Consider the following 71,018-nt stretch of genomic DNA (forward strand, 5'->3'; position numbering starts at 1 on the left):
AGACAGCAGGCAGCCTACGACAAAATGCTTCTCCGTATGACTACTACTGTGAAGCCTGTTTCCACTATAGCTATATCGGAAGGCAGGGTCTTCAAGGTGGCAGTTAAAATTGAAAGAGGTTTAGGATTTGCTAGACTCAATTTAAGCAGATTCCTCACTAGAGGGAAACAACGGGTAACCAGGAAAAGTGAAGGTTATGTGAAGTCACACAAAGAGTATAGGTCAGGCAGCCACAGAGCAGCCTGGGTAAAGTTTTGTTCTCATAACCCTGACAACCCAAAACACCTTTGCTCGGTTCCCTGTGGTCACCCAGGTCTAGGCTCAGAGTTGGCAGAACAAAAAGAGGAGAGAGAGTTGTGCTTTCAGGCAACTAACATCTGAAAATAGCAAGAAAGGGGGCGGGGGGGGGGAGCTCCCATAAAAACAAAAACAACCCAGATACAAAACCACACATGGCTCTTGCTTGTAATCACTGGCACGCAGGATGCTGAAGAAGAGGAGTACCACAAGTTCCAAGCCAGGTGGGGTTACCTAAAGAGACAGAAACAAAAAAACTGAGCTAGCAGGGTGGCTCAGGGTGAGCCTGCTTGCCACGCGAGCTTGGCAAACCTGAGTTCTATCCTCAAACCCAAGAGAAGGAGCTTCTCTATCAAGATGTCCCCCGACTTCTGCACGTTGCTGTGTGAGACCTGCGGTCTACCACATACGCAGTAATGTTTTGTTTGTTTAATTTTAGGCGGAGGTTGTAACTCGGTTCGCAGAGTGCTTACCTAAGGCCCTGTATTTGATCCCCAGTACCACACAAAACAGGCCTAACGGAAGCTACACACTGAGTACTTTCAGCTTGTTTTGATACTTCCAGTGCTCTTGTCCAGTAGGAGGGTAAAGCTGCCTGCCCTAAGGCTCCTCCCCAACCCCAACTACTTAAGCGTTCCTGAATTCAACAGAGGCTTTTTTTTTCTTTTGAGGAAATCACTATTTCCTGTGCCTAAAGCTTTAACAAATGAATCTGAAGTCATTGACACTGAAATGTACCTTTTGGGTCTCTACGTTTCTAATTATCAGTGGTCTCTCCGCCTTGGCCAGCACTCTCTTCCTCACGGTTCCTTCGGGCTGACCTTCCATCAGCAGAACCACATACGTTCTCCCTTCTAAGCCTTTAAGTAGGGTCGGGGAGGTTTCCTTCGCCCCCAAACTGATCTCCGGGCTTAAATGCAGTCGTCTCTGCTTCCCCTACCCCGCCCCTCCAGCAAACTCCCCTTTCCGCACCCCCAGAGTAGTCCCGAACGTCCCCGTTTCCTCTGGTTAATTCCAATGCCCTTCTAGAGAGTGCGCCCCGCTCGGAAACTTGTGAACCTCCATAAGGTTCATCTCCAGACCGATGAAGCGGCCACAGTACTCCTCCAAGAAGGGCATGCGGGCTCCAGGGAGCCAAGGTGTTAAAGAGGCGCGAATCGCAGGTACAAGTGACCTTCGTGACTTAGAAGGCTGAGCAATTCCCGCCTTCCCATCAGGGGCCCTTGGCCCAGCCAGCCTACTCCCATTTACTTTCGGGATCAGCTCCGCCTTCCTACACCTTATCTACCTCGTCCAAGACTTCCCAGCTCTCTTCCTCCACCGTCCCTGCATATCTTCCTAGACAGACCCTCATTCGTCTTTCACACTTGTCTATCCCCACACTCACCTCTGTCCGTTTTCCAGGTCCTCCTTACCTCTTGCCCGCTTGCTGTTTGCGCTCCTAATGGAGAGCAGAGAGTGTGGGGGGCGAGAAGGGGGCTGCGTAGACGTCATCACGTCCTAACTGGAGATGATGTCTCCAGCCTCAAGAGAATAGAGGTTTCTAGATTCTCTGGAGGTTATGTCCTAGTGCTAATCTAGGAAGGGGCTGCCTTCTGACCCAGCCTCTAAATCCTTCGAGGGTAAGGGTAGGGCTGCTCCCAGGGCAAAGTGCTTTTCTCTGTGGGTTTAGGAAGGGGCCTGCTTCTGTTTAGCCCACCGCCTGCGACGGTTCACCAGAACTAAGCGGAGGGCTCAGTGGGAAAGGAATATGTGAGCTTGAGGCTAAATTTGAAAAAGCATCCCCCATCTACGGGACGTGAGGGGAGGCCAGTTCTTCGGAAGACAACTTGAGGAAACCTGCAGCTGCGCATTGTGCTTGTAAGCCCCCTGCTGGAACTCTTAGAGCGCTTGTTTCCGCCTCGTTAGCAGGCTCGGCAGGCGTCGCTAGCACTGCTAATGGTAGGAAAGCTTTATCTGTTAGCTCCGTCCGGGATGGCCCCAGGCATCCAAGCATCTAGTCAACCCACCATAATGCAAGTGCTTTAGGGAACACTGGTAGCCCGCCCCTCGGGGGACCCTCAAGTCCCTTGATGTGTGACTTTTAGAAGGTCATACTCGGTACAGAGATGATGAGGTCTATGGGCACAGTTCATTAAGAAGATGAACTCATAGAAAGGCAGGAGGGGCCTTTTGGCTCTTCAGATGCTCCCCAGTGACATAGGTAACAGGAGTGGGTGCTGAAGGTGAGTTTGGTTTTTAAGGGCTGAAGAGCTTTTTTGAGGCAGATAACCCGGCAAGGAGCCCTGGCCAGTGCCTTTCTGTGTAAACCTCAGCCCCAGGTTTGAAAACTGTGCTGGAGAGGAGAGGGCTTTGTACTGGAACAGATTTAAATCTAAGGTGCACAAAACACAGATAAGAATAGAATTAGGACCCCCTCCCCATGGCACCTAATAGAGAGATGGCTCAGCGGTTAAGAGCAGTGACTGCTCTTCCAGAGGTCCCGAGTTCAATTCCCAGCAACCACATGATGGCTCACAACCATCTGTAATGGGATCTGATGCCCTCTTCTGGTGTGTCTGAAGACAGTGACTGTGAACTCACATACATAAAATAAGTAAAACTTAAAAATAAATTCTGTTTTAGTTTGGTTTGGTGCTGCAGACTCACAGTCAGGAGGCAGAGTTCAAGGACAGCATGGCCTACAGGCTGAGATCCTATGTCAAATAAAATGAAATTTAGTTTTGTGGTTATAGTTGGCCACGTTTTAAGAGCTCAGGTGAGTTCTAGAACTTTCTGCAATCCCAGAATGCTGCTCAGCACTGCATGGTGAAGGCTACTGGGTTCACTGGTGCTAAAAGAAAGCCAGACATGTCAAAGACCAAGAGACAGCATGTTTTGTTTCGTTTATTTTTCAAGACAGGGTTTCTCTGCATAGATCTGGCTGTCCTGAAACTTGCTCTTTAGACCAGGACTGAGGCACCTCTGCTCCCGTACGATGGCACACTTTTAAGCAGGATAAGGTTTAAGATCTCATCTTGGAAACAAGGGACAAAGATGACGAGTAGCCAGTGGGTACAGGCCACACGGGAAAAGAGATCTTATTAAGAACTCACTTAAAAGCCAGGTAGTGTTGGTGCAAGCCTTTAATCCTAGCACTTGGGAGGCAGAGGTAGGTAGATTTTGGAGTTTGGGGTCAGCCTGGTCTACAGAATGAGTTCCAGGATAGCCAGGGCTACACAGAAAAACCTTGTCTCAAAAATAAAATAAAATAACTCACTTGAATCTAAGTAGCATATCCTAAGATAGAGAGTCACACTTGGAGCTGAGGGCAAAGGGCCCTCAACCCCGAGGGTCCTGTGCAGTCAAGAAGCCAGAATGGCCAGCTTTGGACAGGGCACAGAGCAGAGGTGGCTCAGGCCTTTAATTCCAGTACAAGGGAGGCAGAGACATAAGAATCTGTAAGCTCCAGGTCGGCCTGCTCTAAAGAGCAAGTTTCAGTACAGCCAGGGCTACACAGAGAAACCCTGTCTTGAAAAACAAAACAAAACCTGCTGTCTCTCTATCTTTGATGGTCTCATTCAATAGAAAACTCCCAAGAGCAACTGCTCTCATGAGTGTAACAGACTGGAATTGGGCTCCCAGTTGAGGAAAAGAATTGTGATGTCCAAGGCCTGGGAAAAGCCATGAGTTGTCATAGCCACTCTGTTACAAATTGAAGATGAAGTTAGATTAACCAGGGATGTGCTGAGAAATGTGAGCAGGATAACACAGACCTACGGTGGGCACAGAGGTCCAAAGACCAGCCAGTGACTGACCAGACAGCTTTAGGATGTTGGGGTAAGCTGTGGGAAAGAGGGAATCTCCACATTCTCTAAGTCATACAAAGAGGGTTTTCCAAAACCACAGGATGTGTTCTCTACAGATACACTAAACCAGAATTCATTGTCCCAGGGCTGGGAAGGGATTTGAGGATTCACAAGATAAAAATCACTAATGGGACATTGTATGCCTGACATATGTGAGCCAGGCATTAATTTAGACTGATAAGAACCAGGAGACAGGGGATTGTGAACTTAAAACCGTGCAGCATTTATTTATGTATTAGTAGGTGTGAGGGCTGTGTAAGCAATCGCTATGGTCATTTACACTTGCTAGATTTTAGGAATAGAGACGAAGTTGCACTACGTGTAGATCCTTGCCCACCACGGAGAGCGTCTTGCCTCTCATGTCCATCACAGTGAAAGTTAATAAAAAACAAAAATCCAGAAAGCAGGGCAGGTCAGATAAATTACCTGCCCTGGTAAACAAGCAAAAATCCAAAAGCTTTTTATACCATTAAGGCGATTTAAAATAGAGAAAACTCCTCTCCCCAAGTTTGAAGACTGAGGCAGGTTTGAGATCGATTTCTCCAGTGGTCACCTTGGTCTCTCAAGTAACTCAAGCCCAAACCCTCAGGTGAAGTGTATTCAGAGTTGAGGAACCAACTTCTCCTGGACTAAGATTCCCATCTTAGTGTGGGCACATTTGTTGAGAAAAACTTTTTTTTCTTTTTTGAGACAGGCTTTCTCTCTCAACCCTAGCTGTCCTGGAACTCACTTTGTAGACAGGCCTCAGAGTCAGAGAGCCTACTGCCTCTTGGGTACTGGAATTAAAGGCATGCAGTGAGCTGGAAAGATGGCTCAGTGGTTAAGAGCACTGACTACTCTTCCAGGGGTCCTGAGTCCAAATCCCAGCAACCACATGGTGGCTCACAATCATCTGTAATGGGATCCTATGCCCTCTTCCAGTGTGTCTGAAGACAGCTACAGTGTACTTATATATAATAGATAAATCTTTAAAAAAAAAAAAAAAGGCATGAGCCACCATCACTAGGGGAAATAAAACTTGAGACCCCTGGGCTGTATGAGGCCCCTACCCTGTGGCTCTGAACTCCCAGGTGTGTTTGCTGGGGAGGCATTTGCAGTGGGCTCATCCATAAGGATTTAGGGATGAAAACTCATTGTACAGTGGATCCTCTCCAAGTTTGTCTCTCACAGACGGGGGGAGGGGTAGAACCTGGCTGGAAACCCACACAAGTCGGTGTGCAGGGGTCTATGGCAAGTCTTCAGAAATGGGTGGAGTTGTGACCTTGGGACCACCTGGATAAACTCAGGATTTCTCTGGATGGGCTCAGAATTTGAAAACCGGAGCCGCATTCGGAGCTAGCATTGTTATGCTAGTGAAGTGCCCGCAGCCGCTTCCTTTTCTCTACCGGCACTCAAGCCCTCCCCCACTCTGATTCTGTAGTCCCTGGAAGACCTTGGAATTTCTGCTTTCAAAGTTTGAGCAGGGCAGTTGTTGATACCCAGGCCCCAGCATCTCTCAACCCAGAAACAGTACTCCTGACTATTCCAGTTCACACGGACCAGAGTGTTCAAACTGAGTTGGAGCCAGGATAGACAAAAACTTTAGGGATGTTATACTCAATAGCGTGAGTCCTCGGGAGAGGCCCTTCAACTTCTTACCCTACCGCCATCCACGTACCTTATCCAGCCCTGGGCTTCACTCACTGCTGACCAATGATCCCGGAGGGGTTCCGTACCTTGAGAAGGTTGGTGCCCCAAACATCAGGTTACAGCTGTGCCACTCCTTCACCGAAAAGCAGCACAAATGTGAGGCGAGGGGCTGCGCCTTTCAGTCTCCATTATCAGGAGTCCGTTCTTACCGAGACCTGGGGTCCAAACTCATTCACAGGATTAAGTAGAAAACACAATCTTTATTTTGGTAAGAACCTAGGTTTGGGGTGGGGGTGGGAGTAGTAACTGGGGTCGAGGTAGACTAGGGGTCGGTTCTGGAGAGGACTAATAACAAAGCTTTATTGGCGCAAGTCCCCAAGGATGCCCCGCTCGGAGGCTGCACTGCCCAGGATGAACCCCACAGCCAGAGAAACGGTTTGGTCGAAGGAACCTCGTAGATGCTCCACGTGCTGGTTCAGGGTCGACAGCTGGTCTCGCAGAGGGCCCAGAACTGTTGAGATGTCGCCCAAGTGCGTCAAGGTTTGCAGCAATGCAGCATTCAGCGACTGGGGAGCAACCTGCGGGGAAGCACGGCCCTGGGAAAGGCCAGGCGGCTCATTCGGGTTCTCCACGTCGTGGTCGGGGGTTGGCGTCGGGGAGGATTCGAGGGCATGGCCCGGCTCAGGAGGCAGAGTGTCGATGGCCGTAGGAGGAGGGGAGCTGGTGATGCTGCGGACACCAGCAGACTTAGCAGAAGAGCTGAATCTGAGCGCGGGGGCAGGTTCGGTGTTCTCCGCAGCCAGCGGCAGCTCGGCCTCTACGGGAGAAAGGCGCGGAACGTACGGAATCCCAACTCAGGGCTCCGCCCCTCCCCAGGAGACCCAGACCATTCTTGCCCACATGGCTGCTCCTACCTTGCTCCACCGGGGCAGGTGCCGGTGCTACCGCGGAGAGGGTCGAACGGCCGCGGCGCTGGGGACGTCCAGGGCCAGCAGAGCGGCGGCGGACCCGCGGCGGCCCATCGTCACCCAATAGCCCCATGAGCTGGCGTATCTGGTCATCGAAGGGTCCGGTCGGCTGGCCCTGGGAGTCTCGGAGTTTGTCCTTGAGGAACTTGTAGCGACGGCGGCACTGAGCCGCCGTGCGCCGAACTTGCTGACGGGCCAGGGCGGCGGACACGCGGCGGTAAGTGGGCAGAGCCTGCCGGCGGTCAAGCAGCAGTGAGCGCCACACAGCGGGCTGCAGCAGCGTGCCTAGAAGTAGCTCCGTCTCTCGAGCACTCCAGGGCGTGTGCTGCGCCGAGCCTGGGGACACGGGAGCCTTGGGCGAGCCGGGTTCCGCCATAGCGCCCGAAGTAGCGAAGGCATCAGACGCAGTCACCGGGGCGTCCCCGGCCGGCCGCAGCTCAGCGTCGGGGCCAGCTGGCGACGGTGGAGAAAAAGCGGGGACCCTCCGGGGTCGAAGCAACATTCCTGAGCCAGGTAGAGGTGCGTGTACTCCGAGGCGTGGCCTCAACGGAGAGGAGGGCTCCTCCAGTGCCGCCCACACACGCTCTAAGGACCCCGCACCGCCCACTGCGTCTGAACCTGGTCGGCGCGACCCTCCCCTCGTCTAGCCGCCCCGACCCTCCCCTCGTCTAGCCGCCCCGCCCTCTCGCCTGCATAGTTCCTCTTGGCCAGTGCCTTTCTTATTGTAGCCCATCCTTTTCTAGCCCTTTCTGTAGGGACCTAGGCCCTGAGAACACAGTTTTTGCCATGTTACACAAAACAGAACGTGTAAATCTTTTTAAATTAAAAAACATTTAATTATAGTACAGTATAATAAGATAGAGTGAAGAGGACAGATAGGAAGGAGTCAGCTCCTTTTTTTTTTTTTTTTAAAAAAATATGTTTGTGCTACACCCATTAATTACTACCCATAAACAGTCCATGTAAAGCTCCAGAAACACAAAACTCTGGCACCTTTTATGGCTAGTGCACCATAATGTGTTGTTTATACATGTAAATAGTAGGACCATCCTCTCCACTCACGTCTGGCTGTAGGCTTAGGAAGATGGACATTTGCTGTATCTAGTTTACTAATCTAGCTAAAGAGGCCACTTGGGTGCTAGATTTGATAGGGATCAATGGCTGCTGGTTTAGAATCATAGTCCACACACACTACAAAGGAATCAATCTCTCTAGTGTAGTAAAATGTATCTATTTAAAAGGTGACAAAATATCACCTCTTCCCCCAAGATTAAGACTAAGAAAAAGGTGCTCAAGTTAGTCTTAGTGTAGAATTCTTGGCCAATGTAGTTAAGACAAGAAAAGGAAACATCATTTAAAGATGGCAAATAAGTTCTCAGAAACCTATGGGCTAGCTATACAGGCCCTAGTTTTACAAAGATCAGGGAAGTCAAAGGAAGTACCAGTCTGCCATCTTGCTTCTGGGATTGTGGTAATCTCCTGCTGTGAGAGGCTAGACCACAATGCAGCAGCAGAGATTAGTGGCTATTTCATTAGTAATTTGTGACTAGGGGCTTGAACAAAGACCAGGGACTACTGGCTGTGTTCCTCATGAATGAGGCAGGACAGGGTCAACTCTACTTTCCATACCCAGCCTAGCATCCCTGGACAGTATTCTGAGTTACAGCCTGTTGTTTTCAAGGTCTTTATCAACTGGTCCAAGCCCCATGCAATGGTATCTAGTGGCTCTGGGGCTAGGTAGCTGGCAGTGGCAGGATATCTTTGTCCATTCAACACGCCATGTGGCCATCTTGAGCTTACTCTCAGTATAGTGGCCTTAGGGTAGATAAACTCCATCTGTGTTGGAGGCTTTCCTCAGGTATGGTGCTCAGGTCTAAGCTGAGCACAGGGCTGGGACCTGAGACGTGCGGTTCACCAAGCCTTGAGGGCCACTGGCTGTCACTCTTTTTAAACTGGGCATTGCCACTAGGCAGGTGACTCTATTGTCATTATCTTTCCTGTGCCCAGAATGAGTACATTGAGATGAAATCCACTTCCCACCCCCTTCATGCCTCTGAGATAGACACTGGGGGCTCAGGAGAGGTCCCAATGGGTGGCTAAGGGACCCAGCCAGCTCTGTCTCGTCTACTGGCTGATCAGTAGAAACTGTTTGGAGTAGACAGATCACAGCAGGCCAACCCTCCCCTCACCCTCTGCAGTTGGTGCCCATTTCATAGGAAAATGAGCTGTGGTCATCAGAGTCTTGGTTTTGGAGAGGACAGATGTGTTAAAGGTGAGTCTGTCAGACCTTGTCCCTGTGATGAGGGTCTGAATGTCATACAGAATGTAGTATGACCCAGAAGTCTGTCTGGCTTTCAGTCCTAGGCTGGGCTTATTTCCTGTTGAAGCACTTGGAGACCCTGGGCGAGGTGCCCTCGCCTGGCCACGAAAGACTTTAGCCTCAGAGTGGGTGTTGCTTTTGAAATCTACAAAATGGACCATATGACAGTAACTTGGTAGAAATTACTTTATTTAGAAATCTGTACCTTGTGACATCAGGGCGCCATGCAAACAGTGCTGAAGCCAAAAAGCCTGTTCACTTCCCACCACGCAATAAGTCAGCACCATTGGAATGCTGGTTTGCGCTGGACACCTCCTGCACTAGATACAAAATCTGAAAATGTAGGCGTTGATCAACAGAACACAATCTCTATAGAAAAGTCCCAAAACAATGAGTTGCATATGCAAGGCCAGGACTCTCAGCCCCTCTTACAGCCAGTGTAAGCAGGGTCTGGTGTCTCCAGCAAATTCATGTGAGGAAACACCTCTCAGCATTAAAAATCCAGCATTTGGTCACAAGTCACAGCTTCCTAGAAATACCACTAGCTGCTTCACTACAAAATCCCTACTTCTAAAATACAGAACAGTCTTGGTCTTGTGGCAGGCAAGGCTTGGGTTGTTGCCGGCTGCCTAGGGCGTCTGTCCCAACAGCATTTTTTTTTCCCCACCTGCTGTTCTCTATGGAATTCCTAGCCCTCCTGGCCAGACGACTGCTTCCCAGTGAGCCAAAGCCCAGCGCCAGTTGTTGAGGATCCAGAAATCGAGGTGTCTGATGCCACTAAGGCAACAAGTTTGACTCACATCGTTGTCTGTCTAACAAAGCGCTAGTGGTGTGCAGAGCCAAGGGAAACACAGTGGATGGGTGTGCGCATGCGCAGCTGCTGAAGGCTGGTAGACCGCCGCTCCTGGGGCCCACAGGACAGTAAAAGGGGACTTTGCTCCCAGAGGCCTCAGGAAGGCGAACCTGCATTGGTGTTGCTGTTAGTGCGCAGTGTTCTTCTCCCTTTTCAGGGGGCAGAGCCTCTGCCCAGCATCCCTGTCAACTGCAGCTGTTCTAAGCTGGGGGTGGGGAGCAACAACAGGCCACAGGGAGGGTCAACAGCTAAGGCAGAAGGCCCAGCTGGGACAGAAGCTGCTTCTCCCCGCTCTCTGGGGACTGAGAATACCAGAAGACTTGGCAGGATAGGCTGAGGATGGGGTGGATTTATAAACCTGGCCAAGACAGGCTGCTAGAAATCGTGGGCTCCAGTGGAAGGTTCCAGACCCTTGGAGCTGCTGAGTGCAAAAGACAGTTTTGGTCCTTGCTGAGTGGAAACAAAAACACCGGTCAGCAAGCAGCTACGTTTGGTCTTTTTTTTTTTTTTTTCTTTTTTTTTTTTTTTTTTTGGAGTCAGATGTAGATATGTGTTGGGTTTTGGAGAGGTCAATAACAAATAAATGGGAACCCAGGTATAAGAAGATCCGAAGCTCTGGGGATAGCTGAATCTATACCCTTTTCACTGTTTTACATTTGATTTTTAAATTCTAGCAGAAACTGGCCCACTGAACGCTGTATCCACCCTGCCTTGGGGATAGGGCAAGGTTGGAGTCAGCTCAGCCTTCCCTGTGGCCTCAGGCTAGTCCCTTGCAATTTCCACTTCTCTCAGGGAAGTAAAAGCTGTCTAAAGGCACTCAGTGTGCCTGAGCTTCCTCCCGCAGCCCCTGGGGGTTCCTCCCACTCGACTCTTCTTCCTTGGTCTGGTCCTGTTTTGAGTCTACGCCCAGCTGGAGCCCTTGACTACTGGAATGTGGCTTTCATTCTCCTCAGTTTGTCTTGGATCTTCCGGGAGTGTTTCTCGCCTGGGATCTGGTGGAAGTTGGCCCTGTTATCTGCGGCTAAGACGGAAACATCAGCCCCGCTAAAACGGGCAATCCTCTGCTTGAGATGGGCCTGTAGCTTGGGGTCAGGGCTGAATGTGTAGGGGTTCTCTTGGAACGCGTGCACCTGGCTTGCCACCTTGGCGATGTTTCTTTTGTGGGGAAAGAAAAGGTTCGTTAGTTAGTTTGCCTGGGTTATAAGGCTCCTCGGCCTGCTTATCTTGGTGTCTTCTCTAGAATGGCTCAAAGCATTTCAAACCTTTCCCAAAGGGCAGCATCGAAGGATGGGGTTTTATGCCCTCATTCATAAGAATAGGCATTATACCTGGGTCCCCCACCCCCTTTATAAATAAATATTCATTGAAAATCCATGCCAGGTTGCTTCAGTTGAGGGCTTCAACACGGAAAAACAAACAAAACCTCCCAAACCTCTGCTGATTGCTTCAGTTCTGCTTGGGGGTTTCTGGCATGGTGTACTGGGAACTCTTCCCAGTTAACACACAGGCAGACACACCTCTGCTGGTTACTGGGCACCGAGGGACTCAGAAACCCTTACTTTGCTTGGGGAACCAGAGGCCTGTTCTCCTGAACTGGAGAACAGTACATTCATTGCTTTTGGTCTTTCAAGGACAGTAATGTCTGTGCACACACAAAGCTGTGAAGAACAGACAAGAGTTCTTCACCCGTTCATGCAGCATTACATCCAGGGTTGAATTTCCTCTTTTGCCAACATCGCTTTCTTTTCTATTGCAGTAAGCATGTACTCTTAGTGAATTTGTCTTCCTTCCTTTCTTTTTGATGTTTCAAGGTTGCAGGGTATCCCTGCAACACGTCTTGGCTGTCTTGGACTGGATTTGTAGAGCAGGGTGGCCTCAAACTCACACAGATCCACCTGCCTCTACCTCCTGTGTGCCAGGACTAAAGGCATGCGCCACCACACCCGGCTAGTTTTTTTTTTTTTTTTTTTTTTAAACTAGGTGGCTATCTAAAAGGGGGGGGGTCTCAGGGCTGGGGAGGTGGCTCAGCTGAGACAGTGCTTGTTGTACAAGCATGAGAACCTGATTTGATCCCTAGCACCATGTAAAGATAATGCTTGCCATCACATCTGGGGATGTGAAACTACTCAGAATCCTGGGTCTTGCTGGCCAGCCATCCTAATCTATATTGAGCCTCAGATTCCACCGAGAAGTCCTGTCTCAAAAAAACAAGGTGAATGGCTCCTAAGGAATCATACTTAAAGTTGACCTTGGGCCCCATATGCATATGCACATGTACACACTCGGAGGGGGGGCAGGGATCTTGCACTGGGTTGGTTGTGGCCATTTACAAGATCCCCTAGGACTCATCTACCCAACAAGGTCATTCTCTAACTTCTGTAGACAATGAGATGGGAGGGCGGGAGATGAGAAGATATGGCTGGGGCTGCATAGAGGGCTCTGGGCAGAGAAAGCCAAAGAATAGGTAAGGAGCCAAGACCAGAGGTGATATACCATTGATGTGCTCACCTTTGGGACCAGTTGGAGTGGGAGCTGCTTCCTTATTTTTGCTGATTTTATCTATGGGCTGCTTTGGTCTCAGTGAAGTCCCCACTCCTTGGCTTAGTCAACTTTTGCTAGTTAGGATAGAGTCCTCTTACCTCAGCTTACTCCACCTATGAGCTCCATTAGTCATGGTGAAACCTCCGGTCTCTAACTGCTGGATGTGCATGGCCAGCAGGTGGGCGGAGGGTAGGGTGGGCTGGGCCCGGAAGCGCCGTCCCTCCATCAGACACAGGCTGTCGCTCTTCAGAAACACCTGGAGGAGCAGCCAGGGAAGTGGAGGGGGTGGGGGAAGGGATGGAAACAGCGATGGGGGAGGGACAGGTGGTAATCATCTCAGAGGCTCAGCCTACCAGTCTCTGTTAATACTTGTCCTAGGGCATGAGAGTTGCCTAAGACCTCACTGAACACCCAGTCCAAAATGAAGCCGAGGTTCCTGGATTGCAGGTCTAAAACCCAGTTGTAAGCATGCTGCCATGGCACACTGATAACCAGAGAACAACTCCAACAGCCAGTTCCTGACTTCTGAGTCCAGAAGAGTCTGGTGACCCACCACCCTTCCTAAACAGAGTCTGCATGAGCTAGTGCAGGTCCTGAGCACACGTGTACAGTGATTGTACATCAGTTCTCTCCTGACCCTTGACACTTGAGGCTGGGCTTTGAGCTCAGGGACAGCACAGGCTGTGACTACTCTTGGTTGTCTGCCTCAGGCTGTCTGTGAGGCCCCTGCTGCCTCACCCGGAAACACACAATCCTTTAGACTGCATTTCCTGCCTGTAAACTCTGGAGGTCATCTCTGTACCACTGGAGCAGGCCTCTCTTTTGTCCAGGTCCAGGATCTGTCGTTATCCCTTTTCAAGGACATTTTGTAGTCGGGACTAGGAAGTCAGACTAGTAAACAAGTCAAACTAGTCGAGCCAGATAAACCAGCAACCTGGTGTCTGTGCTTTGCAGTCCCGAGCCAGGGTCTCACTCGGTAGCTGTGGTGGGGCCTAGAACTTTTCTATGAAGACCAGACTAGCCTTGAATTCACAGAGATAGGTTTACCTCTGCTTCCTCAGTTCTGGAATTATAGATGTGTGTCGCCATGCCTAGCCTGTGTATTTAGGATGCTCTGATATGAGCCTGTTTACGAGTCCCCCAAGACTCGTGAGGCAAGTTATTTGGGGCAAGCTCCGCAAAGTACTTGTACGAACCTCCACAGCTTTCAGCTCTTCCATGACCTCAGCAATCTTCGCAGGCAGGATTCTCCAAGCCTGAGAAGAAAGCACTGGTGAGATACTTGTGGGCCTGTGTACTTGCCCATGCCCTAAGCCCCCTGAGTCCCACGTGACTCACAGGGGACTGCCTCACAGCCAGGTGCTCCAGCCCGCCCAGGATTTGCATGGCCGTTGCAAAGTTCCTCTGTTCGTAGCAAGATTTTGCAATCAACAGGAATTTGGACAGCAAGTTCACCTGCAGCTGAAATGAGAAAATGATGCTCTAGAGTCTTTAAAGACAAACAGGGAGGGTGCAGCTCAGCCCTAGAGCTCTGCCAGTACAAGCCTGAAGGCAGCGGTGAGCTTGGGCCCCAGCATCAACATAACAAAAGTAAACAAAACCAGACAGGACAACTGAGACCAGAAGGAATAGCCCAGCCTCAAGTCCTCAAGCCCCGTGACTGACTTATTTGTTCAAAAAGAAAGTGGCAGGCAGATGCAAAGCTCCAAGTGTTCCCTGTGAGAAACTTCTGGTGTCTGTCCTATGTGATGGCTTGAGATAGCCCCTGAGGACTCCCAGGACAACATCTGAATGGGTCAGACTATTTCTCCCCAGTGCCTTTGACCGACTCCACTGTACTGTCTGGGCCAAACTCCACGTTTCAACAATGTTCTGGGGCTCTTGGTTCACAGGTGTCAGACTCAGTCTTTGGAGGGTTTTGGCACCACAGTAAGTAAAATGCAAAAACATCAATACAACATGTATTTTAAAATGTGACAGGCTCGCTGGTTGAAAGGCTATGTGCAGCCTTGTAGATCTTAAGATCCTGTCTCCCAGTGAGATTTCCTGATTCCCTGCTGAACACTGCTCCTAAACAACTCAGGAACAACAGTGGCAGAATCCCTGTATCTGGGATGCTCTCTGTTCTCCTCATCTTCCTAAGATGGATGCTCACAGGGTGTATGTCTGTATGTCCCACCTGAAGACCCAAAAGGACTGCTGTGCGCCAGGATGTATCATTCTGGTTTTTACCCTTGGGTTGGGTGCCTTCAGGCTGGGAGGGGCCCTGGGTGCCTGGGATTAGAACACACCTAGGGCCACTTGAGGTTTGTGAATCGGTTTCCATCATTTTCCTCCTGACCCTTGTATATGACAGTCACATGGATCTTGTTGGAGACATGACACTTTTTTGTTTTTGAGACAGAGTCTCTCTAGGTAACCCTGGCTGTAGTAGATCTTGCTATATAGATCAGGCTGGCCTTGAACTCATAGAGACCCTTTTACCTCTGCTTTCTAAGTGCTAGGATAATAGACATACACCACCCAGCCCCTGACATGTTTTAATGTTACACATGGTACTCAGAGCACCATAGCAAACTGAGTAGCCCAAGTCTTTTGTTGCCGTGTCCTGGCAGAAACGTGGATGGTGAGTTTGTATAGATTGAGTGGGTTCCAGGCTGGGGGAACCCTGATCATTGGGTTTTATTTATCTTTAAGAGAGTTGTGGTCCAGCTGATGAAGAGTGCCCACGTGGTTTGAGGTCGCCATTTTTCATGCTGAAGAGGAAAGAAGCTGCCTTGTATACCCAGAGCTTTTGCATCCTGATGCTCAGTCAACCCCTCTGTTTGTCTGTGTGGGAAGAAACCCACTGATCCTAAGGGAATATATTACAGCCCTGGGTAATAGAGTGCTCCCTGGGTGAAGTGCAGACCTTCAGGAGTGGAAGAACTGTCTTGAGAAGCTGTGGACATTGGCTTTTCCTGGGTGGCAACCTGGAAGGAGGTATTGACCCAAGGCGGGGTACGGTCACTGTGCTGGCTAGATTTATGTCAACTTGACACAAATTGTAGTCATCTGTCAGGAGGAAACTTCCCTTGAGAAAATGGTTCCACAGGGTAGGGCTGCGGGCACACCTGTACAGCATTTTCTTAATCCATGATTGATGGGGAAGGGCCTGGTCCATTGTGGGTGGTGCTGCCTGTGGGTTGGCGGTCCTGGGTTCTATAGAACAGCAGGCTGAGCAAGCCATGATGAGCAAGCCATTAAGCAGCACCCCTCCATGGCCTCTGCCTCAGTTTCTTCCTCCAGGTTCCTACCCTATTTGAGCTCTGATCCTGACTCCTTCAAGTATGGACAGTGATGTGGAAATGTAAGCTAAATAAACTCTTTTCTCTACAACTTGCTCTTTGGTCATGATGTTTAAAATCAGTATTAGAAACACTGATGAAGACAGTCCCTTTCGGGCTGTCAAGACTTGCCTATGTGCAGTCTGGTTCATACCCAGTCTAGCTCAAGGCCCATGGGACTTAAGGAGGAACTAGGATTGGGCCTGCAAAAGCTGGACCTTGACCTTGACCAGGTACTAAGCAAAGTATCAGAATCCCACAAGTCCCCTGAGAGCCTGGAGTGTGGGATCTGCTGGGGAGCAATAGGGGATCACAATTTAGCCAAGATCACTGCCTTAGTGCAAGCAGGCAGCTCAGAGGGACAGATCATCCCGTAAATAGACTCAGGAAAAGATGGGACAAGACACCATGGTGACAGGTGTGCACTGTGACTGGACTCAGGGTGAGGGAGTATGTGGGAGAGAATGGACACATGTGAGCAAGAGTTCTGTGTGTGAAGAATGTTGCACGTTGGCACTGTGTGAGAAGTTTATGTTTGGGAGTGTGTAGGAGTGAACACGATGAAGGAGTACTTGTATGTAAGGGACTGTGATGGACTGTGTGTGAGGAGCAAAGAGAGAAAATGAGTGTGAGCAACTGTGCACCAGGAAGTTAGCATGAAGACCTTTTGTGTGAACGCTGTGTGATGTGTGCGAGAGACTATTCGACAGTTAATACTATTGCTGACCTGATCAGACTGGGAAACACCCCATTTTGCAAGGCACATCTCTAAGTTTCCATTCCTATCCGCCATTAGAGTATGAGGGCTCTAGTCTAACGAATGGTTTATTCCACTGATTCGAAATCTGAATGGGGTAAGGCAGAACTGTGGAAGGATGGGCGGAGCTGTTGGACTGGGTCTGAAAGGGCTTTGAAGGATGTCTTGTTCTGGCTCCTTCTTGTCTCAGCTTTATGTCTTGTCTGCCATTGTGAGCTGCTCCATCACGCCACCCCTACCACGACAGGCTGAAATCTCTGGAGCTATACTTTTAACTTGAGTAAAGCAGGCATTCTGCTGTGGTTACAGGTAAGCTGATAGCTGTGTAGAGAACAGTGTGTGAGCGGCTGTGAGCATAAGGAACTGAGAGGGACCTGTACCCACAAGACAGTCAGTTTCTTTTTCTCCTTTTCCCTTCCTGCTCCCAACCTCAGTGTGTGTGTGTGTGTGTGTGTGTGTGTGTGTGTGACCGTATGTTGTGAGGGACTGTGTATGAAGGATTGTGTGTGTGTATAAAGGACTGAATTACTGAGCGTGTGTACACAAGAGACTGTACAGTTTCAGGTACAGTGCTCTGATGGAAGTTCCGTACATCCTGCTTTCCAAGCAGTCTACAAATCTGGACCATCCTCAGTGGAAAGAGGAGACAGCATGTCAAGATGGCCTGCGACTACCATGCACTCAGTGTTAGATGTTTCTGTTGGCATTAGTAAGTGCTTCACTCTTTCCATTTGCTTCCGGTTGACTATGGCGCTGAGAAACGAAGTGTGGATTCCCTACACCCAGAGAAGAGACTAACTGTGATCTCACAGGGACCCTGAGAACCCTGTAAGTCATTTCAACTTCAGAGCAATGGAGATGTGTACCTTGGAGGTATGACTGGTCACAATTTCAGCAGCCACCCAGGTGCTGACATCATCTGCGTTTCTTAAAAGCTGTAGCAGATATTTGTCCTGGACGTAATTGGGTAGGAACAGACTGCAGGTTTTGGCAGAAAGAGACTCAGAAGAGCTGGCTCTGGAAGAAAAATATGGTGCATGTCACCAAGGGTATGACAATTTGTCCTGCCAAGCCCTGAGGTGGTGGGACCTGTCTGCAGACTGGGAGTAAATAAAAGCATCCTCCCTCAGGATAAGAACCAGCAGCTCCCTTCAGCCAGAAGTATCCACAGAGCCCTTTGAAGAATCCCCCTCCCCTCCAGGTCCTCTCACCATCGTTCAGAACCAAGGATTCCAGGGCCACCTTTTGGAGTGGACACTCACTTGGGAATGGCTGCACTTTTATCCATGACGCCCAGGGCCCGTGAATTTAGGAAGTGGACAGGGTGGCACTTTTGAAACAATTCCTGCCAGAGACAAAGAAGCAGATGGTCAGCCTACTGTTCCCAAGAGGGCTGATGTCCAAGACAATGTCCCAAAGAGGGCTTTGGTATTTTGAAGCCATCTGTGTAACCATAGATCAACCTGCCAAGTGTGTCTCGGCTGGGCTGGTAGAGTTTGCTATGTGCAGGTCACCTCAGGGGCTGTGACACTGCTAAGGTCTGATGATAGTAACAAGGATCACCCAGTGCTGTCACCTGACTCATGACACTGGGTTACAGGATGTTAAAGACCTGGGTAGGACCTGCCTGGGCTCTGGGCTGAGGACAGAAACAGAGGGAGTAGTTGATCAGTGCTCAGAGCTGGGTAAGAACATGAGGATGCATGCAAATGCACACACAGTGCATGATCTGTGTGTCCTGTGTAGCTGGAGAGGAGAATCCTGCTGGGCTGGGTCTCCCTGCTTTAAAGGGAGAACTTGTGTACCCAGCAACCAGGTCCTTCTGCTGATCAATCCACCTTTCCCTCTGTGAAGTATCTGCAGAAGCCAGCACCAGAGTATCCGAGTCCATACCATGACACCAGTGGCTGGCCCAAATGCAGAACCCTGTGTCCCCTTCCTGATGTCCCAGTTCCCACACACCTGCTGCAGCAGTGTCAGCTGAGTGAAGAGCTGGTTGGTGCTGTACTCCGTCAAGAAGTAAGGACCCTTCTCACTGGCTTTGGCATAGGGGCCGTAGAAGTCTTCAAAGAAGCAGGGCTTAGGCAGGGCTGACGCAATGGTGTACTGGCGCTCCTTATGATGTGGCAGCACTAGCCCATTGCCCCGAGGCAGCCTCCAGGAGAAGCTCTGCAAACAAGACAGGTGCCTGCCTCAAGGTTGAGTAGGCCAGGCTAGATGTGGCAAGGTGAGGATAGGCTGGTCCAACCTAGGACTCTTCAGACTGGCTCAAGTAAAGCCAGAGGGTATGTGCCTTCCATCCAGGCTTGTTGGCAGGATACCTGTCCTGCTCATTTGGGCAGGTCATTCATGCACATTGCTCAGACTTAGTGCTGTCACCTTGTATTGTTGGAAAGACCATTCACTGACCCCAGTGGATTCTTCCACTCAGACCTCTGCCCTGGGGATCAGGAAGGTGAGTCCAGGGAATCACAGTAGTACTCTGGCTTGGCTAGAATGAACCCTGTTAGTCCATGGCTTTCCTTCCACAAGGCAGGAAGTGCCAGCCCAGTAGGGAAGTGCCTGAGTCATGAATAAGGAACACTTACTTATATGCATACGTGTGTGTGTGTGTGTGTGTGTGTGTGTGTGTGTATACACATATCTATATGTGCATCTGTCTATACATGCACAAGTGCATGTTTGCACTGGGTGTGTGTACATGTATGTCTTGTTTCTACATATGTGTATATGTGGACAGCTCTGCATGCATCTGTATGCATGCACACGCTATGTCTTCCAGAATGCACCACTGCCTACAGAAACCTTCCCCAGGACGAGGTTCCCACCTTCCGGGTGATGCCATCCTCTGAGAACCTCTTGCAGAGGGCATTAAAGGGTCTGGTGTCCTCCTCTGCCTCCTTAGGATCCTCTAAGTCTGCACCTCGAGAGGCACTGTCAGCCCGCCGCTCAGTGCCCACCTCCAAGAGGCCCAGCAGGTGCTCGGCAGTGCCATCTAGGGGTAGGATCTAGGCAGAGAAGCAAGAGGTGTCACTGTTGTTCTTGGGACAAGGCAGTGGCTTTCTCTGCCAGAGCACAGGAGGCTGACCAGGTTAAGCCAGTGCAGGTTTCACCTTGGAAGAGATGAAGTCCTCCAGCTGTCCCAGCAGCCCCGCATTTCTTATGAAGTCCACGGTGTAGCAGTCCTCCACCCAGGCCTGCAGGACGCAGAGGCTCCGCCTGTAGATCTTGGTAAAGGTCGAGGTAGGATCCTGGTGAGCCCTGGAGGTGGATGGCAAGGCTCAGCATAGGCCTCAACTGGGCATGTGAAGGGTGAGGAGTACAGGGGAAATCCAAGTGATGACAGGCCAGATGACAGTGGAGGAGAGAACACCCTGCTCATGTTCACCACCACTCTCTCTGGGTCCCAATCTGTGTGTCTCCCCCGCCCCCACCTCTATCTGCTTGGCTTTGTAGAAAGAAGCTATACAGTTTACAGGCCTCTTTCCATTTGGCCTATCCTTGCCAGGCTAGCGAGCTCATATCTCTCTTATCTTGCTTGGGCCTCTGCTATCCTCTGCTTTCTTGGGGAAGCAAAGTAGTAAGGACCCTTCCAGGGTTCTTCCCTACCCTAGCACAAAGACCCCAGTTGTCCTTCTTCCCTGCTGGGTTCATTTACCCATGATCCCTCAGTCCTGCTATCTTGCCCTGACCTTTTCCAGGGACACTTCTCTGTACCCTGTTAGAGCCCTTCCAAGGATAAACAAGGTGCCCCATAATTCCACCCCTAAAGGCCGGGAGCTCATGCAGTGGTACCTGGATAGGGTGCTGCTGATGCGGTCCAGGAGGAAGTGCAGGAAGTCGTGCGGTGTGCAAAAGTACCGAAACGTGTAGAGAAACTGCTGCACATAGCCCTCGAGGAAAGCGTCACTGAGGGGAGAATGTGGTATTGGGATCTAGGCCTAGGCCAGCTGGGACCCTCCCTGAAGCCTGTCCCAGCAGTGCATGAGTGTGCCTGTGATTCTAAGTGCATAGGTAAATACGAGTGTGTGTGCAGCTTCTCAGTGTGTGTGTATGTGTGCATGTGAGTGTGTGTGTGCATGGGAGTGTGTGTGAGCCTGTGTGTGCACGTGTGTATGCATGTGAGTGTGTGCATGTGAGTGTGTGCATGTGAGTGTGTGTGCGCATGTGAGTGTGTGTGTGTGTGCATGTGAGTGTGTGTGCTGGGACCCTCCCTGAAGCTTTTCCAAACAGTGCATGAGTGTGCCTGTGATTCTAAGTGCATAGGTGAATATGCATATGTGTGCAGTTTTTCAGTATGTGTGTGTGTGTGTGTGTGTGTGTGTGTGCATGTGAGTGTGTGTGTGTAGCTTCTCAGTGTGTATATGTGCGTACATATGTGCATGTCAGATTATCACATATCATCGAACATCCCTACCCAGAACAAGTACTTCCCAGAAAGCCTCATGCAAGGAACACCAATAGGAGACCTGAATGTGACTCTTTGACAGCCTGGGGAATATGATGACCAGTAACCATAAGATGAGGGGTCCTAGCCAGAGACTTCTACAGATGAGTTCCAGAGTAGAAAACATCATATCAAAGGCCAAGGAAGCTTGGTCACTGGCCCACCTCTGTGAGACACTTAAACATGAAGGCACTGATAGCTGTATCTCGAGCCAGGGACCAAGCAGCCCTCTACCCAGCCTATATTGAAGAGGCCTTTCCACGCTATGCCCACAGAGAACTCAGAGCTGAGAAAACCCTTGTGAGTGCTTACTTCAACAAGAAGGCTCTGCCCTCCTCTGCTGTCTGCATTTTTATTTTTTAAAGATTTATTTATTATATATGAGCACACTGTAGCTGTCTTCAGACACACCAGAAGAGGGCATCAGATCCCATTACAGATCGTTGTGAGGCACCATGTGGTTGCTGGGAATTGAACTCAGGACCTCTGGAAGAGCAGCCAGTGCTCTTAACCGTTGAGCCATCTCTCCAGCTCCTCTGCTGTCTGCTTAAGCATGCATCACAAACCATAAGCACACACGCACCAAACCACACAGAACTGCCATCCCTGCATTCTCCCACACATGTGTTCACATCTGCCAGACAACACCTCCACCCATTCTAAAGGGAGGCTCTTTAAACTGAGGATGCTCTACAGGGAGGCTTATTATGAGCGAGTAAACAACTCAGAAGTCTCAGGAAGTTTACCTGAAATTTACCAGATACACAAAGGCTTCTTCCCTAAGTCGTTAAGTACAAATAGAAGTAGTGGGACTGCTGAGGAGCTCAGAGCTGTTGAGCTGCCTGGAAGGGGCTAAAGCCGTCTGTATGAAAAACACTCTCTGACCAGCTGTGATGCACGAGGACACTGTGACCTGTTGGTTTGCCTGCAAGTTGCGCAGTGAGCTGTTGGGGTGGGCTTTCAGTGACACAGCGGCCTCGAGTCCCCATGCTTTTATAACCCTTCATCCATATTCCATTTTTTATTGATCCCATTTAAATTATTTTATTGGATATTTTCTTTATTTACAGTTCAAATGTTATCCCCTTTCTCGGTTTTCCCTCTGGAAACCCCCTATCCTCTCCTCTCCCCCTGCTTCTATGAGGGTGCTCCCCCACACACCCACCCACTCCCTCCTGCCGCCCCGCCCTGGCAGTCCTCTACACTGTGGAATCGAGCCTTGAGAGGACCTACGGGCCTCTCCTTCCATTGATGCCTGACAAAGGTCATCCTCTGCTACATATTCAGCTGGAGCAATGGGTTCCTCCATGTGTACTCTTTGGTTCCTCACCCACATTCTTATGTGTAACCCCAATAAACTCAGTGGTTTACCAAGGTGGACTTGGGTGACATTGTTACTCTGGTCTATCACTGGTTCCCTATCTGGGATGAGTAAATGTTTATTCATGTCTCCCAGGCGTAGTGTCATATACTACCAGCACATGTATGAGATATAACATATCACACAGTACCCCACATCATATGCACCACACAATGCTGATGACATACTCATGTATGTATACATAAGCATGTGACATGCATATAATACTCACATTATACTCACACCACTTACACACAAGCACACACACAATTATGTACACCATATAATACTCCATAGGAATAGTCCATAACACATACCACCATGTGCATTACTTATGCAGTACATATCATGCCACATGATAGCTCAAAATGCCACATATATGTACGTCCACTACACACGCACACTTCAAGTGCATTCCAGGAGTTTGGGCTCCTATAGAGGGAAGTTCGTTTCCTTATTGTTCTCCCGGTGCTACCTGCCAATCAGATATGAAGTTGATAGCCTCTTGCTATGGATGTGACAATGGCTTTCTGGTTCCAGATCTAGGCACAGGACTAGCCATCGAAGTGAGGAGAACTTCAGGGAGCTTGGATTATCTAGAAATAAGGCAAGGCTGGAGCTCTATGGGGCAGAGGGAGGCAGGGCAGATGGTACTGGAGGGAGAAGAAAAGGGAGGGATGAGATTCCATCCCACATCCCATGAATAAATAGCTCAGTGAGTACGGGTGAGTAGATTTGAGGACTCTTCCTGACATAGGGGCTAGCAGTGTAGCACGTGGTTCTCAGGTTGTCACCAAAGCAGTGCTCACACTCGGACAGAGGCCATAGAAACTATACAGATAATGCTCTGTGTCCATTCTGACACAGTTCCATTCATGACTTGGATCCAGATGGTACCTCGGAAGCTCCTGCAGATGGTACATCAACCTAGTAGCCTGGCCCAGGCTCTCCCACAGTGCAGCTTGGCCACACCCTGTGACCCAGTACCAGGGCTAGAGGGGTTCTTTTGGGGAATGTAATAGACTGCTCTGGCTAGCAGCTTGGCCATGCAGTAGGTGGAAGCTAACACACGCTAGACTAAATTCTAACAAGTCTCTAAATAATTGCACAACCCATGTCAGACAGAGCTATCCTTGATCTTCTCCCCCTTGTCTCTCAAAATCCTGTACATCAGAGTCAGAGAGTCCTTTGGGGGCACCTGACACACCTGGAGTAGAGGTAGGCCATGAGTCCCAGTGGTGTCCCAGCCTGTAGGATGCGCGCCTTCTTCTGCCGGCCACTGCATGGGTGCTTGTTGACATTGTAGAAGATGAGAGAAGATGACTCATCCAGGGGGCTGAAATCCAACGTGTCGCAGGGCGCTGCTGCGATGTTCACAATCACTGGCAGAGCACAGGGTTCCAGCCCCCAGCGCTCTGCATATAAGACCTGTGGGGAGAGGAAGTGAATTATGGCTGACCTCTGGGTGTGTGTCTATGGGTCACTTTACTACTGACCCAGGGATGGCAGGGCTTCTCAGTACTTTGAGCCCTTACAAAGGGCCCGTGTGCATGACCTAATGTGTCTTGATCCATAGAATGACTGAGGGAACCCCATCTGAGGCCCAGTGCCCATTCTGGAAGAAGGTCAGGATACAAGGCTACTTGCCTGGAGATACTTCTTGACCAGGCCCAGGAACTGCACCTTGGATTTCATTTCATCTAGCTGTCCTCGGAGTTTAGACAACATGGTCCTTACCTCAGAGCCTGTGGGCAGCGCAGAGTCAGCACGTGGTACTCAGGAGGCACAAAGCCCCTCATTTGTGGCAGGTAGCAAGCCATACGGTGTTACCTTTGTTCCGTTTTTCCTTCTGTAAGAGTTTCTGGTAAAACTTGAGGGTCTTCCTGTAGTTCCTCTTCTCTATCATGAGCTGCTGCTCGAGCTCCTAAGACAAGCACAGCATGTGAAGCCCGAGCAACGGTACACAGTGTAGACACGGCACATTGTCTACCCTGAGCTGCCTGAGCGGCCACAGGAGGAACAGCCGTGTGTTAGGGCCAGAGCCACTTGTTTGGCATGAGAAGGGCAAAGGAAATGATGAGGGAACAGTGCAGGGCTCCAGGGGTTCACTCTGAAGATCCTTATGCCCCATCTCCTTAGGGAGCAGTTCTCAACCTGTGGGTCACAACTCCACTGGGGGTCAATCGACCCTTTCACAGGGCCTGCATATCAGATATCCTGCATATCAGATATTTACACTACTCTTTGTAACACCGAAATTACAGTTCTTTTTTCTTAGTGTTTTCTAAAAAAGATCTATTTATTTATTATATATTAAGTACACTGTAGCTGTCTTCAGACACACCAGAAGGGGGCATCATATCTCATTATGGATGGTTGTGAGCCACCATGTGGTTGCTGGGATTTGAACTCAGGACCTCTGGAAGGGCAAGCAGTGCTCTTAACCACTGAGCCATCTCTCCAGTCTACAATTTACAGTTTACAATTCTAAAGTAGCAATGAAATAATTTTGTGGTCAGGGGAGTCACCACAACGTGAGGAACTGTATTAAAGGGTTGCAGCATCAGGAAGGTTGAGAACCTCTGCCCTAAGACTTGGCCCAGTCTTAGGATGTGTATGTCTCCTGAGGTATCTTTCCTCTCACCCACCAGGTTGGCCCCACCTGGCCGTTCTGGAGAGTTCTCAAGACTCCATTTCAGAAGGGCCAGGGGTAAACCTTTTTGTGGCTTCCCTGTTTTGGCGATCAGCTGCAGAGTCAGGGTCTACAAAGACAAAGGCTTATTCAGTAAGCAAAAGCGGGCCTCATATGTGTAGTCCAAAGGCTCCTCCTCTAACTGTCTCCAGTCTCCCTGGCTAGTACTGGGCTCAGGGTAGGTTACTTTTCTTCTCTGGCCAAAAGAGAGTTCCCACTCTAGGGCCCTCACTTTGTCAGGGGGACATACAGATGACAGTATGAACAGGGGGCTTGGATACATGGTTGCCATGTCCCTGTACCTCATGAGAACGAACTGTAGCTCTGACGTTTGCTGCCTGTTTGAACACACAGGATGCCATTTCTCTAATCTCTGTGTACCTGTGGTACTGTGGGGAGGAATGGGGACCTACCCTAGGGCTAGGACCTTTCCAAAATGGTTCCCTTCTGTTTGCTAGCCACTTTCTTTCTCTTTTTTCTCCTTTCTCTCCTCTTCAAGATAGAAACTTGTGGGGATGGAGAGATGGTTCACCAACTGCTCTTCCAGGGGTCCTGAGTTCAATTCCTGCAACCACATGGTTGCTCACATCATTCGTAATAGGATTTGATGCCCCTTTCTGGTGTGTCTGAACATAGCAACCATGTACTCATATACATAAAATAAATAAATAAATCTTTCAAAAAAAAAAGGAAGGAAGAAAGGAAAGAAAGAAAGAAAGAAAGTAAGAAAGAAAGAAAGAAAGAAAGGGTGGTGCAAGTTCAGCTTTTGCCTACGGTGAGATTTGACCCTGAATTTGTTAAAACATTTAGAAGCATTGGCTCCTTACAGGGAGAAAAGAATGATTTGAGGACTAATTTAAGCAGAAGGGTACTGGATTTAGTTGGATATATATGTATGAGTGTGTGCATGCATAGTGCATAGAGTGTGTGTGTGTGTGTGCATCAATAACCAGAAGGAAGCAGAGTCACCAGAAACTGTAGACAAGAAGAGGAGAAAGATAAACTGGATCACAGCACACCCCTAAACACCAAAAGCGAGGCCTGTTTGGTGAGTAGGAGATGCAAGGACTAGAACTAGGACAGAATGCTGGGGTGGCAGGGGCTGCCTGTCTGAAGTGTGGAGACGCCTGCAGTTCACATACGACATACATATACAGGCTCATGCTACTGACCTGCCCTCCCTCCTCCCATCAGTGGGCCTGGTTGCACACGCAGCACCTCCAGAACTGTTGGAGTTCCTTTGCATACTACGCTGGCTAGCCCTGGCCTTTCTTCCTATTGACCAGGGAAGAGCCATGGCTTTTCCTAGTGCTACTTGCCAGAGAAACCCTTGCTGATCCCACTGACCCCAAGTCCAGCCCAAACTTGCTGCAGGCTTGATACTTCTGATGTTTTCTCTCACCTAGGGTTAAGATCCCATTGGGAAGAGATTGCTGCACCTGCAGCCATGTGCAGTAGATTTAACCCAACACTTACATGTTCACCAAGACCAAGTGACCCCTGACTACTGTCATCGGAGATCCACGGGCGCGGCTAACAGGAAAGAAAAGTCACTCCCTGCTTCCGAGCGGTGGGAACATGTGCCCACATTGTAGAACCTCTAATATAGGCTAAGGAGAGTTGGAAGGATATTGAGAATGAACACAGCCTGGAAAGCCTTCTTAGAGTCCTGACATTGGGCTTAGGTGGCCTGAAAGCCTTGCCTAAGTACAAGTATCACTGCCCATTGTGCCTCTAATGCTACAAATGCCTTCCCAACCCACAATGGGTAGATTCCCTGGACTCACTGGACTCTGGGCTTCCAGTTCTGTGTGCCCATCGGCCTTCTGCCTCTCCAGATCTTTTACGTAGTTGTAGACATCGGCTCCGAAGCAGTCAGCTTCATAGAAGGCACTGGACCAGCCAGGGCTGCAGTTCTGGAGATCGGCTGCACCTGGGGCCACAGCTGGACCACCATCCTCAGGTCTTGCTAGCTGGGCCACTGTGTCTGAGGCATTGCTGCTTGACTCCTGGCTTGGACCTGACTGCCCGTCCACTTCGGCCTGTGGTTGCTGCTCTCGTGTGACTTTTATTGACTTCTGAGACCGAAATCCAACCTCAAAGTTTCCCTGAGAGAGCGTGTCAGAGTCTAGATCTGATAGTGCCGTGGGCGAGCAGGGCCCCCCACTGCCCCAGGTTGTGGCTGGCTTCTCCTTGCCTGGAAAGAAAGACAAAGGTCAGGTCAGCGGGTAGCACCTCATCTCCAACTGTGAAGAAAACCCAAACACCTTCATCAAGGATCTTGGCTAGCCATGCGTGCTGTTGTGCTAGGTGGAACATCAAGGTGCTTGCGAAGAGACAAGCTTAGCCAGGACTAGCCCCTCTAAGTATTCAAACTGCTTCAAACTTCTCTGAGACTTGGACTCCCCTCTGTTAGAAATGATTCCAGTCAAGACCTGTTCCCTCTGATCCCATCTGCTCTTCTGGAGCATTTAAAAACCAAACCTAGTTCAGTTACATTCCACATACAAACCTGCCAGGCTATGTGGAACTCTGTCAACTTCAGAAGCTTCTCTCTGTGCCAATGGCCTTCTGGCTCCTTGGCCATCAGGAGCAGGTAGACTTTGTGCCCAAGACATGATCACTTGCTCTTCGATTTACTTAAATAGGGATGAAGCCACCACCATGGTCTTAACACATAGGTTATCACAGTCATGCACTTGTCCCCAGAAACCACCATATGGCTGGCTGGCCTCTCTTCCTCAAACTGTTTATTGAGGTATTTGTTTTTGGAGACAGGGTCTTCCTAGGCAGTCCTATTCTAGACCTTGCTATGTAGAGGAGGCTGGTCTCGAACTCTCTGAGATCATACTGTCTCTGCCTCTTGAATACTGAGATTAAAGGTGTGTATCACTAGGCCTAGCTCCTTGAGTTTTAAGTTGGTTTGTTGTTCTGGCTCAGAACCTAGAAGGCCATCTCTGGTTTCTAAGTGGTTTTTACTTTCATAGATGTGAAGAACCATCATGCTGGCTGTTGAAGGGATGGGAAACTGTCCCCTGATAGCTGGTGCCCTAAGGTCTGGGCTTCTTGGATGTCTCCTAACACAGGGTTGTCCTTGACAACAGAAGTCTTCCTACAGTTGTCCAGGGGACAATGTGCCTGATCCAGGGGACCTCACTTAAGAACAGTCCTTGCCTGAGCTCATGATGGAGGCCATGTCTCTTACCGAGTCCATGCAGGGAAGGCCTTTTGCTGGACAGTGAGCATCTGCTAGGTGAGTGTTCTGGCTGGGATCCAGGCTCCTCAGAAGTGCTGGTAATGAGAACATCAGTCAGTTCCCCCACCACCATTTGGATGAGACCTGGGACTTGTGCAGAGAGAGGTCCTATCATAGAGTACCACCTGAGCACACTGGGTAGGACAGGACCCTGTCACCTTCCTGGTGTCAGAAATGCCCTGGGTAATGGCTTCACAGTGCCACTTGAAAAAGGTTGAGTGTAGTCAAGAGATCCTTCTCAGGGCTGTAGAAATGCTGTCGGGGTGGGTGCAGGACAGGGAATGTGTACTTATCTGAGGTTATTTATTTGCTTACTTTACTTTTTAAAGATTTGTTTATTTTATGTATACGAGTACACTGTAGCTGTCTTCAGATACACCAGAAGAGGGAATTGGATCCTATTACAGATGGTTGTGAGCCACCATGTGGTTGCTGAGATTTGAACTCAGAACCTCTGGAAGAGCAGTCAGTGCTCTTAACCATTGAGCGGTCTCTCCAGCCTTTGATTCTACTTTTTAAAAGGGGTCCTATTATGTAGCCCTGGCTGACCTGAAACATAAACCATCTGGCCTCAAACGATGGCAATGCCTCTGCCTCCGTCTTCCAAGTACTAGAATTACAAATGTACGCCATCACACCTGGCTGCCTAGTGCAATTTTTACTGTTAAGTTGAACTGGGCCAGGCAGTGGTGACACACGCCTTTTATCCCAGAGCTCAAGAGGCAGAGGCAGGTAGATCTCTGTGAGTTTGAGGCCAGCCAGGAAATCCTGTCTCAGAAAAACATCAACAACAACAACAAAGTTAAACTGACAGTCACAGTGGCCTCTCCCCTTCCTGCTCCTGTCCCCAACCATGAACACCAGCAACAATCAGAAGCAGCACCATGAAGTTGCCCTTGGCTCTTCTGGGGCTACCAGAAGGAATGGGGTTGACTACAGGCACTGAGCTTACAGGGTTTGGTGGCTTGGTTTACCCAGAATGCTAGAAGGGGACGGGTGGGCACACATACTTACCTCTCAGAGGGTAAGGCTGGCCCATTGACCACCTTGAAGAGGTTCTTCAGCAGCTGCTCATCCCAGTATAGGTCACAGAATTTCTCAGATATGGCGCCACAGAAGGTGGCAAAGGTGAGGTCTTTCAAGGCATAAATATACTCTCCTGATTTACAAAGGATAGAGAGGTCAGTTTCACATGGGAGGCTTTCTGGGTCCCTTGCACTCAATCACTGGGAAGTGGCCTCAGGGCTTTGGGGTTGAAGAGGTACAGGTTCCAAGTTAGAAACTGCCCTTGTTTGTCCTGACTGACCTCAACAGGATAGATGTGTGGTCCCCTGAATCCCCTTCATACTGACACTCTCTGGACTGGGTCTGCCTCCCTCAACTTCTCCCTTGTCTTGGCCTTCCAGGGTGGTCCCTGTGGCTTTCATACCCATGATCAGTGCCTCTAGCCCGTTGTCCATGTAGCCATCGAAGGCAAATTCCTCCTGGATTAGGCGCATGGTTTCCTGCAGCGAGGGACAGGCTGTCATCTTGGGGGGAGATGAGGTATCTACGCCAGATGGACAGAGCTTGCGGTCTGCTGGCCGGAGCTTCTCAGGATGACCATCCGGGCCTCTAGGGCTGCTTGGACTCACTGCAGCCTTACCCCTGGGTGGCTTACATGGGTGTCGAGAACCTTGGCTGGCTGAGGTGGACCCTGGGGGCACAGTGGTGCCTAGTGGTCCCTGACCATTTAGCCTGTGCTCTGGAGGCAGGGAAGAGGCAGGAGAGTTGGGTGTCCCTGATGTTCCTTTTTCCTGGGTGACCAGAGCAGGGCCATGTGGACAGGAGCATTCCGTGGCTGAGCTGTGGGGCACTGAGTCACCAGCAGGGTCTGGAGTTGCTCCCTGCAGGTCTGGACCAGGTGGCAGCTGGTTGGACAACTTTAGGTCAGTGTCCTCAACAAGCTCCAGGGATGCCTGCTTTCCTGTTCCCTCCCTGTCCAGCTGACCACTTTCCTCTTTGGGCTTCTCATTTGGCCCCGAGGACAAGGCAAGCTGGTCTCTGTGGAAAGAGATGAGAACTCAGGAGAGGTCACCTGTGCCTGGGCCTCTGCTAGCAGGGAGCGGGGACACTCACCTGGTAACACCCATGTCCTGAGCCAGGACTATGGGCTTAAAGTGAGTGGCCTCAGAGGTGAAGGCTGCTGGCAGCTCACAGGCTTCTTTGCAGCATGGGGGTAGACCAGGCACAGGCCCGGGGACAGCGACCAGCTTGGTGTCATTGCTGACCTTCAGGGAGCCTAGGGGCAGCAGGGAGGAACAGGGAAACCGGAGAGGGAGCCGTGGGGGAGATCAGCAGGTACTTCTGAGTGACACTAAGGTCCCACAGGTGGATGCCACAGATGCCCAGAGGTTGTTCTATATCAAACTTAGCCCAGGAGCCTAAAGGTGTGGTGTATGGGTGTGTGCGTGACAGCTATTGTAAGGAGCTATTGTAAGGAGACAGAGCCACAGATGCTGTTAAGCTGGGTGTGGGATAGGGTGTGTGTGTGTGTGTGTGTGTGTGTCTATCCTCCCTAGAGAGAGAAGCCGAATAGTAGGAGGACTGGCTTGCTGACGAAGACGTATATTGTTGAAGGACTGGAACAGGCTGCACAGAGATCAGCTTCTGGTGGCAGAGTCCTCAGTGAGGGAAGCTAAGGCTTAGGTCAAGGTTACATGCTCTGACCCGATCATCCTGCTTTGTGGGTAAAATGTGTTGCAAGTGTCCGCTCAGGGCAGGACTATGGTGGAGGATAGGGACTAGCTGTGTTTAAGGGGTGCGGGGGCCGATGAATAGGAAGGTTTGGGTAGACCCACCTGGACTACTCTCAGGAGCAGGTGCCATGGTGGGTTTCAGTTCAACCACTGAGAAGGCATTTTGGAGGCCGATGGTCTCTTCCTCTGGGTGAACCTGGTGTGGAAGACCACTAAATGATCAGTTAGGGCCAGCTGGGGCTGAGGAGGTATAGTATGTGTGCATGCTTCCAGCCTGGCACAAGTTTTCTGTGGTTTGGGGGGAGCTGGGATGGAGGCATTCAGGGCCACAAAGGTCCCTTCAGTGAACTTGTGCTGGGTTTCTAGGGAGTGTGAACATAGTAGAGAAGCGATCCCCAAAGCCTCCCAGAGAACCCAGTGTCCCTGCCCACCGCTACCCTTAATCCTCAGGGTGGGACAAGTTCCTATATAAATGTTGGGGGTCATAGAGGGGGGCAGTCTTTCAAGATAAAGTGCTTGCATTGTCAGTGATTGGCAGCACGCCTAAGCAGAAGCTTCTGGAAGGTGGCTGCTGGTTGCCTCTTCCCTAGAGTCCGTCTAAGTCTACAGTGCAGCAGGGGACAAGCGGGGCCCTGTGGGTGCAAATGGGAGCATGGAGGGGTCCTTGTGAGTTCTGAAAAGCATCATCTTGCCTTGCAGGTGGATGCCCGAAGGTGAGCTAGAATCTTGCTGCTGTCCATGCCTCGCTGAAGGAGGTAGCCGCTACACACCTGAAATGAAGGAGACATCCCTCCAGGATAGTCTAGCAGGGCAGGCATTGGCTCTGCTGAGCCTGCCCCATTTCTCCAGATACTGCAGGGGACATTTGTGACCCTTGGCGCTTTTCTAAATAATCCTAGTCCCAGGCAGCACGGTGTTTGGATTTCCTGTCATAGCTGTGAATAAAACTGAAGAGCTGAGCTGGAGTCTCAGATAGCAGGGCCCGGGGGAGGCTGCATGGTATTGGGAACTGAGCAGGCGGGCTGCTGGGAAGGAGGATGTGACTACAGAGTCATTGAAGGACTGGGTCAGAACCACGTGCAAGTCTTCGTGCTGCCCACACAGGTAGAGGAACTCTGCAGACAACTGTGGTTAACCTTAGCTTTGACATCAAGGACCCTACTGTCCTGCACCCTAACCCCTGCGAATGTGAGCAGGCCTGACTATTGTGCAGTTACCTTGATGGCCTCGGCTGCAGATGGCCGTTCTGAGGCATGGCGTCTGGCCATGTCCAGAAGGAGTGTCTTGAGTCTACGGGGCAGGGCCAGTTTGTGGTCTCGGGGTACGCTGAACTTGGCTGCCGTCCACAAAACCGCAGCCACACAGTACACAGAGGCCTGGGTGGGGAGACAGGAGAGAGAGGTAGTAAGGGTGGGAGATCTGTTTCCACCCTAAGGCACAGTCCCTCAGCTCAGTCAGCTGCCTAGTGTCTGGAGCTCCACAGTTGGCTAGATTTGTGGAGCCTAGGGTCATAGCCTGGAGGGAATCTGCTTAAGAGAACCAGGCTCTTCCCATCCTGTTTGGGTTTTAGACACTGCAAAAGATACCGTCTCCTTCCTCCAGAGGAAAAAAAAACTCACTAGTTTGAGAAACAGTTGCTCACGAATCCTGTGAAGCCTGCCAGCTGGGACTCCTTCCCAATTAATAGTGTGTCACCAAGTGGTTACCAACTGGCCCTCTGTGCAGACAGCCCTTTGCATTCACAGAGTGAACAGCACAGGGTTTTTAAAGTGTTCTCTGTCTGGGCGATAGCTCACACCAAATGCATCATCTGTAGCCAGCGCTGGCTACTCACACCTGCCTGGGACATTGCCGTGGATCTTAATAAGTGTGACCAAAGCAAAGCATAAAGGTGTGCAGTGGCACTTTGGAGGCTGAGGCAGGCAGATCTCAAAAAGTTCATGGAGGCTGAGGCAGGCAGATCTCAAAAAGTTCAAGGCCAGCCCGGACTAACCTACTTCAAAATAGTCAGATCAAACTGAAACTGTGGGTGGGGGAAGGTCACCTTTTCAAGCCCCTGGGTCACACCGTGTAGAGTATGTTTTGCTGACTGATTGTGAGTCAGTTTGGTCACTGCTGTGCTGAACACCTGAGAACAAGATGGAAACCTGCGATGCATGTTTGCCATCACTAACACCGGCGTCTCCTCTGCAGCCTCAGCTTACTCCCTTGGCTTTAAGCATCATCCTGTCAGGAAAGCAGGGCCCTTATAACTCCTCTGCTCTCTGCAAAAACAGCATTCTGTGGATGAAACCAGGGATGCTGTGCGCTGGAGCAGTAGCCTAACTCACCTGGACCATGATGGCTATAGGAATTTCCAAGTGTTTGGAAGGTTGATCTCAGTAAAATGAATCCTGGGAACCTTTTTTTAAAAGGCTGATCTTTGCAAGCAGATCACCCTGAAACCCTTCCTTTTTACTGGGAAGCTCAGACAAAAGCCTGTGTGGGTGGAGTCCTAACAGTTTCTGAGATGCCTCCCAGGCAAGTTCTGCCTTGGCTGCCATGGAACTTCCTGTGTAGACCAGGCTGACCTTTAACAGAGATTCTCCTGCCTCTAATGTTGGGACCAGTGGCATGCACCACCACTGCCCGGCATTTGGCTTCCTTTTAATGGTTGTAATCTCTTCAACAATGTCTTTCCTTGGCCACTACTTTCCAGATGCTTCTGTCAAGGGCAAGTGTCTCAAACCTTTCCACTCCACTGTAAATTCTAGCGACAAGCACTTAGCAAATAATCAGGCCACACATAATCAGTATAGTGTCTTGAACTTCCCTCCACAAAAGTATTAAGTCCATTACTTCGAAACTCAATCTTATCAAAATTACTGATATGGACACTATAAATTATTTGCCAGAATGGAACATAAGTGGCTTCTAATCCAATTCCCAATAAGGTCTATTTTCCACTTGAAATTGTATGTACCCAGCCTATTCTGTCAGCATTTTGACCCGAACTTTTTTTTTTCCTGGAACATTAACTCTGTAGACCAGGCTTGCCTCAGACTCAGAGATCCCACTGCCTTTACTTCCCTGGTGCTGAGATTAAAGGATTGTCCCCACTGCCAGGAAATTCTGCTTACAGCTTCTCTAATATGCTTGTTCAATAATTCCAAATACCCACAAACCACTTCCTAAAACTTTGGAACCACTTTCCAGACATTCAGAGCAATTACCTCCATCTATCAGAGTTGTTTTAGTTAATTTTTTTTAAAAAGAAAGATAATTTTTAAAAAGATTAAGTACATTGTTCTCTGTGTATATATGTCTGAATGCCAGAAGAGGGCGCCAGATCTTATTATAAATGGAAGTGAGCCAACTTGAAAGCCCTCTGGAAAGGCAGTCAGTTCTTTCAACTTCTGAGCCATCTCTCCTGCCCAGTTTTTTTTAAGTTTTATGTGAATGGGTTTTGTTTTGTTTTACCTGTGCACGAGAATGCAGTGCCTTGGGAATCTAGAAGAGGATGTCAGATCTCCTGGGTCTAGAGTTACAAATTGTTGTGAGCAACCAGTGCTTGTAACCTGAGGCATCTCTCCAGCTTACACAAGTTTTTTATCTGGTTTGCTTATTCTTGTTTTATTTTTCAAGACAAGTTTTCTCTGTGTAGCCCTTGAACTCACATAAATTCACCCACCTCTGCCTCCTGAGTGCTACCACCGCCCTGCTTCAAGAAGATGGGATGTGTGTGGAGGTCAGAGAACAACTCGTAGGAATCTTTTTTTTTTTTCCATGTAGGTCCCTGAATATAGAACTGAGGTTGTCAGCCTCAACAGCAAGTGCTGAAGACATTTCCTGTTTCTACTTTTCCTGAGTTTCTTTTTATTGTTAAAATTATAAGTGATTGTTTAATTTTATTTTCCGCATTAATTAATATAATAATGGGATTTTCTCCCTTTTCTGTGGTAATGCATTATATACACTGAATTTCAAGTATTGAAAAAGACTGGTTTCAGTATCTCTGGAAGAAATTCTGCTTTTTCACAGGGTAGGATTGTTTTTACATACTACAGAATTCTGTGTGTATTCCAAGAGTTCTGTTTTCATATTTATGATAGAAAAAAAGTATTCTGTCTAATTTGAGTACCAGGAGAAATGGAACTTTATAAAACCAATCTGGAAAGTGATTTTCCTCATTTGTTTTCTAGATAAGATCATGTAGGAAAAGGGTTACTCCTCTGTGCGTATCGGTATAATTGTCTAGCAGAGCAGTGGTTCTCGACCTGTGTGGCTTGCGACTCCTTTGGCAAACCCCTATCTCTAAAATTTACATTACGACTCATAACAGTAGCAAAATTACAGTCATGAAGTAGCAACGAAAATAATGTCATGGTTGGAGGTCATCACAACATGAGGAGCTGTATTAACGGGTCTCAGCAGGAGGAAGGCGGAGAACCACTGTGCTAGAGTCTTCTTCAAATTGTCAGCTCAAGTCCCCTGATAGCTACGGGCATCACAACAATCTATTTCATGCTGGCTGAGCTGTGTGCGTCTCCGCCAAGCCTCTGAGTGCCTGGAGAAACTGCTTGAGGTGTCTCCTGCCGTCCCGGCGCCTGCAAATGCTCCTCTGCCATCCCTGCTTTGGATACTGTCTTCTTGCTTCTCTTGCTCCCACTTCCGTTCTGCCTCATCTGTCCTGTTTCTAGGGCATCACTCCATCTACCAGGCTGTTTGCCCAGTGGCTTGTTTGCAGGGTGGACCAGTGTAAACACCTTACAAGTCTGCACACTGCCCCTGGCATCCTGTTAACTCTCCCATTTGTGATTGTTTTAAGTATTTCCTCCACGTACATTTATAAACAAATGAAGCTGTTATCAGATAGCCTGGAGCTGGAGTTACAAGAGAAGCCACCCACTGTGGCTGCTAGGAATACTTGGTCTGAGCCATCAAGCCATCTCTCCAGCCCAGTCCTTATACTACACACACACACACACACACACACACACACACACACACACACACACAAAGCATATTATTATTGTGTGTGGATGGTGTGAGTTCTCTCTACAGAACCCCTGTGTTCTAGGGCTTGAACCCAAACTTCTGGGTTTTACCCAGCAAGGGCTTTAGCCACTGAATCCTCTTGCCAGCCCAGTCTTTTGGCTGTTTAGAACGTACAGCACTATTCTTGTCTGTGGTACAGTTTCAGTTCTTTTTGTTTTTCCCTCTGAGAGCATCTTAACACATAGGGGGTTTGCAGAACAGAGGACTCAGGGCGAAAGGTCTCCACTTCTAAGGTCATCAGGAAGGAAGTCAGTTGCCATTTGAACTGTTTACCCTGAACATAGATAAAATGTTTCTCTTTCAATCTTCAGCTTTCAGAGGTTTTACTGCAGTGTGGTGTTGGTTTCTTTAGATTTATCCCCTTCTTCTTTTCTGTTTCTTGAATGTGTAGGCTTATGTGTTTTGCCATAATTGGATATTTTTCATTCATTCCTCATTGATTGATTACTCTTCTGCCTCACCCATCGGTTTCTTTCGTTCCAGATTTCTAATGACACGGATGCTTGACTTTAATAGGGAAAGCTTCTCAGGCATGTTCAAATTTTGGTCTCATTTATTTTCCTTGTTCAAATGTTCATAGTTCTGGCTCCCCTGCACCTGTCGGTGGGTGGCTCCTCAGCATCAGCAGCCAAGGCCAGCACACCTCGGTTGCTCTCAGGGTCTCAAGTCTAGGCCAGCCAATGGACCCCATCCTCACTGTGCAACCAGAAGGAGCAGGCAGGCCAACTGAAGTCACCTTGCTTCTTCCTGGTCCTCTGGCCTCAGGGAGGCTCCCCTTGCCTGTGCAGAGTTTTCCAGGGGTCACTTCTCTGGTAGCAGGGTCCAGCTCAGGAGACTGAAAAGCCACCTGGCTTGCTTTGCCCTGTCTGGTATCACCCTGCTCCTTCACTCCTTACACCGGCTCCGGCTCCCATCCCTCTCTCTACATTTCCCCGCCCATTCCTTCCCAAGATCCGGTCCCTGCCCTGTGGCGCACCAGATGAGGCAAAGCCTGGAGGATCAGCTGACCTGGCTCCCAGGGTGGTGGTTGCATCAAGTGTAATTTAGTTCATTTAGTTTAAAGTTTATAAAAGCTTATATTTACTTGATACTGGCAGCAGATCTATGCCCTCGGACTGGAGCTCGTCCCGCCCAGGATCCCAGGGCACGCCCATGACTCAGAGGACGCTGCTACAGTAGCCCCACTCGTGAGATGGGTGCCACGTTGAGGCCATCGGGCCCCCGCGATCCACTGGGGAGAGGGTGTGGACGGCGCTAGAGGTGATATGGTTACCTTCTCTGTCACCAGCTTTTCTTCTGAAACCTCAGGAGCCAAGAAGAGCGAGTTGTAGGCGCCTAGAAAGGCAACCACAGTTTGGTTATTCTTCCCACCTTGTTAGGTTGCTCTGGTTCTCCACCCTGAGAGTGACCCGTGTGTACCGTTGGCAGGGGGTGGTCCAAAGAACACAGTCCCGTCTTCAGCCACCAGCACGTTGTCCAGACACAGGCGAGCTGCAACAGAGCAGATCAAGGATGCAGCTGTGTGTGGGCAGTGCCCTCGCCAGCATCAGGGTATTCCAAGGTCTCACAGAGACCCCAGAGAAACCTGTCAAGACTGGACAGACACTGGAGGGCTGGCCGTTCTATTCAACAGTTGTCTGGGAACACAGGGCACATCACCCTCATCAAGTTAAGAATAAAAGGGAGGATGGATGGAGACATGGTCCACATTGCTCTGCCCCTGGAAATGGCTGGGTGAGGTAGGTTGGGCCTTTCAAATTCTCCAGACTCATGGCTAAGGGGCAGCTTTAAGAGCAGATTGTCTGTGAGGGCAATATTTCTCTAAGGGTGGCGGTCCGGTCCCCTCTGATGCTGCCCTGATGACTGCCCCATGACACTTTGAGAGCATGGATGAACTGTCTATCTGGCTATCCAGGGTCACAAACTAGTGTAACATCATGGGCTCCTCACTCACCTCCCAAGGCAAGGTTTCACTTTCTCAGAGGGTGGGAGCTGTCATTGTCTCTAGGACCACACTGTAGACAATGTCTCCACTGCCTTTGTGTGTGTGTGTGTGTGTGTGTGTGTGTGCGTGCCAAGATCCAGGTAATTACCCTAGGTTTGCTGTTGGGTCAAGCTGGGCATTGCCCCTGGCTCACAGAAGTGATTTTGCTACTCCTCTTTCTCCCTCCCCAGCTTTTGGACCCAGGGCTCAGGCAGAGCGGGGTGACCCGTTACCTGGGTGCTCCTTGTGTGTCTGCAGAGTGCTGAGGCAGGAGAGGCACAGTGCCCAGAGCTCATACTCTCTGAAGGGTCGGCCTAGCTTAGACAGAAGGTCCTGCAGGGACAGGCTCTGAGGAAGAGAAGAATCACATAAGAATGTTCTGTCCACCTGATGTCAAGGAGGGGTTTCCGTGGAGAGGGATGTGTGAATAGTGCTTCTGTTTCTACTTGCAGTATTCCCCTATGCCAGGGACTGGAGAGTTCTCCAGATTAACAATGAGTGTAGGTAAGTGTATGGAGAAACTGGGGTCCTCACGTACAAAATGGTATGGTTGCCATGAGAGAAGATGGCAGCTCCCCCAGTACAGAGAATGACGTCAAGATCCAACAGTTTTATTTCTGGGTACCCCTAAGACCAGAGAGGAAACTGGGGTGGACAGTTGTCTACCTAGATTCAAGGCTGTTCATCACTCACCAGATTCCCCAAAGGGAAAGCAGCTCAAATACCCACAAATAGATGAATGGATCAAGAAATGTGGTTCAGGGGCTGGAGAGTTGACTCCGTGGTTAAGATCATTTGATGTCCAATTCCCAGCACCCACACAGCAGCTTACAACCTTCTGTAACTCTAGTTCCAGGGAATTTGATGCCTTTTTTTTGTCCCCCAGGGGTACCAGGCATTCACCTGGTTCATAGTCATACATGCAGGCAAAACATCCATACACAGAAATCAAAATAAAGGTTAAAGAAAACCAGGCTACCCAGCTACCTGCACATCTGCGTATCCATCTAGAAAATGGTGGTGTGAGGTGGCTGTACCCTGTGAGGAGATCCTGAGATGGTGGCTGAGAGTATGTGTGCATCCCTGGTCCAGACCACACATCTTATCCACATCACTGATCGTACAGCTCTCTAAGTCACCACACGTCCCATGGGAGTGCTTTAGGCTCTCACCCGTGCACGAACGTGCACGAACGACAACATATACCACAGAATCGCCTGCCTCACATTCTTTCCTTCCGGGCAACAAAGCCTGGTAGGAAATGGGGCTGATGGCAGACATCAGCAAGCCGATGTCTTGGTAGGCAGGTAGAAGTGTGTGTCTTGTGCACTGGCTCAAGTGTCCTTACCCTGAGAAACAGGCTGGGACACAGAGCTTAGAGGAACCAACCCACTGAGCAGTCAGGTAGGGATCACCCTTAGTGCTGTGGTCTGTATCTGGCCTGCAGACCCGTGCACGGGAATTTCATCCCACTGTGAAGTATGAAGTTCAAGAAACCTAGTCTGAGGTGAGGCTTGGAAAATGATTGGGCCCCTGAAGTAGCACTGAGGAGCTATCAACTGTGAGGCTGCTATACACTGGTGGATGGAGGCCGAGCAAGTTAGTGTTTTCTGAGGCTGTCCAGAGGGTTAGCTTGCGTGTCTGGTACTTCCCCCAATTTGAATTTGAAGCTCCCTTTAGAAACATGAAGCCCCACCCCCAAAGCACAGTGAATTATTGACCCGGAGTGAAGGAAGGGCAGGGCCGGTCCTTTGTGAGCTATACATTGAGGCCACGCAGAGACAGCCTTTTACCTGCTCCTTCATCACATACCTGTTCTGTGGCTGCACTTCCCAGTTGTCTGGATTCTTCTGGAATCTTCTCTTCACTCCTAGGTATTTGGCCTTCATGGTCTGAGTCTCCAGGGTCTGCAGGGCTGGGTGGGGGTTTGTACTCTACAGATCCCAGGCCGGGAGCTGAAGCCTCCAGCTGCCCCGAGGCCCCTGGACTCCTGTGTGGATTGCGGCCGGCACCTGGTGTCTTATCCAGTTGGACTCCAGGCTCCTGCTCTGGCCACAGCCTGCTTTTGGACTGTGTTTTGAACCCAGAAAGGCCATTTTTCCCTTCCAGGAAGAGCTTTCTGGGGTCTGGGGGAAAAAACTCAGATAAGGCCAGTTGGTTTCTTGAGCTGTTCAGTGACAGGCAGAGGGTGCTGGCCTCTGTGCTTTCCTGCAGTAGCCTAGGAAATGTCTGAGCCTTTTTCAGCCGACTTCGCCTGAGGATGTCTCTGTCCAGCTCACCCAGGGGGCACCTGGCATCCAGGACAAGGCTGGCCAGCCCTTCCTGTCGCGGGGTCTCACCGTTTCTCATGGGGGCTGAGAGCAGTGGTTTGGGGGATGGGGTTCTAGGCCTCTGACCAGCCTCCTGCTCTGCATCTCTGGAAGCAGGAGGCTGGAGTAGGCCCTTTGATGAGGACAGTGCCTCTGGATCAGTGCTGAGGTCTCCTGGCATCTTCTTAGGCCCCACATTTCTTGGAGCAGGCCTTCCCCTCCATGTGTTCTCGCTGAGCTCTGAGCAGAAGGTAGGATATGGTTACTGCAGGGAAGCTTGGGACAGAGTCTGTGCTAGGGTGGTTCCTGGAGAGCCACCTCTAACCCTGTCCTACTCACCATCACAGACCCCTCCCCCAGAGTCTCACAGGGCAGGCTTACCTGTCCTGCACTTCCAGATTCCCACTCCTCCCCTTAGCATAGGCTCCAGAGGCCCCCAGCACCTATTGTCACATAACTCAGTCAATTAGAGGCTCTGAATGGAGGCTTCTGAGTCTCCCTCTTGGCTGAGCGTCCCAGAGGATCAGCGCTTGCCCATCTAATTACTCTTTCGCAAAGCTCCTTATTTTTCTATTATGATTTCACAAGCCACTCCCTAAGGGGAGAAATGGAATCTGGTGGGAGTCATAGGGCACATACTTTCTACACACGTGGCATGCAGCACAGTCTGGCACACATGCTATGGCACACAGCCTTGTGTATGGCATACACCGTGGCATGCAGTTTTGCATACACGCTGCAGCGACTCTGTTGCCTGTTTTACTCAGCAGTCTGTCTGTGGCTCTGCGCACAGAAGTTACCCTCTGCTGGTGTTGGGGTGATGCTGTCAGTCACCAGGGCTATAGCTTTACAAACACTGCTGCTCGCTTGTCAGGGAGAATCCTCCAGTCACTCAGAGGCTCTGGGGGGTCCCGACGCTATGATAAGTTCCAGATTTATAGCAACAGCTCATCGTGTGAAAAGATGAGTGTACCAGACAAGGCTGGACGGAGTCACTAATCCTGAGTTTGAAAATTCCAGTGTGTGCCCAGCATGCATGTGTGTGAATGTATGTGGTGTTCACTTGAATGTGGATGTGTGCACACCTACCCTGGACTGTGTAGTATAAACAGGCATTTGTGTATTCATATATGTAGCAGTGTAAGCATGTGAGTGTGTCTGCATGGGATACACGTGGATTTGAACATGTGTGTGACTGTGAGTGTGGTATTGTGTACAAGGACATAGGAACACGAGTAAGGGTGCATGATTCTACATGTGCACACTGTGTATACTTCTGTGTATGGTTGCATAGATGCACATTGTCCCTGTGATCACGTATGAATGTGTATGTGTGCATGTGGACATGTGTAGGCATAGATGTGGAGGTGATGGCGCTTACCCTGGAATGCTCCGAAGGACTCAATGGAGAGCACCCTTCTTCCAATGGCCGAGAGACTGCGGCACAGACGGCATGAGGACACAGGCTGCATCTTCTCCTCACACAGTGCTATGATGCTCTGCAGGTGCCAGGGTGCCTCTCAGGTGTGCAGCTCACCAAGAAGGAGACCTGTCCTCCTGAGACCCGCCCCCTCCCCCACTCTGCACAGCTCAGGGGTGGCACCCATCACCCCCAGATCAGGCTTCCTGCTTCCACATGCACTTTCTGGTACATATGAACGCATATATCCTGGCAGAAAAAGACTCTCTTTTGTCCCTGACAACTTCCATTACAAATGTATAGTGAACACTGGCCCTTATGTCAACAGAATGCAGCGCCTCCAGATTCTCGCCAAGGAACCCCAGTGAGCTTGTTGCAGGGTCTGTGCTGCCTGTGCTTCTGTGTTCATGCAGCATGCATGTCCAGCTGGGAGCTTACCTCCAGGTCCGGCCTGTCCCTGGGGTCTTCTGCCTGCATCTGCTTCAGCAGTCCCTCCAGGTCTGTGCTCAGCTTGGGCTCCAGTTCTGGCTCTGCGACATACTCCAGGGCAGCCTTCAGTGTGGCCCCCAGGGAGTAGATGTGAGCCTGCAGTACCAAGGAGTGTTAGTACCTGCCTGCAAATGGCAGCTTTTCCCTGCCAAGCAACACTCAGGACTAAGCAGACCAGAGAGTCTGCCGATCTTGTGTTCAGCTCGCTGCCTGGGCCTGTTGCCCAAGGCATAGAAATCCTGTTCTCCCCAGCTGCCTATCTTGCCTCAGGCATTCTTCACAAACTGGATGAGAGCAGGAAGAAAGAAGAGTTTTCTTTTGGTTTAAAAGTTGCCTGTCTGTGCATAGGAGAGGGAGGGAGGGCTCTGCACGAGGCTGGGACACCAGGTGTGTAAGGCCTCCATGGGGTGGGGGAGCCAATGTTATTCAAGAAGGACTAGCTCCTCCTTCGATCTGTTTACAAAATGAAATCACGATGTGTACGTAGTCAGAGCATTTTTTTCAACTCACACTTTTAACTCTCAAATAACCGTCTATAGTTAAGGGGCACAGTGGGATGTCTCAATGTATATTCAGTATGTTAACTTAATACTTGATTTTCCTATTTCTCAAAAAGCCGCTGCCTCAATCTCTGGGATTCTTGTGGGTTTTGTTGCTCTTATAAGTGGCATGCTTAAATTATATCTCTAGCTTGAAACTATTGCTATAAAGGAACCCATCTGAGCTGGGTTGTTTGCATACATTGAAGTCTTTTGTTCCTGCTCCGGATTCAGCCCCTGCAGTGCACACTGCGTAGGGTCATAATCTGCTGCACTCTTAGCCAAGGCTGGGACCCTGGCTGTCCCTTGCTGCAGACTGACACTGCTTTTCCATCCCTAACCGGCTCCTTATATTCTGTGAGAGGAATGGGGTGAGGAGGAGACCACAGACCTGCTGGCTGCTGCCTGGAGACTGTGAACCTCCTTGTCCTGTAAGTGGATCCTCAGTTACTACTCTCCCACCCCCCAGCCTCCTTGTTTTCCTTAAACTCACCCCTGGTCTGTGGCTGAAGTCTACCTTCAAGCAGAGCCCTGCAGCCCTTGATGGACTTTGTTGCATCCCAGTCATGCTCACAGACTCATAGTCTCCCATCTTCATGGTCCGTGTGGACCATGGTCTCAAGCAAATGGTAGGTAACAGCACTGAGCCCTCGTGGCTGCTGCCACAGGAGCCCATCAGAGTGACAAGGGCAAGTGACCTGTACATGTGGAGGAGGAGACATCATAGAGACTGGGAGATTGTTAGCTTTTAGAAGCTAGTGAGCCTGGGGAAGTTTTGGACAAGGGCGTTGACTCAGTTCTGAGAAGACTGGCTGCAACAAGCCCAGAAGATTCTAGAGCATGTGTTAGGGAAGTTAGTTTCAGAAGCAGAAGAGGAAAGGGTGTGTGTGTGTGTGTGTGTGTGTGTGTGTGTGTGTGTGTGTGTCTAGATGGCATGTGGAGCATAGAGGGTCCATGATGGATGAGCTGGTGGTAGAACGTTCCAGAAACGATGTGCTTGAGCCAGAGTGAGGCTGTCTAGAACACACACTTGAACTCTGCTCTGTTGTTATTATATCATCTGGTCTGTTTACAGCTTCTGGCAAACCCAAGCAAAGGCCTCCAGAGTCAAGTTAATCTGGGACAGAACAAAGACCCTGGGCACCATGGCTTAGACTAGGGCCATATTTCCCAGAGTGAATATGGGAACACTTCCCATGTATACACAGAGTCTCTCCATAATAAGACGAAAGTAGGAAGAACCCACTCTCTGTGTATGTAGAACACAGGAAAATGATAGATCGCCCAGGGAACTGAAGAAGCTCAGGGCCCTGGGGCCCCTCTCTGACATACACTCCCTTCCAGCCTCCTGTTCCACCTTGGATAACCACCCTGCAATCAACCCACAGGAAATCCTCTCCTCACAGCGCTGAGCCCCTCAGGGGAGCTAAGGATCCTTTCCTGCTCGGTGGCTACTTGCTCTGTAACAGTGGGAGTATACTGCCCTCTACAGGAAGAACCCCATTCACCAGTTCCTAGAGGCAGAGTTTGATGGTTACAAGGGCAACCAAACAATAAGTAAACCAGAAGATCCAGACAAATGGACAAATGATCCCTGAGTTGCACGGAAGAGGCTGCATCATGATCAAAGAACACAAAGGTTCACAGCACAAAGGAAATCGGTGCTGTATCCAGCAGGTAGGCAGGGGATGGGGGAGGGGTGGAGCCAGAAGGACTGAGCCAGAAAGTCAAAGGAAAAAGACAAAGATGCATTAAAAAGTCCCAGTGTATTCGGAAATAAGAAACCATTCTAAAGAATGAATGCTTTCCAGTGACTCCGCTCCCATGACAGCTCTAACAGCTCGGGGCAGAGGAGCCAGCCTCCACCAGCCCTGCTGAACCCAGCCACAGGAAGCAGCAGAAGAGGATGATATCAACATCTCTATTCTGTGTGGTTGGACAGCCACCCTAGGGGTGGTGGTGCCAGCTTCTCATTGTGATAACTCCATTTGGACACTGATTGCTGAGACCTCAGCCTTTGAAACATTGAGGGGCTGTATACTTGTTACATGTGTGCCTTCTGTGTTTCTGTCTTCATAAAAAGAAAAACCTAACCTATTCACATAACTGAATAACTCATGTACTGAACTAAAAAAATTACCCAGAAGCAAACACGGTATGACAAAGCTTCCATGCAGAGGGAGATTCACAGTGGGAAATATCGACTTTAAGAAGATGAAGATGGATAAACCAAGATTTTTCCTGAAGTGAAAAAAAAAAAAAAAAAAAAAAAAAAAAGAATCAGCCACTGAACTCAAAGCAAACAAAAGAAAAGAGAGAGTAAGAAACAAGAACCAAAAGAAAAGATAGAATCATCAATAAGAACCCACAGCAGAGAGCACAGGAGGCAAAGGATGCTCTAAAAGAAATAACAAGATAACAGCCCCTGGTTAGACTGACAGGAGAAAGAAAGAGAAGGCAAAGAAGAAAGGAACGGCACATGGAGACAGGAAATTTGCAGACATCACAGAGACAAAAAGGGCACCACCCGAAGTCCGTTAGGCGCCTGTTTTCATCTGCTATAGTTAAAAAAACCTTTGTAGCATAAACAAGAATGGTTCTATAATTATTAAACATTGATGGTGGTTAGAAATCATTCACATAGGAAGCGGAGGCCCTTTTCAATGACTCTTCCCAGACTTCCAAGGCATAGATCATCTCATTCTTGTACAAACAGAGCAAAGAGATAAGCCCAGAGCAATCTTAAAACCAGTGTTGGTCAGAACCATTCCTAGGGTAAAAATGTACCGGCTGCCCATGAGACCCTAGAGGATCCCTGATAAGTACTTGCCAGTCAGATTCAACAGTACCTGGAAGAGATATGACACTTAGTTAGCCCAGGTTTTCCTAAGTGGGGCATTGTGGTAACAGGAGAACATAAAAATGCACATGAAGAAAATTGCATGATCATTTCCAGAGGACAGAGAACTATTTCATAATACCAAATGTGTATTCCTGGTAAACCTTAATAACCTCAGAAGAGATAGGAGCTCCTGTGGCCAAGGCCAATGCCATCCGTATGGTCAGGTCAGGGCAACCAGTTCTCTCAGGCAGGTCACACTTCTACCATTGACTAGATCCTACACCCGCTGAGGATTGGAACAGAAATAAACTTTATCCCTGGAGTAGACAGTATGAAATAGTGTTGGTGATTTGATCAGCGAAAGAGGACACAAAAGTGAAAAGGTCCTCTAAATTCTTAGAAAGATCAGCAAGATTCTGTAAGATGGTTTGAAATTAAAGTGGATAAAGTTAATGAAGGAACAGAAAACTGGAAGTAAAAACATAACCAAGCCATCATTTTTAGGATGGGCTCAGAACTCAATCTCTTTTCTTTTGAGACAGGATCTTACTATGTAGCCCTGGTTATCCTGGAACACACTATGTAGACCAGGTTGGCATGACTTGATACGTTCTTAGGAGTAAATGTAAAAGATATCCAGGACCCCAACTGTAAAGGCTTTACACTATTCCTAGGAGATGTCAAGAGAGATCACAATGGGCTGAGCAGATAGCATAGATGGTTATAGTGCATGCTTGGTATACACAGACCCCCAGCTCTGCAAAAATTAGACATAGTAGTGCGCGCTTGTAATTCTGACACTTGAGAGATGGAGGCAGGAGGATCAGAAATTTAAGGTCATGTTCGGCTACATACTGAGTTTGAGGCCAACCTGGATCACTAGAGATCCTGTTTTTAAAAGATAAAAAAGAGGAGGAGGAGGAACCAAAAGTCAGTAAGCAGAAGATGTCTTGGAGATGAAGAACATAACATAAATTCGACCCAGACTGATTCCTGATGTAGACTGTTTTGGTCACCATGCCGATAGAACTTTGATAGAGCTCAGTAACCAGAGTTTACACACACTACAGGGCAGAGGCTGGCAAGTCACTGCCCCTGCAGGCAGCTCTCCACCAGGACACAGGGCTTGCCAGGAAGTGGGTAGTTAAAAGATAGTGTTGGCCCTCAGATGTGAGCGTGTGACCATGGACCAGAGTGGGATTGGACATCTGGAAGCCCATGGCCTTTGTCTGCATCCTAATGGTTGGTAATTGTATGTGAAGACACCTGATAAGCAGCACTGGGGAATGGCCATCCGGCCACAGAAAAAGATGAAGTTCTAACTCATGCTAGGTGAAGAAAAATCATTAAGCCACATTAAGCATCCATGCATATCGAAGTCAGTATAGCATCAGCATGTATCGCAACATCATCACCTTGTGCATTGAAAACGTAAACTTTGGTCTGTCAACCACAGTTTAGTGACACTAAGGACTCAGTGTGAAGACTAGAACTTAGAAACTCTTGGCGGAGAATGACACATGGCGGAGAATGGTGAACTTGACACAAGCTGGAGTTATCTTTCAGAAGGAAACCTCAACTGAGAAAATGCTTCCATAAGATCTGGCTATTGGCAGTTTCTCAGTTAGTGATTAATTGGGGGAGGGACCAGTCTATTGTGGGTGGGTGCCATTCTTGGGACAGTGGGCCTGGGTTCTATAAGGAACCAGGCTGAGGAAGCCTTAAAGAGCAATTCAATAAGAAGCACCCTTCATGGCCTCTGCATCAACGCCGGCCTCCAGGTTCATTCCTGTCCTGACTTCCTCCAGTGATGGATTATGATGTAGAACTGTAAGCCAAATAAACCCTTTCCTCCTCAAGTTGCTTTGGTTATGGTGTTTCATCACAGCAGTAGTAACCCTAAGTAAATGGCAATGTAATCAGACCCTCTTTCAAAAAAGCAAAACAAAACAGAGAAACCCTTTCAATCAGTGGACACCGGCAGGCATCACATCCCCTGGAATTGGAGTTACAGATGGTTTGAGCCACTATGTGGGTGTTGGGAACCCAACTTGGGTGCTCTCCAAGAGCAATAAGTGCTTTAAACCACTGAGCCATCTCTCTAACCCCCAGAGGTGTTTCCTAAGAGTGGAGACCATTCATAGCCTTTTCAGGTTCCTCCCACAAGTCACTGGTGAGGCTGAGAAGCCATCTTAATTTGACATTGCAACAAGTGAACTCAACTCCAAGGCTGCTGCTCCCAAAACACCCATATGTCTTCCAGTAGCCACCAAGAATGAAGGTGGGGTCCCCAAAGGCAGCCCTCACTTGAGACAGCCTTTGCCCAACCCCCATCTGGCACAGCCTACACCAAGACTACAGGACTATGGTAAGAAAGGTAACCCCATAGAAGAAGAGGGAAAAGCTTAGTCACCATTTGTTGGTACTTACCTCAAAGGTGTTTCCTGTCAGGTCAAACTCTGGGGGTACAAAGGCACCCTCGGGGTCATCTTGGAGAAGAAAAGAGAAGGTGTTCTGATCTTGCCCTTTGGCCCATAACCCCACCTCCAGAGCTCAGACCCTGGTAGCCTCCTGGGACAGGAGGAGGATTCATCCCCAGAAGCCTCTGTTCTTTGCTCAGACTGATGCCTCTAAGGAAGGCTGTAAGCATCTGAGGCAATGAATGATACACCGCACTTAAACCATACGAGTTTCAAAGCAGAAAGAGAAAAGGAATTTGTTTGGATTCTTGACAAAGTTACCCTGGCTACCTAACTTGAGAATCCCAACCTTTCCCTGGAAGGGGCCTTATTGTGGTCAGCTTAACTAGCCAGATAAGTCTAACCTTCAGGTCCCCTGCATCTACTTCCTGCAGGCAAGGAGTGACAACCTAGGGGAGACAGTGTCCCAGGCATCCTCTTATGAGGAAGGCCTGAATAGAGCTCAGAATTGTGGCTGAGCACGTCTCTGCCTCTCTGAGGGAGTGTATGGCAGTCTTAGGATGCTATGATTTACAGAGGCCGTCCAAACTCAATATCCAGCCTGCCATTCTCCCTCGATGCTGCTTTGGACAGAAGATCCCATCAAATTCCCAAGGGAATCCAGGGCCTGGGTCCTCCCTTATGCTCTCAGCTTCTTGGTGCTCACAGTCAACCTCGAGGTACCTCCTCTGTGCTGCACTGAGTGTCCTCCCATGCCTACCATGTTCCCCCTTTCCTCACCACTGAGCTGTTCCATGAAGCACACGTTTCCACTGGTGTTGAAGGCCAAGGTGTCAGGTGTGATGCACAGGGTCTGGAAAATGGCTGCGTGTGCGACACTCCGCATAGACAGGCTGCACTCCAGGCACACAGCCCAGGCCTCCTGCTCGCTGAGGCCTCGGTCCCGCAGGGAGAGGATGTCAGCCAGAGATACATTTTCCTGCCAAGACAGGCTTGGTGTGAGCCCACAGAGGGCTGCCCCAGGAAGGACCTAGTGCTCCATCTGGAGAATAAGGCCCTAGTGTAACAGACAACTAACTCGTGGTGGCGTTTTACTTCCAGCCAGAAAAAGGGCCTTAGGCCAGGCCAGGACAGTCATCCTGCTGTTCCTTGAATGTCACAACCATGGAACATTTGGTGAAACCACCAGTGTGCTGTTTAGAAAAGGCACAGACATTCACACTTGTCTCCATGCACGCACGCTCACACTTAGTAGAAATGCTCTACACACACACCGATACTCACAAGCACAGCCGAACATAACTTGCTCACACATGTCCACACACACTCAGACTCATTCGTATCTGATATCTAAGACTGCAAAGGCTCTTGCCTGGCTGCTGTCAGGGCCCTGGCATCTCCTATGTCTATGTGTTTGTTTGTGTACCACCCACTTACAGGTGTGGGCAGGAGTTTCTTTGGGCTGAGGGATGGTGTGGACAAAGGATGTGGATACTCCTTGTTGGGGTTAGTAGGGTGCTGAAGAAGGCTTCTCCAGGTGTGGCGGTGGCTCCAGGACACAGGCAAATGACAGTCCTTGATGATCTTTGCCTCTAGCTGATGTTGTAAGGCATCCCCATGAGCATAGATGACAGTTGAGAAGACAAGAGTGCTTAAACCAAACAATCAAGCAAGCGACCAGCTAAAGGCACACAATCAAGTAGGATTCTCAAATGCTGGCCTGAGCCTTTAGGTTCTGTGTGTGTGTTAGACCCTGTATCTCCAGAGGACATTTCCTTCTATGAGTACAAGGTAAGAGTTGGTGAGGTCACTTGCCCAGATCTCCCACTCCTGAGACAGAAGCCCCATATCTTGTTAAGCTGTTTTTCTAACCAGGGCTCAAGCCTGCAGTTTCTTTGTAGTACCAAGGACTCCTCAGGAGTCAGGAGAACCCAAGCTCCCAGTGATACCCACCGGCCCTGGATGAAGAGGCACACACATACAATGCATACACACATGTATACTACCTCTTCACCCCTTCACACAGGGATGTGCCTGCACAGTGTACAACATCTCTGTACAAACGTGTTCATGCAAACCTACACAGACACGTAAGTGACGTAGTATGCAACCTTGTAGGCCCTGGGGGCTGTGCCATGTAAGAGAAACGAAGTCAGCTCGTGCTGTGAGTCTGAGTCAGTGTCAGCCCCGCAGCAGGGCCTGCCGGTACCCCACTGTTGCTGCTCATGCTGGCCAGCAGGCCTGCCTGCTCACAGCCATGACAGGATGTGCCGCCAGCAGAAGGCAACCCTGCCAGACATGCTGCTTGGCCACCCTGCAGCCTCCATCACTGCCTCCTACTTAGGTATGGTAGGAAGATGCTCCTGACAGTGGGGAGCCCAGTCGGATCTCAGAGCAGCTGAAGATTTGCAGCTCCCAGTGTTAGTTTGTGGTAGGGGTATATAACTTGGAAAAACAGGAGCCCCAGGTTATTTGTATGATTCTGGGATGAACCCTGTGGGCCCTGAGTCATTGCTTCCAGCCATGGCCTTCTCCAAAGATAGAATTATTAACCCTTCTGCACATGACAGCCTCAGGTCAGAGTTAGCTTATAGAGCTGCAGACCCTGTCAGTGTCCCCACGCTGAGTACTGAGGGACCCAGGGCCTGAATTCTGGGCTCTGGAGTCACCTGCTTCTAGGACCTACAGCTGCTCCACTTTTGCCAGGCAGGAAAATAGATTGTCTTTTGCCAAATCTATGCCACTGGAGGGGGGATGGTGAGGGGGAAAGCTTTGGCTAATGGGCTGGGGACAAGGAAAACGGACCAGGACGGACTCAGCTGTCACGTGACAGCCACCCCTTCCTCATCGTCAGACCCGTGGATAGGAGCCCATCCTGTGTGTCCTCATTGGCTTCTTCAAGAAACTGCCTGGAAATAGGGTAGCCCAGTTTATCTGCCAAACAGCTCCGTTCCCAGTGAAATATGTTCAGCCTGCCACAGGGCTCTAACTTTGGCTCCAAAATGCATCATGTCCAGGAGCTACTGCAGACATGATCTACTATGATGCCTGTGAGCAGCAAAGCTCACTCCTATAGATGGGGGTCTGTATGGAGTTTCCATGTCAAACACACTAAGGCTCTCATGCAGACCCAGTAATTGTGAGCTCCAGGCTTGCAGCATCATACAGCTCTTGCCGGTATGGCCTGATCTTCAGCCAACTCCGTGGCTCCATTTGTGCTACATAGGTGCAGGTCCCTGGTGGGTGAGAAGTTCTTTCACAGTCCAGCCCGTCCTTTAACCATCCTTATCAGGGTCATACTTAAGGGGTGAGGATCGCCTATGTAATTTCCCTGCAGACAGGAAGATCAGCTCTCTGCTTGCAGTGTGCTGGTACAAATTCAGTCAGATCTCGGCTGGGAGGGACGGGACCCTGGGGATTGAGGGCTATGCTCCAGGGAGAGACACTTCAGTTGATCCCTGAGCTTCAGAGGACAAGCCCTTATCTGGTTACGGCAGAGTGTCCTGCTTAGGGCTTATGTGCACTAGAGAGCTCTCCCTCCCTTACAGACTTGGAGCTGGGTTATAGGGACTCTAGGGGTCATCATGCACAATTCCAGTGCATTTATAACCAATTAACTTTTCAGCTTATCATAATAGGACCTGCCAACATAAAACTCAAACTGATGCTGGCAGCATTTGTTGGCAGCCTCAGTTCACGAGCAGCCAAATCCCATCAGGGATGCAAGAGCTTGCAAGGTGCTCTGTGGGCTGTGTCTGCCCCCAAGTGCCCACCCTGCTGGCTCAGGGTTCCTTTCTGGTTTTAGGCTGCCTTCTGCTTAGAGTCTGATTTGAAACATATTATATGAACTTTAAGGGAATGGTGGGAAAACCCCTTTCTAATGGGAGACTCTCTGCTGTGGATTCATTTTTAGTCCCCAAGGCCTGTCCAGCACCAGGAGGTCATGGGAGGCTTTCCATTGGCTTAGGGACAGTGGGAACTCTCTGCTGACACCTGATTGCGCCATCTTCATTGTAAAACCAGGAATGCATGCCTGAAGTCCAATTTTATCACCTACCTCTTGATCAGTACTGCTCCCTCAGCCACAGCTATCTGGTGCATGCCTGCCTTTCCAGCAGCTATGGCTCTACCTAGATCCAGTCTTACTCTTTTGTCTCTGACTCCACTTCCCAGGTCCACAAAGACTGATGTTCCATGTTGAATCCAGGAAAGGCCACCTCCTTCAAGAAGTCCATCTTGCATAACTCTTGGTCAGAATATCTCTTGCTGTTTCAGTCTAAGAGACCAGGGGACACAGCATGGTTTCAGCCTCCACAACTTAGTGGGACATGCTGATCTATTCATGACGAGTTCTAAGTGTCCAGTGGGTTTCCTCATAGGCACATGGCCTGTTCAGGTAGCTTGTTTCTCCAGAGGAATCGCTGGAATGCAGATGCTGGTCCCATCACAAGAAAATGCCAAGATGTTTTCCAACAGGCATTTCCCACACCCGCCACAGAGAAAGGGCCTGCTCACACATATCACACGGGTGTCATCTGTGGCAGTCATGGTGAGGCCTTTAGTGAGCCTGTTTAGCCCTCTACCAGTTATCAAGGGATTAGACAGCAGTGCTCAAGCCATTTGGGTTGCCTTTGAGCCATGTAGATAGCCATGTATCGATATTCAGGGGCCCATGGAGGTTCTGTAGGAGTCTATCTTTTGGTTGTAGTAAAGAGAATTCTGATGTCCTATATGCTCTGAATGTATTCTGGATCTGGCTTAACTCACCCATACAAAAGCTGTCATCGTCAGGGCCACACTGACCCCATGGGATTAACCAGCACAGAGCTTCAGGATGGGTGGCAGCTTAACTCTTTGCCCCCGCCACCCCCCGACAGCTTTCAAATGCAGCCAGATACAGAAGGCTGTGTCAGGCACCGAGTCATGTGACCTTGATGAACACAAATTTAAAAACCAAACCTTAATGGGGACTGAGTGGACTGTAGGAAGCCTAAAATCTAATCTCAGCTGTATTCTTAGACACAGGATCCTATTGGTTTCAGGCCAGGACCCAAGACTCTTCTCCTACTTCAGAGACTAAGTTTTGTTCTGTTTCCTCGTGAATCCAAAGCCTTGTATAAACCAGACAACCACTCTACAGCTGAGCTCTATTACCAGCCCCCTCCTGCTTTAGGGGAATGAAAATAACACTCTTGCTCAGGTGAGAGACTCACCTGAACTTCCCACCGAATGCCATTAAAGTGGGGGAATTCCCTTTCACACAAAGGACTCACCACAGTCAGAGGATGGCTGTCTCACGAATTGTATATATGAAAAGTCTCCAACCCAGAGGGACCGAGGACATTTCCAAGTCAGAAGGTGTCAGGGCATGGTAGACAGATGGCACTCTGGGTACAAGGCTCAGCTTCAACTCCAGGCTTAGGTTGTTGCTGCAGTGATACCACAGCCTCAAGTGCCAGGCTCAGAGTGAGCCCTCCGAGCTCAGTGGCTGATACAAAAAGGCACAGAGCTTCTCAGATCTGTTTCTATTGGCAACCAAGAGCTCAGGCTCCCACAGATACCTCAGAACTTGTCCTGTCCTCTAGCAGTTCTGAAGGCCGTGTGCTGAGGGCATCCTTTCTTTCCCATCAAAGCCAGGGAGGGAGATGTCCAAAGGTTTATTTATTCCCTGGCCTCTCCTCTTCACAGCCTTAAATTGCACCAAATCCAGGCCACTTGGGGGTGGGAGTGGGGGTGGGGGCAGTGGCAACTTCAGCACTACTCAGAGGGCCCTGGAGGTAGGGCAGGCAGGAGCAATGGATTTTTTTTCTTTCAGAGTCCACTCTTTAGGGGAAAAGGAAGGGAAGGGCTGTCAGGGCCTGGTGCTGCAGGCTTATGCTTTGGAAGAGTTCTGGCCAACTTTCACTTATCTGATGGCCAGGCCAGCTGCAGAGGCTGGTGGAGGGTCTCTAGCACCAGTGGATTTAAGGGACTAAAGATTGATAGGTTCTTCATAGGGACTCCAGAGCCTGGTCTGGAAGGGTCTCCTCAAAGATCCCGTATTCTCGAGGGAGGTCAAGATACCCCTGGGAGCATTTTGGGGGGGCTGTTTGCCATCCCTTTCCAAAGCATGGAGCCTGTGCATGACCACTGTTTTGGGGCCTGGGGGCGGAGTTCCTAGCTTCTCCAATCAAGAGGGGCTCTGTGTAGCTCGAGCCACTTCTGTACTAGAAGGTCTCAGGGGACTTGGGGAGGGAGATTTTCCAGAGCAGGAAGAACCCTCAATGCTGGGAAGGGGTCTCACTGGGTATTCACACCTCAACTGCTTCGGCACCCGGCCAGCTGTGGAGGTCAGGAGTGTCCCTATTGTCCCTACATGCCAGAATCTTCGCACCCCCACCCCAATTCTGTTTAAGGATTAAAACCAAGAGCTCATTCATTCCTCTAGTAGCCAACTTTGCAGGGACAGTCTCATTGCTGTCCCATATAGCATTCCAGCTGTTCTGTAGCGGGTGGGGCTAAGGACAGGCTCCCCTAACAGTTGCTGCTATGGGGGGCCAGAATCTATGCAGCAGGAGAGCTGTGTTCTGCCCACTCCTTTTCCCCAACCCTCTTCAGGAGCAGGTGGGCTTCTGGGACTGGCTCACCTCATCTTCCGGAAGAGTGGGGAGCGGCTCGAAGTCGTAGAAGTCTAGGTCCTTGCCATCTTCCTCATAGAAGCCCCGGGAGACTGGGTCCATGGCCTGCATCTTGGCGCTCAGCAGGGCCTGCACGCAGGTTGGAACTCTAGCCTTGGACAGAGCTCCGATCTGGGATCCCTTCCCCAGCAGGTTTTCTCTGGGTCAGATTCCCCTCTTTGGCGGGTCCCTTTCCAGGCAGATCCCTGTCCTAGCTGGCCGCCGCCTCTGAGCTTGCCCGGCTGAGCTGGGCACCGCCAGCTACGCGCGCCCGGCCGCCATGGCAACGCGCCCGCTGCCTGCCGCAGTGTCGCCAAACGGTGGCGCGGGGACGCCTGGGGCGGGGCCGGGGGTGGCTCCCTGAGGGCCGTGGTCACTGGCGGGCCGGGACCGACTTTGGGCTCCGCAGATGTCTTCAACTACGTCAGCCTCCGGGGTGCACCCTGCGCCTGCCTGCGCTGTCCGTGACAGTTCGGGGCGGAGCCACTCCGCGCAGCAGCCGCCCTGGGGGTCTGCATCCACCTAGGCGCCGAAAGGGTACCTGAGCTGAGCCCACGTAGATCACACCGGGCCTCAGGACTTTCGCAGTTCCCGCCCCACCCACTTCAGGGGCGGGGTTGCTGCAGTCACCTCCAGTGGCAGCCGCGGACAGGGACAGGTACTGGGTTCTTTAAGCACCTAGAGCCTTTTCCTTGTCTGGGTCCAGTGGTGAGCAGGGAGGCAGGTGTTCATCCATCCCTAAGACTAGATGGCTCTCCCAAACTTGGCAAAGAACAGGCATCGAGCCCCTTCCACAGGCTAGGGTTTTTGTTTCTGACAGTCTCTGCAACCTTAGAGCAGAACTATATGGGCCACAGCTCCTGAAGAACACTGCAGGTCAGATTGGCTCTTGGCGTTGCTGGTTCTATCCCCAGGGCCTAGGCTGATCAGACATAATAGTAGACGCATTATGTGCTCCTTGAGTGAAGGAGGGTGGGTTTGTAACTGGTCAGGCAAAGTCCAAGGGTGCGGTGCAGCTAGGGACACTAATTCTCAACAGTCTGCCCTTAAGACTTCCAATGACTAGCCATTCATGAGCCTGCAGTCAGAGTAGGCAGTGGAAAGTGCTGGAAACTTGAGTTGGAGAAGAGACGTCTCCCAGGTGTGCTGCTCACTCCTCTAACACTGTTTTGGGTCAGAAGGGGGCTGATGTGGCCAGCAGATGCTGTTTGGACTCCTGGGCTGCAGCCTATCCCAGGACTGTAGATAGATGGCTGAGCCCTGTGCCTCAGTCCTCTGCTTTGGGACTGGGAAGCTGTCTCCTTTCTTTATTCAAGCTTTGATGCTTCTTAGCTACTCTTTCCTCCAGTTTGTGCTGCCAGGTCTGTGCTCCCCAGTCTGTCCTCCACACAGCCTGTGCTCCCCGGCCTGCCCTCCACACAGCCTGTGCTCCCCAGCCTGCCCTCCACACAACACAGCCTGTGCTCCCCAGCCTGTCCTTCACACAGCCTGTGCTCCCCAGCCTGTCCTCCACACAGCCTGTGCTCCCCAGCCTGTATACTCCCAGCCTGTTCTTCAATCCACTTCCCCGTGCTCCCTCAGTCTATGCTCCTCTGTAGTCTGGTGCCCTCATTTTGTGCTCCTCCAGCCATGTTTTATCCCAGCCTGTGCTCTCTACAACATGTGCTCTCAACTCTGTGCTCCTCTAAAGCCTATGTTATCCTCAGACTGTTCTCCCCAAGCCTGTGCTCCCCAAATCTGTGCTGCTCAAGCTTATGTTTCCCAGCCTGTGTTCTTTCCACAGGCAGTGCTCCCTGAAGCTTAGTGCTTTCCTCTGGCTTATGCTCTTCTCATCTGTGCTCCCTAAGTCTGTGCATCCCACAGCTGGTGCTCCCCCTTTCCTCTGATCCATCCTCTCTTGAGGGACCTAGGTAGATATGACCACAAAGAGAAGGCTCCAGGGCTTTTTGGTGGCCGAGGTGGGGCTTTGTCAGGTGGTTTCACAGGTGCCCTTGAGCTCTGGGTTTTAAGCAAAGACCTAATATCGACTGGAAGGAACAGACAACCCAAAACTTATGGGATGACCTCCCTGTACAATTTCTGTCTCTCATAGTGTACCATTTACTTCAGGGAAAACGGCGTATCCTTGGGTGAAGTTTGAATATAGAAGCAGACTCAGCTGTAGTTCCAACAGTCTAGTCTGCTCACCTGGCCCTTACTTTCTAGCTTGGGTAACATCATGGCTCCTTCCTAGAGCTGGGGCATGAATGCTCTGACGAATGGGGTGGGGGCAGACTTTGGATGGCTCAGACCTGGCATCTCTTTTTAAACTGCCAGCTACATTCCTAAAAGTTTGGCTCTTATCAGCTAGGCGTTTCATTAGTCTCACTGCATATCTGCCTACGTATGTGCAATTATAGTGAGCTTTACTGCAAGGGCACAGTATGGTATTGGTCCTGGCTCTCTGTACTTTGTACACTGTAGGTGCTGACTAAGGATGTGTGAGAACTTGATGCAGGAAGGCAGAGCAAGCTTAGAATGGGCCCTCCACATCATCAACTGATGGGCAGTACAGATGGTGCCTGAATGTCCGAGGAGCCTTTGGAGCTCATGGGATCATTATGGGATGGCTTCCCCTTGCTGTTCCCTGCTCATGTGGTGTGGCATGCCTAATACGGGCTTGGCATTTTCCTCCTAAGGCATATCCCAGGCAGTCGGAACTCTGGAAAGGTGGTGAGTGTACCAGCAGGTCTCTGCCCAAGTCATGACTTGATGTACTCTGGCTTCCTGACAGCGGATTTCTTTCTTTTTTTTGGTTGGCCTACTCATTCTTTATCCATCCTATCACTCTTTCCTGCTAGACTGTCCTGATGCATGGAGAGCTCTGCCCACTGCTGTTTTCGGCCTGAGCTGGTCTCCCTGCTTGGGGCTTGCCTCCTTTGGCTTTCTCCAGTTCTATCCCCTCTACCCGGTACCTGGGACCTTGACCTTTTTTTCAGAGATCTTGCTCCATATTGGTCATATTCAGACATGATCAGGATCTGTCTTGTTTTCTGACCCCCAGTCTCTCCACCACATAAAGGCTGCCTTTGCTCCACGGCACGGGTCAGCACTCAGCCTGGCCAGCTACATTTGTTGGCAGGTGGAATGGGAGTTTCAAAGCTTGGCTCACATTTTTACCGATAGGAATTTTGACAAGTTGCCAAATCACGTGTACATTTTGAAGCCAACATTTATTTTTTTTTTAAAATAAAAATGCAAAGAATATAATCTCTGGTGTGAGGTAAATATTGATATTCTGAAGCAAAACTGTTAGTCATTCTTATAAACATATGCAAGAATCTAAATTCCAAAGAAGCCTCGATACCTGCTCTTCTGAATGCTCTCAGTCATGCAGGAGCTGCACAGCCACATTCTTCTCCACTCAGGACATTGCCTACATCTTTTCTCCAGGGTCATTCCACGCATCTAGTTTTGTCCACATTTTTTTTTAAAACTGTGGGGCATCCTTGCCCCTTCCTGATTTGATTTGTTTTCTCTCGATTTAAAACACTTTTGTACCGATTCTTTGTGTCTCATTTCCACATGTACTCCCATCCCTTTAAATCCACCCTGGCAACCCTCCCTTCTCCAAATAAAATCCAAAAGAATCTCGTTCTGGGAGCTGCAGTGTGTCACAGTGTGTCCCACAGTACACCCTTTTGTCCACACCTCTTTACTTGCAAATGTCCACTGCAATGAGTCATGGGTCTGGTTCCAGGCCTCTGGCTTCTGCCACACTATTAATACTGGATCCTCACCAGGACTCCTCGCAAATCCTGATGTTGCCTTCTGTCATGGAGTTCCCACAACCTTTTACCCAGAATTTGATCTTACTGTCTTGTTTCTAGTCCTAAAATTTTTTGTATTGATACCTTATCATAATTTGCTGACTCTCCTTGTGTTCTCCTTCCGGCTTCCCATGGTATGAGGGTTCACTGCTAGCTTGCTAGCTGGCTTCTGTGCACAGCCTACACCCATGTGGCTGTGATGGAAGTGATGACACACACAGGACACATCTCCAGCTCACCCACTTGCCCCGAAGAAAACCTGAAGGAGGACATCCCTAAGAATCTGGTGTGATCGCTCACACTAGTAGGCTTTAAGCCTTGGTCCCCATGAGGACCTTAGGTAAGAAAGTACTGCCAGGAACTTAGGGGCTAGATGGGCAGGAGGCTAGACTCTCACCCAGACGTACTCAGGTGCAGGTGCACACACCTGTGCTCTGTGTTTCTGCCTCTCTCTCTCTCTCTCTCTCTCTCTCTCTCTCTCTCTCTCTCTGTGTGTGTGTGTGTATTTTTCCACCATAAGCTGAAGTCATTAAGCATAGCAGTTTCATTGGCCCATTTTATTTTTCCTTTGTGTATCCTGGTATCTTACTGGGATCATAATGTAGACACGTTAATAAGGGGCCCTTTTCATGTTAAGTTTTTGTTATCCAGTCATGTTGTCAACATGATTCATTCATGGCAGTCACAGAATTAGATTCAGCAACATGGACATATCCGTCTAGGGCACTGAGTGTCCTCCAGATTTCAAGGTGTATGAACAAAAACTTGGGAGCTGTCTTGTTTATCTCATTGTGCACATGCACCACTTGATTTGGCTAAGCCTATATTCATGACCTGGCGGGTCATCATCATGCATGTGTTAAATGTTGTAATTTATCCCCTGTACTGGCTGGTTTAGTGTCAACTGGCACAAGCTGGAGTTATCACAGAGAAAGGAGCCTCCCTTGAGGAAAGGCCTCCATGAGATCCAGCTGAAAGGCATTTTCTCAACTAGTGATCAAGCAGGGAGGGCTCAGCCCACTGTGGGTAGTGCCATCCCTGGGCTGGTAGATCTGGGTTCTATAAGAAGGCTGAGCAAGCCAGGGGAAGCAAGCCAGTAAGCAACATTCCTCCATGGCCTCTGCATCAGCTCCTGCTTCCTGACCTGCTTGAGTGCCAGTCCTGACTTCCTCTGGTGATGAACAGCGATATGGAAGTGTAAGCTGAATAAACCCTTTCCTCCCCAACTTGCTTCTTGGTCATGATGTTTGTGCAGGAACAGGAACCCTGACTAAGATACCCCCACAAGAATGTCCAATGGATTGGGCATAATTTATTGGGAATAGCTCTTCACTACCAGATCTTCCATTTTGACTTTGTTAAATCAAGTATGTGCTTTTTGTCTCTTGCTACTTTCTGATAATTCCCATCGGCATTTTTGTCTCTCTCCAAATGGCAGAAATGTCTATACACAAAATTCATCCTTTCTCTTTATGTTCCTTCAAAGAATGTCGTGGCCAGGGGCTGAGTAGATGGCTCAGCAGTTAAGAGAAGTTTCCAGAGAACCTGGGCTTAGTTCCTAGCATCCACACTGGGTAGCACAACCATCTGAAACTCCAGTTCCAGGGAAATATGCTGCCTTCTGACTTTTACAGGCACTATACATGTGTGTACACTTAAATACAGTACACAAATCAAAACAAAAAAAATCCTTGACCACACTTGTATATTCAGAATTTTGCTGGGATTTGACTGGATTGCAATGTGTCTGATTACTTACACATCTTTCTAAAGAATGTCATTGTTGTGCTGTGTGTGAGTGTGGGTGTGTGCAGGCGTGCATGCTATGCCAACTCGGAAGTCATAACAGCTTTGTGGAGTTGGTCCTCTCCTTCCTCCTTTATGTGGGTTCCAGGGATCAAACTTTGGCTTCCAGTCTAGTGAAGCACAGCAGGTGTGTTTGCTCACTACCCCTCCCATCTCACTATCCCTCCCCCTCACTTTTTCTTTTAGACAGGATCTCTCATTCGATAGCCTTGGCTGTCCTGGAACTCACTATGTAGACCAGGCTGCCCTTGAACTCATGGAGAGTCACCCTACTCTCCCTTTTTAGTGCTGGAATTAAAGCCATGTGATACCACAACCGGCTCTAAATTTTTATTAGTCTTCTGCCTTAGGAGCATGCATGTATCTCTGTATTCAGATCTTCCTTATATCCTTTTGATTGAATTTTGCAGATTACTGTGAAGGGATTTGTTTATCTTTGACTATTTTTATTGCTCATATCTGATATTTTGTGGTGTAATTGCAAGTTAAATCCTTGTTAAAAATCTTTTAAGTGTGTGCTTAACAAATGCAAGGTCCTGGGTTTGATCCACAGTACTAGAAAAAAAAAAAAAGATGTTTTGTGTTGTTCTACTGAAGCAAATACATTTTGACCTTGTGGCTGGCTAGCAATACTGCTCAGCTTTCTTTTATTCCTTCCTTTTCTCCCTTCTTTCTTCTTTTTTTCCCTCCTCCTCCTCCTTCTTTTTTGAGATAGCATTTTTCTGTGTAGCCCTCTGTAGATCAGGCTGGCCTCAAACTCAGAGATACGATTGCCTCTGTCTCGCCAGTGCTGGGACCAAAGGTGTGTCACACCATGCCTGGCCACTAAGTCTGCTTATTAAGTTTGATCTGTAGATTACCTTGATTTCCTATGCAAGTCATTGTATTATCAGAAAATAGGAAGTTTCGAGTTCTTCACTAGTAGTCTTCACTGTGTGTCTCATTCTCTACCATTGCTGACGAGACCCCCTGTGCCATAATCCAAGACAAGTGGTAATAACAGTCTTTTTGAGCTCCCAGCGTGAAAGTAGACAAGATTTCTATTTTGCCAGAAAGTATAATTTTATTATGGGTTTCCATAATTCCATTCAGCGGTTTAAGTTCCTGTCTATCACTGATTTGCCTAATACATTTTTAAATGGCTTATTTATTTTTATTTTATGTGTATAAGTGTTTTGCCTGCACATGTCTCTATGTACCACGCGAGTGCCTAGAGCTTGCAGAGGCCAGAAGCGGTTTCAGATTCCCTAGAACTGAAGTCAAAGACAGTTGTGAGCTGCAACGTGGGTGCTGGGAACTGAACGTGGGTCTTCTGAAAGAGCAGCCAGTGCTTTTCATTCCTGAGCCATCTTTCCAGCTCCCACATCGACATCATAAATACTTCTTGGTAAAAACACCAAATGGCAGATGACACTGGTGCAGCCAGAGGGCCTGGAGGTCCGGGAGCCCAGGATTAGGAGGCTGTGGTGGCTTCTGCGGAGGACTGGGCAGTGCTTTTAGGGACTGCAGTCATGGTCAAGGCAGTGGGGCTCGTGGAGGTGAAGCTGAGGATAGGGAGTGGATCCCTGTCACCAAGTTGGGCCGCCTGGTTAAGGACATGAAGGTCAAGTCCTTCGAGGAGATCTACCTGTTCTCCCTGCCCATTAAGGAGTCTGAGACCAGTGACATTTTCCTGGGTGCATCTCTAAAGGACGAGGTTCTGAAAATCATGCCCGTGCAGAAGCAAACTGGGGCTGGCTAGTGGACCGGGTTCAAGGCTTTCGACGCTATTGGAAACTACAATGGTCAGTTGGTTTTGGTGTTGAGTGCTCCAAGGAGGTAGCCACTGCCATCTGAGGGTCCATCATCTTGGACAAGCTTTAAATCATCCTTGTGCAAAGAGGCTAGTGGGGAAACCATATTGGCAAGCCCCACACTGTTCCATGCAAGGTGACAGGCCACTGTGGCTCTGTATTGGTGCGTCTCATTCTTGTCCCCAGAGGCACTGACATTGTCTCTGCTCTTGCGCACAGGAAGCTACTGATGCTGGGCGGTATAGACGACTGCTACATTTCAGCCAGAGGCTGCACCGCCACCTGGGGCAACTTTGCCAAGGCCACCTTTGATGCCATCTTCAAGACCTACAGCTACCTGACCCCTGACCTCTGGAAAAAGTCTGTGTTCACCAAGTCTCCTTATCAAAAATTCACTGATCACCTTGTGAAAACCCACACCAGAGTCTCTGTGCAGAGAACCCAGGCTCCAGCTGTGACTACCACATAATGGTTTTTATACAAGAAAAGGTCTGTTTTTTTTTTTATACAAGAAGGTCTGTTTAAAAAAAACATAGATGTTGGGTTTTATCAAATGTGTGTCTTGTGCTTATTAAGATGATTATGTTTTCTCCTTTGTTCTGTTAATGTTTAGGATTATACTGACAAATGATTACTGTTTAATTATATATTTCTGGAATAAATCCACATGATTAGGATATGTTATCTTTCTCAATGTTGCTGGGCTTTGTTGAGTAATATTTTGTGTAGGCTTTTTGTACTTGTTTTTGTTGGCCGATATTTTATATTTTTATAATGTCCTTGTCAGATTTAATTAGAAGATTATGCTTACTCATGAGTGGTTGGATGGACTCCTTCCTTTTCTGTTCTTTGGAAAAGTTCTTGTAAACTCACATTGTTTCCATCTTTAATGGTTGGATAGAATTTCTCGATGAAGCCATCTGGACACTTGGACTAAGACACTACTTTTCTTAATGAGAAAGTTTAAAACTGTGGAGTCATTTTTTGAACAGTTATAAACCATTAAACTGTTTTTATATTCCCTTAAAACAATTTTATTATATTCTTTCCTGGGAATGATTTACTTCACTGCACTGTTTAAACTTGATGGTGTATGGTTATGGGCAATATACCTTCTCTGTGTCTCTGCCCCTTCTCTTTCATCTGTAGCATCTGTAGTGATAGCCCCTGTGACTCCCGGTATCTATAGCTTGTGTTTCTTTCTTTTTTTTTTTTTACATGTTAGTTTTTATTATTGTGTGTATACAGGCGGGTTTTTGCATGTGATGGCAAGTGTGTAGGTTAGAACCACTTTCAGAAGTGGGTTTTTTTTTTTTTTTTTTTTTTTTTTTTTTTTTTTTCTTCATCATGGGTCCTGGGCACTGAGGTTCAATTGTCAGGCTGAAGTATCTGAAGTCATGAAGTATCAGGTTCTTGTTCTTTTCTTCAATATTAATTTTGACTGTTTAGGGTCTTTGAGTTTTGATATGAATCTTAAGATTTTTATTTCTATTTCTTATGCTGATCCCAGAGGGAAAGGTCTCAGTCTTTATCAGTCTGATGCCTTGTGGACTTCTCACATGTGGTCTTCATTGTGTTGTGCTTGTCTCTCTGCTCCCAGTTTGTTGAGTTGCTTCTTTCTTTCTTGATCAGATTTGCCAGGGTTATTTTAATTAACTAGCTAATTAAACTTTTTTTTCCCCCAAATCAGAGTCTAAAGTAGCTCTGGCTATCCTGGGCTATCCTACTATTATGTAGGCTAGGTTGGCCACAAACTCACAGAGATCTGCCTGCCTCTGTCTTCTGAATGCTGGGATTAGAGGTATGTGCCAAAACACCTAGTTTATTAATATTTTAAAACATTTTAATAAAATATATTTATATATGTTATATATATGTGTATATATTTATATTTCATTTTTGATTTTATACTTAAAAATTCTTTATTATTTAATTTTTCCTAATCTTGGCTAATTATTATTTTAAAAATTCTTTAAAAAATAAATTTTATTTTTATTCATGTGTATGCGTGTGCCTGGTTTATATGAACCATGTATCCACAGGTGCCTATGGAAGACAGGAACGTGTGTCAGAACCCCTGAACATGAGTATAACTTTATCAAGGATTTCTGTAAGTCCATTCAGCTGTTTAAGTTTCTGTCTATCATTAGTTTGCTTAGCACATTTTAAAAAACAAATAACACATTTTACTTTATGTATATGTGTACACCATTGCTGTCTTCAGACATACCAGAAGAAGTGTCAGACTCCATTACAGATGGCTGTGAGCCATCATATGGTTACTGGGAATTGAACTCAGGACCTCTGGAAGAACAGTCAGTGTTCTTAACCACTGAGCCATCTCTCCAGTCCCCATGATAATTTTTGATGTATCACATTGTCATTGTGATTCTATCAAACAAGTTCCAAAATTTCCAAACATGGTTCCTGCTTATTTCAATGTTAATGATGTCTTTTTTTTAAGTGCAGTGTATTAGGAGATTATTTGAAGCTGGTCATACCTATGACCTCAGCACGTGGGAATTACAGGCAGGGGGTTCAGGAGTTCAAGGACAGTGTTGGCTACATAATGAGTTCAACAACAGTCTGAATGGGTGCCCAAGTGCATGTGAACCCCGGGTATGCAGGTATGTAAGAGAAGAAAACCTGAGGGAGAGTGAGAATCATAGACCATGTAAAATTCTTTTTATAGCTCAAAATATGCTCCTCCAGTGTAGCATGAGGTCTGAGTGTTCTTCGTGCGTCAGGAGTTCTAACTTAACTATATCCTGACTTTACTCCTCTCTTCTCGTCTCCCATCCACTCCTCTCTGCTGCCCTCTTCTCCATCTTTTTAAAAAATATTTTTGAAAATTTTATATGTATTGGTTTGTTTGCCTGCATGTATGTCTGTGTACCATTGTGTGCCCAGTGCCAAGGTACCCAGAGGGTGTCAGTCAAATCCTAAACTGGAGTTACAGACAGCTGTGAGCCATCATGTGGGTGCCAGGAACTGAACCCAGGACCTCTGCAAGAGCAGCCAGTGCTCTTCACCGCTGAGCCATCTTTCCAGCCTCGTCTCTCTGTCTTACCTTTTGTAAGATAAGATTAGTTTCTATAGTCTAGACTGGATCTAAACTGGCAATTTTCTTGTTTTAGCCTCTCGAGCGCTGGGATTACAAACATACACCACCATGTGTGGTTCATCTGCATGCCTTTTAGTGCCAAAGGGTGCACAGAACCATTCACTGTGACTGAATCAGGTAAGTTCCTACTCCGAGTCTACCATGATGCATTTGTTATAAATGTACTATTTTCAGTTGTAATATTTGCATATTAAAAGGATTCTTTATCTTTATAAAATCCATTTTTCATAAATTTGAAGAAACTACTTTTAAAATATTAATACTTTAATATTAATGCTAAATTAAAATTAATTAAATTAATAAAACATTTGTTTTCTGGGCAAGCTTTTTTCACTTTTTAAAATGTTTTAATTTTTTTAATGTGTATGAGTACTTTGCCTGCATGTATATGCATGTGTACAGCCTATTTACTTGGTGCCCATGGAGGTCAGAAGAGGGTATCAGGGAACTAGAGTTAGACAGTTGTGAGCCACCATGTGGGGGATGGGAATTGAGCTTAGGTCCTCTGGAATAGCAGCCACTGCTCTTTACTGCAGAGCCATCTTTCCAGCCTCATCTCTCTGTCTTAACTATTGAGCCATTACTCCACTATCATTTTATTTTATTTTATTTGTAGTCTTTCTACTTCTTCTATTTACATTCCTTATTAATGGCTGTGGTGGTTTGAATAAAAATGCTCCCTATACGCTCATGTATTAGAATGCTTAGTTACCTGACAGTGGCACTACTTGAGAGGGATTAGTAGGTGTGGCCTTGTTGGAGTAGTGTGACCTTATTGGAGGGAGTGTGTCACTAGGGGATAAGGGTGGGCTTTGAGGTTCCAAAAGCACAAGCTAGGCCCAGTGTCTCAGTGCTACCTGTGGATTCATATGTAGAACTCTCAGCTACTTCTCTAGCACCAGACCTGCCTGTCTGCACACCACCATCATTCCTGCTATGATAATAATGGAATAACCCTCTGAAACTGCAATAAGCTCCAGTTAAACGTGTTTCTTCATAAGAGTTGGCCTGATCATGGTGTTTTTTTCTCACAGCTGTAGAACATTGAGTAAGACAACAGGGTATGTGGATATTGATAAAGACATGAGCATAATCATTTCCGACTTCAGCTGCAGCATTTCTCCATTTATATTAAATACACATTTTAATTATGATGCTTACTGGCCCTGGTCCACCCCTGACCAATCCTGGGGCTCTAGCCCATTGCTTCCACTGAGCACTGTAGAGTCCACAACACACTCTGGAAAGTCATGGAACACAGTTTATTTCTCCACTCAAGATGACATTGTCCTCTGTAGATGTCCCTAGATGTCACTGTGGATAGCTCCTGGATTGGGCTCGAAGACGACCAGAAGGGACAATAGGTCCTTGTTCCAGCTGACTAGAAGCATAGGGATGTACCATCTCTCCCTGAGGTCGGTGTCTCAGTTGGTTCATTTGCCGCAAGGACATCCCCTGGCAGTTAGCCCATAGTGCCTGCAAGTTGGGTTTAGGCTTATTCTTTGACTCTATGGCCTTTTTTTTTTTTTTTTTTTTTGGTTTCTCATTGGCCTTCTGGGGAGAAATTCATAACTCGGTGGCCCTGGGCTCCCTCTGGGTGGTGTGTATGTGTGGGAGTTCTGAAATACCATCTTTCTTTTCAGAAGAAGCTGGGATCACTCTAGAGTGAATGGTTTCCTTTATAGTGTCCTCAGGACAAACCTGGGCTTTAATTAGCACCCACCAACTCCTTTCTTCTAGAACTTGGGTGGCCACATGGCGTCCACACAGTCTCCCAAGCTCTGTCAGAAGAGATGAATAACAGTTAGTATTTAGATGGTCAGGCTTATGTCAGATCCTAGAAATTTCTGTGGAGCTATGACTATTCTGTCTCTCATCCCATTTATCTGTGTGTCTGTGGATGTCTCTGCCACGCAGGGGATGCTGTATCTGAGGATATTTACGGTGAGTGGTCTATTAGTCAGTGAAGCAGTGGAAAAGGAATGGGTTCAGTAGACCTAGAGGCTTAGGTGTCACTATGATATCAGGGAACCTTGTGCATGCCTGAGGCCCAGGTCTCAAAAAGTACTCTTGGTCTTGATTCTATTTCCATGGTGAGTATTCTGCCAAGAAATGCTCATAGTCCCATGGTTACTCCCAGTATCTCAGGGAGGCTTTGAATGTTGATGCTGAATATTTGGACCAGGGTGTGGCTCTCTGCTCACTCCTCTCCATCCCCTGCTTCCTGATGCCATGTGCCAGATAACTTTTTATAGAGATGAGTGACATACATGATACCGAATGTTAGCAAATTGTGCTGTGTGATAGGTTGGCTGTGTCACCATAAGAAGGAATAGCTCCATCCCCAAATTCCCAATGTTCTTGGAAGCCCAGATAATCTCTTTGTAGTCTCTCCTCCCACTTGTCCTGGAGGGGTGGGATTCTGTGGGAATGGGGATGATGCTCCCAGAGGAATGGGTACCGAATGTAATTGGATGAATGTAGGATGGGAGGCAGCAATGAAAACAGAAGATGGGTAAATCTGGCCACATGCCTTTGCTGGCTTCACCTGCCCGGAAAAGGGCTTTTCTCTATAGCTCCATTTTCTGCTTCTCACATCTCCTCCCAGTATAGAAGGATTGTTGAATGTACCACCAAATGACTCAGGTCCTTAAGCACCCCCCCCCCCCAGTTACAGCACCTGATTTCTATCAGTCTTGCTGGAGGAAATTTTGACCCGTTAGGTTTGAGCCTTTTCATTTCTAATCCTAGTAACGAGCAGAGTGCATCTTGGTGACCCCCGGCACCTACCTTACTTTCTCCTCACCCTGTGTGTTCAGACTAGAATTGTTCCTTTCTTCATTGTGTTAGTTCTGACTGCAGTCTTCCCCCCCCAGGCTGTGATAACCGTTACTCAGTAAATTCGGTAAATTTTAAACAAGATCGTCTGATGCAGGTTACTGGCCTTGCCTAATTCAGTCACCCAAACTGTAATGGTACCATGTTCTTGTTTAGAAGCCTTTTCATCATCTGCCTCCTGCACTGGGCCACCTCTCCAATAGAGCCTCTGTCCCTGGTTCCCTCTCAAGACACAGACTGTGGAATTCAGTATAAATCAGGAGATGTCCCTCTTGGTGAAGTGAAAATTTTCTGGTTTTGTTGACAACTCGGTTGTGTCACATGATGCTTTTTCTGGAAGTTGTCTTGTGAGAGGGCTTGTGATGTTTTGCTGAAAGCAGACACTTGAGAGAGTGTGTGATGTTTAGAAAGACTATAAATGAAACCCCACAAATAATGGAGGGATGCTCTTTCGTTTGCTGTGCGACACTTTGCTGGTCTTTGCTGGTCTTCACTGGTCTTTGCTGGTCTTCACTGGTCTTTGCTGGTCTTCACTGGACTTTGCTGGTTTTCACTTCGTAGAAAGAAATGCATCCAAGAACTTTTCATGGTATTTCAGCTGATTCTGGCTGCCTTCACAGACTCACAAGGATCTTGCTGTTTCCACTGGTTTGTGCTGCTGTTACTGATTCATGTTTGGTGTTTGCTATTGGCTTGGACTGCTGGTATCCTGACAGCAGAGTGGAATCACCCCAAGGAACTACTTCTAAACAGGTCTACATCACCCCTTTCCTATTAACCTTCTCTCCCCCATCCCCCACTTCTGGCCGGTGGGCTAGAAGGGAGTTTGAAGTACTTAAGAACCCTTAATAAAGCAGGTTTTGAAAAAAATGTAAGCCTGCATTGAGGTGATGCAGATGATGATTCAGAGACCCCAGGGATCAGCTTTGCAAGGCCACGGCTGCACTTTGTTCCCCATAATACAAAGGTCACACGGCACTTACTTGTTCCATAGTACTTCAGTGCTTTCCTGAATACTAGCGGAGAACACTCACCATCGGGGTATTAGAAAGGTGAGTTATGACGGAGACACTCATCCTGCCCCGTGCAGGCTCTGTCGCCTTGCCCTGTCAGCATCCTCCCTGGACACTTTCCCACAACAATTCACTAGAATGCCTCTCTTCCTGGGAGTTTTGGTACACAGGGATGTGTTCCTGAGACAGGGCCAGAAGTCCTCTCTAATCCAAGACACAGGCATGAGGACTCCTCCAGCTCTTCCTGGTGAGTCAGCTCTTTTCACCCTCCCTCTCCAGGCAGGTGGATCTGGTCTGAGGACAGGCCAAGGACATCAGCTGCCAGGGAAGGGCCTGCCTTCTAGATGTCCCGCTGTTGTGTCCTTGCTCTGGTATGCTTAGGAGTCCATGTATCAAAGGCTTGTTTCCCAAGGCAGTGCTGTTGGAAGCGGGGGAGAGGAGTTGCACCTTTAGGAGGATTCTGTCTTTGTGGGATGAGAAGACTTTAAGTCATCGGACAGGTTTTTAAGAGCGGTTGTGAGTGCCTGGTCCTTTCTGGTGTGATCTATGCTGCTCGCTCGTCCATGTGTTTCCCAACATGTCTTTTGTCACTGTCTGGTACTCCCACCATGGACCCAAAGCCATGGTCTCCTCGTCCTGGACTAGATCCAGCAAAGTGTAGGTCAAACCAAGCCTTTTCTCTGAGTCAGTTGTCTTACATGTCACTGTCTTGTTGAAACAACCATGGGAACTGATTCATAGGCCTGACTGCCGGGTCCCCCTTGATGGGGCCATGGCTAGTTATGGCTGCAGCATGGGTTGTGGAGACAGGATCAACACAACTGTGTTGATATTTATGCAGAATCAGAGCATGTAGACTGGGATTCAAAGAAACTGCATCACATCTCTAAGCATCCATATCAGTAGCGGGTGAAGAGCCAACCAAGGGCCCATCATCCCAGATTATCCCCTGGGACACCCTGGGACGGAAGCATCCGGTGTCTGTCTGGGCCTTGGCGAATGGAAAGAGTGTGGCATGCAGCCATAGAAGGCCTGGACAGTAATCCCAGAGTAGTGGGAATTGGCCATCTGGGTACTTGCTCTGTCTAAACCTCCTGTCTGGGATCACAGAAGCCAATCCAAAGAGGCATGAGATGAAAACTGGTTCTCTGGCTGATCCTTGAGGTAGCCTGACTGACTCACTGTGGAAACATCCTTTACTAATGGTGACCCCAGAGACTTCCTTTTCTCTCATGCCTGGACCTCAAGACCTTCCCACTCTATCCATCTTCCAGGTTTACCAAAGCACCCAGGCAACCACTCATGTGTCCCAGAGACTGGTTCACTCACTTGGATTCTCTGTCTTCTATCCAAGGAGCCCCACTGAACCCAGCCTCTGCCTAAGCCACGTGTCCAGTGTTTCTGTCTCTTTTGTCTCTAGCTCTGTTGCAGATGCAGAGCTGGGCTCCATTGTGGTTATAGGACCTCAAAGACTTTGCTTTACAGGTTGCACTCTTTGGTCTTAGTTGTAATAGTGACAGGTGACATTTTAGAGGACAGTAAATCAGAACAAAGTTATTTCCCAGGCAACTGGCCATCAGTGTACATTCTAAAAACACCATGAAGGTGTAAACGTGATGGGGCCTTCCCTGGGGGTTGTGGTTCATGCAGAAGGATCTGCTGATCTCAGAGCCTACTGTAGGCTGAGGCCTGCAGCATCTACCCAGAAACACTGAGAGTCAGGGGACAGGTGGTAGGGCTTGGCAGACTGCCTACATTACAGCACAGCCACCATTAGGGACGCCTCTGCCAGGAACTACTTAGAAATACATAGGGCCATCTGCAGAAGAATCCATCCACAGATCTTCAGCCAAGGCTGAGCCTTGACCCATAACCCTGACAGCCCCATTACAGCCTCTGAGCTGACT

At 48.8% G+C, this 71,018-nt stretch overlaps 2 protein-coding genes across 2 annotated transcripts; both read right to left on the minus strand.

Annotated features, from left to right (window-relative positions):
- Positions 1-6,133: 6,133 nt before the first annotated feature.
- UTF1 (undifferentiated embryonic cell transcription factor 1) lies at positions 6,134-7,244 on the minus strand (the record flags this gene model as incomplete). The annotated part of the gene is made up of 2 exons (XM_080913121.1): positions 6,134-6,591; positions 6,689-7,244. The coding sequence occupies 2 exons, from the start codon at positions 7,242-7,244 to the stop codon at positions 6,134-6,136; spliced, it is 1,014 nt and encodes a 337-aa protein (XP_080769247.1).
- Positions 7,245-10,838: 3,594 nt separating this feature from the next.
- Positions 10,839-54,800, minus strand: KNDC1 (kinase non-catalytic C-lobe domain containing 1; the record flags this gene model as incomplete). Its single annotated transcript, XM_080911847.1, has 30 exons — positions 10,839-11,070; positions 12,555-12,712; positions 13,653-13,712; positions 13,795-13,917; positions 17,406-17,556; positions 17,802-17,884; positions 18,502-18,708; positions 19,368-19,547; positions 19,653-19,800; positions 20,335-20,448; positions 23,554-23,774; positions 23,994-24,091; positions 24,177-24,270; positions 26,826-27,235; positions 28,244-28,329; positions 29,309-29,453; positions 29,724-30,337; positions 30,413-30,575; positions 31,135-31,228; positions 31,725-31,802; positions 32,250-32,408; positions 37,343-37,404; positions 37,489-37,560; positions 38,287-38,401; positions 39,866-40,602; positions 41,744-41,861; positions 42,221-42,367; positions 48,083-48,141; positions 48,853-49,051; positions 54,699-54,800. 30 exons carry the CDS (start codon positions 54,798-54,800, stop codon positions 10,839-10,841), a joined length of 5,229 nt encoding a protein of 1,742 aa, XP_080767973.1.
- Between the last annotated feature and the right edge of the window lie 16,218 nt (positions 54,801-71,018).

This window comes from Micromys minutus, assembly GCF_963924665.1.
Source record: "Micromys minutus genome assembly, chromosome: 2".
Taxonomy (NCBI): Eukaryota; Metazoa; Chordata; class Mammalia; order Rodentia; family Muridae; genus Micromys; species Micromys minutus.